General features: G+C 41.4%; 3 protein-coding genes across 3 annotated transcripts; 1 reads left to right on the top strand and 2 right to left on the bottom strand.

The window, feature by feature from the left end:
* Positions 1-32,330: 32,330 nt before the first annotated feature.
* si:ch1073-13h15.3 (inactive all-trans-retinol 13,14-reductase) lies at positions 32,331-39,916 on the bottom strand. Its single transcript, XM_061232565.1, has 11 exons — positions 39,742-39,916; positions 37,638-37,820; positions 36,903-37,144; positions 35,998-36,193; positions 35,210-35,407; positions 34,881-35,000; positions 34,485-34,623; positions 34,072-34,181; positions 33,290-33,456; positions 33,047-33,206; positions 32,331-32,497 (listed from the first exon to the last, which is right to left on the bottom strand). Exons 1-11 carry the CDS (start codon positions 39,896-39,898, stop codon positions 32,331-32,333), a joined length of 1,839 nt encoding a protein of 612 aa, XP_061088549.1. The 5' UTR covers positions 39,899-39,916.
* A 7,356-nt stretch (positions 39,917-47,272) lies between these two features.
* Positions 47,273-47,582, bottom strand: gngt2b (guanine nucleotide binding protein (G protein), gamma transducing activity polypeptide 2b). Its single transcript, XM_061233219.1, has 2 exons — positions 47,499-47,582; positions 47,273-47,401 (listed from the first exon to the last, which is right to left on the bottom strand). The coding sequence occupies exons 1-2, from the start codon at positions 47,580-47,582 to the stop codon at positions 47,273-47,275; spliced, it is 213 nt and encodes a 70-aa protein (XP_061089203.1).
* A 6,113-nt stretch (positions 47,583-53,695) lies between these two features.
* On the top strand, positions 53,696-63,232 carry tmem101 (transmembrane protein 101). The gene is made up of 4 exons (XM_061232076.1): positions 53,696-53,826; positions 55,685-55,865; positions 55,950-56,096; positions 60,937-63,232. Exons 1-4 carry the CDS (start codon positions 53,696-53,698, stop codon positions 61,243-61,245), a joined length of 768 nt encoding a protein of 255 aa, XP_061088060.1. The 3' UTR covers positions 61,246-63,232.
* Positions 63,233-72,089: the final 8,857 nt, after the last annotated feature.

Below are 72,089 nucleotides of genomic sequence, written 5' to 3'. Positions count from 1 at the left end.
GCCCTCCTGCCTGTTGCCTACCCACCATTATTCCCAATGACCTCAGTGGTGCTGTGTGACGTGGTAAATGCTATGCGCCCCTTTTATGCTTTTAAGTGAAACTTGGAAGAGCAGCATAAACCTGACTTTTCTGTTTCTCTTTGATGGTGTCCCCTCACCTATTAGATACCAGATTGTTTTGTTTCTTTTTCTGCCTACATATACAAATCATACTTTCAATACAAAAGAGAAGAAAAATGCTCCAAACTTGTGAAAATGTGTTAGTGTTATAAAACTGGTTCGAGAGGCACGTATGATTTCAGCAAAATACATGTGACGGTTCCCTTCTGTTTAGAAGACTTTGGTTTTTAGTAAGCCTCTTAGTACACGTAGGATGTGAGTCATCCAGAATTTTCTCTCTCTTGCTTTTTAAAAGAAAAATCAGAGGGCCTTCACGTTACACTGCAGGCCAAAATTGGGTTTGTGAAAAGTAGTGATTGCTTTTTTTCCCTAACTGATAGTGTGCACAGAAATGGTATGCTGTTCCTCATGCGGTGGAGCCACGCCCGCCTGCAGACTGACTAGCCCCTCCCAGTCTCTCTCTCTCTCCCCGGTCTCATATGACTGCTTGCATGAGGAAAATGAAGCTAAAAGGCTACTGGAAAATATGCAAGCATTGTCTGATGTGGCATATTTCTTCTGGTTTCTGTGCATGTGTCCTGATTTGAACTCAAAATCAAAATACATTTTTCCCTCCTGCTTTTTAGGAGCACATAAAAAAGACATTATGAAAGTACATCTATGGTACAATGCAGGGTTGCAGCTTCATGCAAGATAAGTATTAAGAAATTGTATGTCATTATAACATCTTGCATTTAAACTTTTCTCTTTGACCACCTTGCATTTTGTGCTATGCTTAAGGCTGCGGAATTAAATTCTGTTATCCCTTTTTTATGGAGTGACTATCGTCTTGGCAAAGTTGTAGATCCTTCAGAATAAAATCTGACACAGTAGAGCAGACACTTGGAGGATAATCACATTTAACGAATGTATGATTTTAGACCCAAAACAATTAAATGTATCTTGGGCTGTTGCAAAACCACAAAGGGAGTCCTGAGAGCAGATGAATCTTCTCATTATCCCTAACAGACAGGAATCCTTACGGAAGAATTATATCCTTTGTGCCATTTAAATCCTCTTATCCTGTCTGGGTAAGTACAACAGCTACAGTCAACACTTCTGCCCTTAAGGAGCCTGGTCATGTCATGTCGTTCCCCATCAGTGGATCTCTCCACTCGATGTTTCACATAACCGGGGTTATGACAGTAACCTAAAGCTTTGATGGTAACAGGATGGTAACAAAACCAAGACACAGGGAGTGTGGGTCGACTCACTCATAAGTAAGATTTCAGGAGCCAGTGGAACTGTAGGTTGTGTTATAATTATATTCTACACTTAGGGTGTATTTTCATGCACTTTTCTTGGGATACAAGTATATTTTAAGATGCATATACACATGCTAAATAATAATTATCCCTGTAATTGCCATCATATGTCTTTGTGTTCCAAAAGTGTGTCATATTTTATGCAAAAAAAGAACAAAAGCAAATGGGAAAAAGTCTAATTCTAGTCAGAACCACAGTTAAACAGATTCAGACCAGTGGTACTTTATATTTCACACTATTGCCATTTGAACTCTCCCAAGTGTGCTATAATGTGGCCTTGTTATTTTTAATTCACTAATTTCAATGGCTAATTCTATTTCACTTTTAACAAGCATACCTTATGACAATATAAACATCTTTTGCATTGGGTGAAATGTTATCTTTCTTCAAGCTACCTTCCAAGTTACTTCAAAACATGTTTTTTTTTTTTTACTTTCAGTAACTACAAGTAACATGCAACTAATAAAAAAGTACTTTGAGACTGAACAAAAAAAGGAATGGAGTATGCGAGACGTGTGAGTTGGCATTCAGAAGCTCTGGCTCACAGAGCAGAAGACATTGAGGAGAGGTGGGCCAGTGTTTATTTAACTGCAACTGCAGACTCCAGTTAAATAAATCCTTTCTTTAAACCAGCATTGCTTATTGCAGAAATCCCAAAGTGTGTACATGTGATTGTGAGTGCATATGTGTGCATGAGCAATCTGATTGGTTATTGCGCCTTGTTCCCCGCCCTTCCGGTTACTTCGATGACTTGTCTCGGGGGAGGGTCTCTGGTCGCATTTCGGCAGCTATCCCAAAATGCCTTACGGACGCAATGAAAAATCATCTCTCCTTGAAAATAAACGGGGGTGATGTCATTGTCGCTTCTCATCGGCTGATGTGTAGCTTCCCCCTTAGGCTCACAATGCCTTAGACTGTAGATACAGAGATACCACACTACTTTTCCATGTATTTTCTTTGAAGGCAATCTGATCCAGAGGCGATTTTATGATTCACCTTTTATGTTCATCAGTGTAGCTATGAATGTTTTCAATTGAAATCTCACACAGCGGTACAACAACAGGGCCCCTCTGGAGATGAACCAACAAGCCAATTGTGTGCTGAGTCACAACAAAAACCAACACACCCTGTGGCTCTCCAGGACCAGGTGTGAGGACCACTGGTATAAACAAATTAAAACAAATCATAACAACATGAAAAAATAAGGATACAAAATGGTAATTAAGAGGAACAACTTCTTTCACAAAGTAACTTCATTTAAGTTTAAGTGCCATGATAAGATCATATCATACGTGAAAACAAGCAAAAGGAGGACACATTGTATTGTTATAGTAACATTACATAACACTGTTGTAAAGTACAGCAGCATACATACTATAGGTCGTAGGGTGAAAGCAGGGTTACACAATAGACATAGTCTTGGCCCTTTGATTATTGAAAAGTAAAAAATCAGATCAGATCGATTAAGAATATCCTCTACATCTACAGAGTTCTCACTATGGACAAAATATGTGCCCAGGTACTAGGGATGGGCATTTTCAGTATTTTCATGTTTTGGTTAACTGGCAAAATCTCATCGATTAATAGTGTAAAAATCCATGTATGGAACCCCGTTAATAGGCTGTACAAGCACACTCCAATAGGCCGGACCACAGCCAGAACAATACAATACAGTAAAAACACATTAGATATGCTACTGAACAACTCGGGCGTCAGTCCAGGAAAAATTGGGGATGGTAAAAAATTACTTGAATTTATGGTTGCACAAACAGACACTATTGGCACACTAGCTGAGGAACGGTAAGGTACAACAGCAAGACAATGTAGCAAGCAACCTGTTTTTCCACATTGATGGCTAGCCTATGATTGTTCAAGGACACTAGCTTGTGTTTAAATTTTACTATTAATTTAGGTCTTCAACTACCAGCAAGCGCAAAACCCGATCCAATTGTTTGCGCTTGTTTTGAGGCCGTGGTCCCTTATTGGTAATACCACTTGTCAAACTCAACTTGTCAAACACTTGGTGCCACTTGACTTCGCCTTTTTCCCTTAAAATCCCATTTAATGCTGTTTTTAATTTATACAACTGACGTTTCTGATTCAGATCTAAGATGACCTGGGGTGTTTTCGTTTTGGGGTGTGCCTCTCATCTTTGCTGTGAGTTTGCAGCACAGCTGTTTTAATTTCCCATCCATCAACACGTTACAGTCACGTAGCCTGTGCTGCCGTTGTCAGGGAGTTCTGCCATCTGTGGAAAAAGCAAAGTTACTGACAGCAAGAAGGTTGTATTTCATCTTCCCAACTTTATCTTCACTGTAGCCTGTTCATTCATTGTCAGTCTGCGCTGTTTTAATCTTACACATTGGTATATTCTGGCTCTAACAATTCCATGGGATGGAGAAAGCCTTTATTTTGCTAGTCCTTAGTAGGCTAATCATAAATATGACAAGCGGTGCAATATGCTCTTTTCTGGTTGACTCATACTCGTGTTTTAATTGCGTTTAGAGGATCGCTATCATTTTCTTTCATCTAGAGATTTGTTGTGCATTATATATATATATATATATATAATTTATATATCTATAACTAAGTTTGATACAACATAATATTTCATACTGAAGTTGTTGCAGACTAACCTTTTCAAAATGTTGCCTACTCCACTGCATTTTCGAGTTGGTGGTGCGGCAACGTTAATTTGGCTACTCTGAAATTCTACGGCCCCACTACTGTAGGCTATTCACAACTCCCAACAAAATATAGAACATTCTTAAAAACATTCTTATGAATGTTTTTTATAAAGGTTAAGCTTATTATAATGCTATAATGCTACACAGACAGAGAAACTCCTATGTTTAACTGCAGTTGCACCAGATTAAACCAGTCTTCACAAGAGCCGTTCTGGATTTTCTGGTCAAGGAGGGGCGTAAAAGAGTTAAATCCCAGAATGAATCCCACCCGGCCACCCCCATCCCGACATGCAGAGACATTAAGCAGACAGCATTCCTCCTGCAGTAAGCTTTCCTAGATCACTCCAACTTTAAACAAGGATCCCCCAGCCATAGTGTTCTCCTCCCTCAAGGCAACTCAGGGTGCAGGGCAGTGTGCTCGGAGAACCTTAGCACCACTGACTGGCCAATATTCAATCATAATACAACATATTTCAACATTTTAAGAGACGGAAAACATTTCAATAGATTGTGAGAAAAAGGTTTTCAAACAGTTTAGCTGGGTTGTAATTCCATATCCAAATCCGTCTCCCCTGCTCAAGACTCAGCACTGTCTGGTACCGTCTCATAACTATAAGGTATAGTCCTTTCATCCCAACACCACATCATAGTCAGCCGAATGAGAGCCTTCCTGCCTGCCTCTACCTGTCCAGCGCATAACTCCTGCGCCTTGATGCTGCCAGCACCTCCCACCCCCATCACTCGACTGCAGCTCTGGAGCTAAATCAGAACAAAGCCACTCTGCCCCTGCCTCGCCCCACCCAGCCACACCCATACGCAGATACTGCCGGTCCAAGGAAACCAAGAGGATTCCTCCGTTAACAGACCACCGAAGAGTATGCATTAACTAGCAAGGAAGAGCTGTTTTGCTTTAGTCAATAAATGTAGTAGTATAGTAGTAGTTATTTTGGTCCTTATTAACATTTTTTGCAGAATGAATGCACAAAGAAATAATGAGTAACAATGTTGACTGAAAAGGTGTAGGCTGAAGCTTCAGCTTATTACACCCTTTTTACATAATATATTCACAAATTCAACCCTTTCACGACTAGGTTTAGTCTCTGCAAAAACAAAACATAATAGAAACAAAAACAAAAGTCAAAAATGTTTCATACACAATAATAATCATACCTCAGTTTTATATTTGTTTAATACCTTTAACATTTTTTTCAATGTTTTATCTCCAATTAACTGCACATCACTAAATTAGAAAGGAGTAAAAAATGAGGAGAGGCGGAGCATTGGCAATGAGGTCCGCCCTTATGGACTTATGGAGTTCAAGGGAAATGTCCGGGGTAGGAAACTCTTTTGCGAGAGGTCTCTTTAAGGGCCTTTTTAAACACGGAGGTGATGTCAGCGCCCACTGTACTAGGGCAGGGGAGCACTATTCCTCTTGCTCCTCCCCATCCCCCCAGTGGGACCCCTGCGTAAACACAAATGTGTCTTCACCAGATAACAGATATAATGGCTCATTTAGAAAAGAAGCTTGGCATTTCAGCATGACTCATTATTTACAGAAAACGGTAAACATTAAGGTTAAAATATTTGCTTTTGGAAAAGCTTAAGTTAAAGGCAAAAGAAGGAAAATCTCCTCTGTTTTGTGCAAAGAATGGTAGAAATCCTTTTGGCTTTTCACATATTTGTGAAAATATTCCAGTTTTGAAAAGTGTTATCTTTCTAAATTAAACTGCTTTATTAAAACAGTACAGATAAGCTTTACAGACTGTTTTTAATTCCTGGTGGATGTGGAAGTGCCTAAAAAAGAATTACATCACAGGAATTATAATCCAGACAAAATGGAGGCGAAAGACAAAGATTCTAAATGCAAGTCACAGCCCTGTACTTTGCCCTCCTGTGGCGATTTTGCTTTGTCCCACATGGCTGTAGGAACAGACCTTGCCTCCATAGCACTTTCCACTTTTTCCATTCCATATCCCTGTAACTTGATCCCCCACACCAAAGCAGTTATTTTTTGGGCTTGAGAAGATTAACCCATTCCTGACCTTTGAAAGAGACATGTATGGTGAATTTGGTGCATGCAGGTACCTGTTCGTTTTCTGGTCAGTCGGAAGACCAAGGCAATAAGGTGCCAGCAAAATGTAGAACAGGTGGGTAGATCTCCATGCCTGCCTTTGAAACCTAGTGAGAACATATCTCTCTCTTCAGCAGTTGAGCTCAGTTTTCACACATCTGGAGTCATTTAGACTCCATGGAGCTGGATTCATTCAGTGGAGTTCTTTTTACTGTGACTTCGGCTCCTTTCAATAGGTTTTGCCATTTTCTAAAAGACACGGTTCACAGGAAGGAAGGGTAAGGAAACAACATACCAGAGGATTTGATTTTAAGAAGACTAGAATTTTCTGGAAGACCTTTGGACATTTGGAGACCTGAGAGCTGAAGCCCATTTAGCATAGGAGAGAAAAACAACAGCATTGATTTTGTTTCCATAGCAAATGAAAAAAACATCCATGCCATTTCTGCTCCTGCTAAACTGTCATTAAAGACCATAAGTATAAAACAGTATTAAAATTACCGAATCCTGGACTTAGCCTATATTCATATTAAAGAATCAACTTCATCAGAACATCTTTTCAGTGATAAATACCTGTATGTTAAAGTTGCCCTGTCAGAAAGACATGCATTTGCATGGTATGGCAATCAAGTACTAATTCATGTGGTCACCGTCATCTGGTCCAGAGAAAGTCTGTTCTGCCAAAGTCAACATTTACCACCATTTTGGATGATGTCAGCTTGTTTGGAATGGCATATATACTTACTTTACTTTACTTTTTATACACCTGAAATGGCGGCAGTTTTGGAAGAAATATCCAGTATTTTAAAAGCCGCCTGCTCCACCAAACAAAGATGCGGCTTTGAATATATTTTGACCCTTGTTGATACTCACTTTTAATAATGCAATGGTAGATATTTGGTCAAAATCTAGCTGAGGGATAATAATAAATAAGAATTGTAAGATTAATAAGTATTTTTTAGACTTATTAAGTCTTCCGCTCATGTAGCCTGTCCACTTAGTGGTTTGATACATTGGGTTTTCAGAGATGCTCTTCTGCATACCACTGTTGTAATGTGTGGTTATTTGCATTACTGTCACCTTCCTGTCTGGCCCTTCCCCTCTGACCTCTCTCATTAACAATGTGTTTCTACCCGCAGAACTGCTGCTCAGTGGATGTTTTTTGGTTTTTGCACAATTTTCTGCAAACTCTAGAAACTTGTGCATAGAAATCACAGGTGATATGCAGTTTCTGAGATACTCAAACCACCCTGTCTGGCACCAATAATCATTCCACGGTCAAAGTCACTTAAATCACATTTCTTTCCCATTCTGACATTTGGTCTGAAACACAGCTGAACCTCTTAACCACATCTGCTTTTATGCATTTAGTTGCTGCCACATGATTAAGTATTTGCATTAATAAGCTGGTGTGCAGGTCTACTAAATAAAGTGTTTGCTAAGTGTAATAACATAATATTGATATAACGACAACCCAAATGCGAATTATAGTACACAGCAATAAATCACATGAATACATATAAAGACATTTTAAGGAATATTAAAAACGTGTTATGCGTTATTGTCACTGGATCAGTTATGTGGCTTTTGAAGAGGAAGTATTTTGAAACATGTAGGCGATTTATGCTGTCTTCTTTATAGCATGTGTGTCTGATAGGACAATGGCAACAGGTTTATACACGTATTGGAGCAGCCAGTGTTCTGCATTCTAGAAATGCCACCAGCAACCTTTGACATGCCTTGTTTGTGTTTCCTTTGCTTTCCTGACAATATGTGGACCCATATGGAGATTAGCTATAAATATCTTCGGGTAATAAATGCATTGGAATACATGATAGTCAAGCATTGCATTAAATCCAGGATTTGATTTCTGATGTGGTCTTTTTTAGAAAGGTTCAGATTTGGGCTGATACAAATGCTGTGATATGCTTAATTTCATAACACATTCCATACTTTTATTTACAAATGCAAATAGTGTGAGAAAAATTCTCAATAAAAGGGGGCAGTTCCCATAAAAATATATATAATCATATGAATATATAAATTCCAGTGAGATGAAACATTCCAGTGAGATATATAGATAAAATTTCAGTGAGATATCATACAGTAAATGTAAAACATTGAGGAGATATTACACATGTGATAATATCCCAGTGAGAAATCATGCAGGTAACTTAGAATGATAGCAGTAAAGAGAAAAGCCTAAGGCTGAATGTAATTTAGCAAAGAGAGTAATTTGGTTATGGGTTGCGCCCACCCAAGCCCTGACCTGGCCTGCAATCTTCAGACCTGTCTGGAGGTTTCCCCTCCAAGCAGAACGGGGTGTTTTTAATGGCCAATGGCCCTGACTGCCCGAGGGTGCCCTTGCAGCCCGCTCCCCGATGCGGTCTGGACATGTTTCCTTCCAGGGAGGCCCAGTGCTGTCACAGCACGGAGCTGACCCCTTTTCTCAAACTCTTCTCAGCTATGTGAACACAAAACGCCCGGTGAAAACATTGCTGGGAGGTTTTAGGTTTATATGGGCGAAGCAGAAGTGCTTTGAAATGGTTTTTATTTTTCTGATTTGTTTTTTTTTTTATATCTGATATTTTTCTTTTTTTTGTAGTTTTATGTTATTCATAAACGCTCTGTACAGCTAGAATGGGTTTTGCTTCATGGGAGGATATTCAGCATTTATTCGTTGTTCACGTGTTTGTGTATGGAAATCTCTTTTCTCTTTCTACCTCCTTCCTCTGCCTTTCCCTTGCTTCCTTCTTTCTTCTAAAAATACGTGTGTAATAAAGTACGGTGGTGCGGCAGAGAAGGTTATTGTTGAACTCCTGCCAGACTGAGCTGAAAGTCTGACAGTCTGATTCCACAACAAAATGTCTGCCCTCTAGAAGGATGGGAGTTTACACGGCCCCTCTGAGAGTGCCTGGTGAAGCCTCTACTTCCGACTCACCGCAGGCTCTCATACCTCAGAGCCATCCACTGCCTATAGAGGAATGTGAACTGCTGGAGAACTGCCCGTCCTCATTCTCAGTGAGCTTTGAATCTGTTCAGAAGCACTAAGCACAGTCTTAGAAATCCTCATCGCAATGTCTTCAATATCAATGAGAATATCGCATTTGTATTGACAGAGTCATTTTCTTCACCTTCCTAGTTTTCTTTTTTGCAATGAATTAAGAATAAATAAATGATGAATTTCAATTAATAAATGTGTTCAGATCATTTCTGTTTACTGCTACCTTATCAAGTCATTTTAATTTCATCACAAGTAGCACAGATAAACTAAGTTCAGGGATAATCTCCATACAAAGGAATGCATGTGTGAGGAATGGGGAGATCACCAACCTTCCGTAGAGCTCTCAAAGTAAAACGCGTCACTTGTTGCTAATGCAGAAACCCATAAAATACGTTTGTGAGGTGCTGGGAGCAGCTGGCGTGTGGTGAGCCTGCCATTGCTTGCATTGCCCCCAGGCTGTTGAAATGGATACAGGTAGAAAAAGCCAGCTCACATTGCAGGAGTGATGGAAGATCTGGCTATGGGAAGCTCAGGCCCTTTCCTCCTCCAGCACATAGAGGGACACATCACTACATTCTGGGAGACCGAGAGACGCTCAGAGACATTGCGGTCACATGCTTGGCCCTCAGCAGATGATGGGTGTTGGCAGTCGGGTGGTTTACTTGGCAGCCTCTCCTGTTGTGAATTGAGGTTTTCCCTATTTGGAGGGAATTCAAGTGGAGTTGAAGGTGAGGCAGAGAGCTCTACGTGGCTCGACATACTCAGTATAGTTTTTCCGGTCATACTTTACTTTTACTTTAATCTATAGTCTTATAGTCCTATTGCATAACTTTAAATCAGTGTATGATGGGATGAGCAATGGGAAAAAATATCACACCATGATGTCTATAATTTATATAAAGCTAAATGCAACATGAATATGAAATAAATTATATCAGTTAAGATTTCAACTCCTGACCCCATGTTTATGTTTAGTGCTTGATGGAAAAGCATCATTGCTTGTCACAGAAATCTATGTGGTAGTGGTTGGAGTGCTAGCGCTGTAATATAGTCGCTGGTTGCTCTGAGATGCTCTTCTGCATACCACTGTTGTAATGTGTGGTTATTTGCGTTACTGTCACCTTCCTGTCAGCTTTGGCCAGTCTGGTCCTTCGCCTCTGATCTCTCTCATTAACAATGAACTTCTGCCCACAGAACTGCTGCTCACTGGATGTTTTTCGCTCCATTCTCTGCAAACTCTAGAGACTGTTGTGCATGAAAATCCGAGGAGATTAGCAGTTTCTGAGATACTCAAGCCACCTTGTCTGGCACCAGCAATCATTCCAGGGTCAATGACACATATCTTTTCGTATCATTTGTGATAAGGCTAGCGAACACATTTGGATGGATTTTTGACTATTCCTCATTGCAGAACTTTTCAGAATCTTTGATATTGGGGATACTCTGCTCTTCAGTTAAGACCACAGGTCTTTCATGGGATTTAAGTTGGAGAACATTTTGTTTTTATTTCACCATTTCTGTGTGGATTTTGATGTATGCTTGCAGTCATCCTCCTATGACCAAGAATCCCTGGTAGAGGCAAGCAGATATTCTGTTAAGATTTCCTGGTACTTTATTGAAGTCATTGTGCCATTTATCTTAAATAGTGCCCCTGGGCCACTGGCCGCAAAACATCTCCGAAACATCAATGACCCACTTCCATATTTGACAGTAGATATGAGGTGCCTCTGCTTGTATGCATTCCATTTTGCTGCCAAACATGACGATGGTGTGTATGGCCAGAACGTAAAATTTTGGTCTCACTCTCACTTTCAGTCATAATTGAGTTTTGGCAAACTCAAGATTTGTGGTTTTGTTTATTGTGCTCAGTCAGGGCTGTCTTTGTGGCACCCTTCCAAAGAGTTTATTGGTATGGTGGTGCCATTTTAGGTTTTGACCTCAAGAAACAACCAATCTCTGCAATTGTTAAACTGCGATCCTTGGGTTACTTATGGCTTCCATCACCATCTTGCTTTCCGTCCGTGGGGATAATATGCACTTGTATCCTCTTCCTGGCAATTTTGCAACCATTCCATATGTTTCTGCCTTTTTTATTATTGCCTTACAGTGCTAATCAGGATGTTCACATATTTTCTTTGGACTCATTACCCAACTTCTGATGGTTAATTGCCATCTGTGATCTTCTGAATTTACAGATTTTTTGGCTTTTCCCATGCTGATAGTTGACAAAAGGATTTTGAATGCTTGTTACCTCCTTTTTATACTCTAGTGAAAGAAGAAGAGGTGGAATGACACAATATATTTATTCTAGACTGAGCTTTACTAAATGAAAGTAAAATGCTTTTGCCAATTAGTTTTGTTTATTGTTTGTGTTAGGGGTGCCAATATTTTGGTACCTGTGGTTTTCAGAGAAAATGAGATTACTAACTAAAAGAAACAATGAAACATGCAAGTAAAAGTATTAAAATCAAAGTATATAATTTTGTGATGTTGTAATGTATCTAAGTTGTTTATTATATTCAGCATTTTTTCTCAATTTTTATTAAGGGTGCTATTATTTATTGAGGGAAATCATTCTGGAGCCCACTGTATATATACAACCAGTATTTAGGCAAACCACTAATACATTGTAATGGGATTACATTGTGATCAACCATGCCAAATTGATGTACTAGAAGTACACAATGCACTAGATATAATTTAAGAGACCACACCCCCATCTGCTGCAGCTGACAGCAATCCAGAGACGTGTGTGTGTGTGTGTGCGTGTATGTTTGTGCTGGGGGCGGGGTGGGGGAGCTTGACTGCTAACTCACTACATACCATCGCTGAGATTGCTACAGAGACCAATCTGCAAACATCGGAGGAGAGGCCTTAAACCCTCATGTACCATTAAGGAGAGCCCTGTGGAGGTTAAAAATGGCATGCTCTGGTGTTGGGAGCCGCAGTAAGGAAAACTGCTGTGGTTAACTGGGCAACGTCATCAAACAGTGCACGTATGCACACAAGCAAGGCAATAAACCACTGCAGCATGCAGAAAGTCCTAACTCCTGAGGGATACCAAATGGCTCACCCCAGGTAAACACAATCCTGACAGAGGTGAGAACTGTGTGATTCAGCTGCAGGCAGCACATCTCTTTAAAAAGAAGCAAACTAGTACTGCAGTGTCTGTTTTGCGGCAGAAAGTAGTTAAAGCAAAATAAATTTGCCCCAATTTGCCCAGTCATTGGTAATGTTATTGGTTTTGCATGTGCACATGCTGATGGTCTTAATAAATCAGGCCCCAAATATTTTACAATTTTGAGAGCTTGAGGCAAGGGAAACCCGGAAATATCTTCCATGTTAATACATAAGAATTAGCATATTGAGAAATCTGACATGGTTTATTGACAGTATGGTGCGCCTGCGCATGATCGATTTCAAAATCACAAATATAATGAGATCACTGAGAGCCTGAATGCCAATTACATACAGTTGCTTTTTGTATTAAACCATGATTATACCTGATTCTATTGTCAACAGGAGTAATTTGACTTTTTGGAGCGCCATTTACAAAGGAAGGCCACAATAGAAATAGAAAACTGGGTGTTATGTTATCATCTACCAATGTCAATTTACAAATGTCTCCTACAAGTCTTGGAGAATCCCAGGTATACTGTATCTTTGCAAAAGGCTGTAGCTGTCGGGCTAAAGCAGTGGTTTTCAAACGGTGTGCTGCGGGACACTAAACAAGGTCAGTTTTAGCTGAGATAATGAAAAACATTTGGCTATAATCACTTATTTATAAGGTCTACTTCAGATTCTTATTTATTCAGTTTGTTTGCAGAATGAAATGTAGTTATGGGGGGAATGGGGGAGGGGGAATTATTACTTTGCTGTACATCAACGGTGCAATAGCATCGTAGCCAAGAAATATCGTGACAACATTAACATTCAGCTTAGTTTTACATTAGTTTTAGTTTTGTACAAGTTTGTACATATGCTAACACTGACACTGATTCCATGTTGTGCAATTTCTCGCTACACTCCATTTCTGCACACCTGGGCTGGACTAAAGACGGGCTAAAGCTAAAACACTGGTTTCCTGTGATCATGTTTATATGCACATCATTATTCTGATCTTATTTGCTCAAGTATTCCAGTTATGATATAGCCCATGCAAACGCCTTATTCCAAAGTTATTTTGACAACTATTAAATATTGTCTGCACGTGTACAGATTCCCAAGGTCTCTTGGGTGTCGAAGTCAGCCAGCCAGTTTACTGTAACAAGGGCACTGCAAGTCATGACTTCTGAACCAAAGAGGCAACAGTAGTCTTCATTTCTGAATCCTGAGAATACAGTACCGGTGCTGACTGTGGCAGGCAGCCCCACAGGGTGGAGCACAGCTGGATGGGAGGGCTTGAGCGGACGTGGCATCTCTCAGTTGCTTCTCTGCCCTCCTCTGGTCACTCCTCAGATGCCACCTGCACAGGAAGTGCCACACCTACACGATAATGTCTACACAGCTGAACATGAAAGGAAGTGGGGCCTGGCAGCAGGTTCTTCAGAGCAGATAGACCTATACTTATCTGGCCTCACCTGAATTTATAAAGGGATGTCACAGTGTTCGGATGGAATTAATTTATATTCAACTCCAATAAAGCATTAATGAATCAGGATTACCCAAAGAAAACATCACCCATTTTAATGTTGAATCCTGTTGTGTTTTTCATGATATGAGTAATTATAATATTCAATTGGCTTGTTAAAGTAAATTTGCCACTTTAAATCAACATAAAATATGAATGAATGGAATAATAAAAGCACAAAACAAGCTTTGCAACTGTGTGCTTTCATTTCCACACACATTACAAATAGTTGAGAGCACTTGTGAAGTCTGTTTGGATCCTACTTAATAGCTGACATCCAAAGACTTTGATGAATCCCACATTATACACATAATTGCGTTTCGAATGATTTATGGTGAAATGAGTTTGGCTCATGTTTGATAACTGAGGCCCATTGACTAGATCATAGGAAGTGATGGGCTGCAAAACAAATACAAAACCAGGAGTAATCATTTCTATCTATCATTTCTTTCCAAATCTTTAACCAGGATATTTAGTCAAAAGTCTGCAAACCTAAAACAAAGTGGCCTACGGTCTAAACAGTACATGCCGTCATTATATCCATTCACCCAAATTTTACATCCTAAGTTACTGTTACGTGGCTGAATGCAGCCCACCAGTGGAGCATCTGGGGTTCCACGTGAGCCATTGTACAAGTGAACGCCCACAGGGAGAGGAGAGGCCCACCCATTTGCGGCTGGGCGGGAGGAATGCATTCAAGATTAATGGAGAAACCGGACACTGCAGATCTCAGCTAAAACGGCCCTTCAAATCGCCTGCTGGTGGAAGAAGAATAACGGACATAGGTTTCTGTTCGCAAAGAGAATATAAACTTCTTCATATTATATCTATCTCATTTGTGGGTTTGCAGTTGAAACAATTTTAAAAACTGGCCAAAGAATAAAATGAATTAAGATGTCTTCCCCCCAGCAAAACAAATTCAGACCAGGCTTCAGAATGCTCTAGAACGTGGAAGTTTCCGGAGTGCCGCGGTGGCGCACGGCTAAGGCGTCGGACCTTGACGCAGGCATCGGCCCGATGCAGTGGCCTGCCACTCCGAGGGAGAGGGGAGGGACTGGGAAACGCTTAGTAATTGGAATACAGTGCATCCGGAAAGTATTCACAGCGCTTCACTTTTCCCACATTTTGTTATGTTACAGCCTTATTCCAAAAAATTTTTCCTCAAAATTCTACACACAACACCCCATAATGACAACATGAAAGAAGTTTTGTTTGAAATTTTAGCAAATTTATTCAAAATAAAAAACTAAGAAATCACATGTACATAAGTATTCACAGCCTTTGCCATGAAGCTCAAAATTGAGCTCAGGTGCATCCTGTCTACTGATCAACCTTGAGATGTTTCTACAGCTTAATTGGAGTCCACCTGTGGTAAATTCAGTTGATTGGACATGATTTGGAAACTTTCTACCCAAAGCTCGTGACCATAGGTGAGGGTTGGGACGTAGATGGACCGGTAAATCCCTCTTCGCCACGACGGTCCGGTGCAACGCCCGCATTACTGCTGACGCTGCACCGATCCACCTGTCAATCTCACGCTCCCTTCTACCCTCACTCGTGAACAAGACCCTGAGATACTTGAACTCCTTCACTTCTCCAAGTCCACAAAGCACATGTGGACTGGATGGGCAAACTCCCATGACCCCGCCAGCAACCCCGCCAAGGTAAAGAGCTAGTCCACTGTTCCACGACCAGGACGGAAGCCACATTGCTCCTCCTGAATCCAAGGTTTGACTGTCGGTCGGAGCCTCCTTTCCAGCACCCTAGAGTAAGCTTTCCCAGGGAGGCTGAGGAGTGTGATACCCCGATAATTGGAGCACACCCTCCGGTCCCCCTTCTTGAAAATGGGGGCCACCACCCTGGTCTGCCACTCTGCAGGTACTGTCCCCGACCTCCACGCGACACTGAAGAGGCGTGTCAGCCAAGACAGCCCAACAATGTCCAGAGCCTTCAGCATCTCAGGGCGAATCTCATCCACACCCGGCAACTTGCCGCTGAGGAGCTTTTTGATAACCTCAGCAACTTCCACCAGGGATATAGGTGCAGATTCCCCCGAGTCTTCAGGCTCTGCCTCTTCCACAGAGGACGTGTTGTTCGGGTTCAGGAGCTCCTCGAAGTGTTCTTTCCACTGCCCGACAACATCCCCAGTCCAGGTCAGCAGTTCTCCTCCCCTGCTGAAAACAGCCTGAGACAAGCCCTCCTTTCCCTTTCTGAGTCGTCAGATGGTTTGCCAGAACTTCCTCGAGGCCAACCGAAAGTCCTTCTCCATAGCCTCCCCGAACTCCTCCCATACCCGGGTTTTTGCTACAGCGACTGCCGAAGCTGCAGCCCTTCTGGCCACCTGGTACCTGTCTGCTGCTTCAGGGGACCCCCAGGCCAGCCAAAGCCGAAAAGCCTCCTTCTTCAGTTTGACGGCCTTGGTTTTTTTTTTTTTACAAATGTACGATGATATGCGGTAATGTTATCTTATCTGCTTGCCGCCTCTGCAATGGAGGCTTTGAACATGGCCCACTCGGACTCCATGTCCCCAGCCTCCCCCGGGATGCGTGAGAAGTTCCTCCGGAGTTGAAGACCTTGCCGACAGGGGCCTCCGCCAGACGTTCCCAGTTCACCCTCACTACACGTTTGGGTTTACCGGGTCTGTCCGGCACCCTCCCCGGCCACTTGATCCAACTCACCACCAGGTTAGTCAGTTGACAGCTCTGCTCCTCTCTTCACCCGAGTGTCCAAGACATACGGCCGTAGGTCTGATGATACGACCACAAAGTCGATCATCAATCTTTGGCCTAAGGTGCTCTGGTACCAATTGCGCCCTATCTATTCCAAATGCCTGTGAGCTAGCTCGGGATACACTGCCTACCCCCATCCATCAGTGGCCTGGATGGATCTGCTAATCCTGAGAATGACACGCCCTCTTCGTGAATCCAAGGCACCCCTGATGATGTTGTATGCCGTGATCTCACTAATCCCCGTTGCCGCTCCATCTGAGCCGGCCAAACTCAGCTTTGGACCAGGAATCAAACCACGGTCCTTGGTGTGCAAATGCAAGGAACTGACACCAGCATCAAGGTCCGTTACTTTTGCCGTGCGCCACAGTTTCACAGTTTAATTGCTATTTTGGCGGTGTAATATTAGGCTAGTAATGCGCTTTTATGGCCGATTGCCTCCTGTATATTACCCAGGACAGACAAAAATAATCATGTATAAAAATGTCATATAAAAAAATACTATAATATTGATCTGAATTTGACAATCAATCAATGATGGATAATGTAATTTTTTAAATTATAGAGATCAGATTTCAATATGTAGAGCTATTAAAAATCTGGTTATTTCACCTCTTAATCCATAATTGAACAAAATTATTCTAAAAAGAACTGAAAGCCTACCGTGCAGTACATAAATATTGGGACAGTGGTACAATTTCTGTTCTTTTTGGTCTGTTTTCATGTTCATTGGATTTGAAATAAAGCAATGGCATTCAATAAACTTTTACTTTTCTCTAGTAAGTGTTTGTTGACTTGGGTGAGTGGATGCCTTGTCACAACTTTGATTCCACTGAGGGAAGCTGGGTTCTCACACAGGTATAAGAAAGCTGTAGGTATCTATTCTTTTGGTTTTTTTGATTGCCTTTGGAGTCCTTTGTCAACATGAAGACGAGAGTTGTGCCACTGACAGTCAAGGAAATAAGAACTGAATAAGAAAGATAAGAAATAAGTTAAAGAAATAAACTGTTAAGATAAAAGGGATCATTGCCTTGCTGTGGTATAAAGCACCGTGCGATGATTTTGGAGCCATTTGAGTGAAATTGAGCAGATAACATGCTTCTCTACACTTTAGCATTCATTCTGCTGCTGCTATCAACAGTTACATTATCAATAGAAAGCAGTGGCATTCTAATGAAAATATAACTAATGACAGCCGATTGGGCCAAAATTCTTGTCAGTCCTTATTTCCTAAATGTAGCACAGCACAGATGAAAAAGAGCACTCAAATTATTTTTATGAAAACCAATATTTTTGCTGTATTTGATATTATTTTGTTTTATCACTGGTTTTATTATCTCTGGTCATTACCTGCAAGTAATGTACTTGTTCACTAATTCATTTCTAAAGAATCCATGAAAATGCTTGAGAAATGGACCGTAATGTGAAATTTGGCAGAATTTGAATGAGAATGAGAGCTGTTAATAAAAGTTTCCTGCACATATGATCACTAAAAAACAACTGAAATGTGGAAATTGCACTGCCAAGGCTATATATACCTGTCTCTAGTGAGGTAGCCCATTATGTTTGCTCATTTAAGAAATAAATATTAAAAAATATTATTTATATGCAAATATTCTGCTGTGTTGTGCTATACAATAACATAAGCTTTTTTACTTTCATTTTCTTTTTTTTGAGGAAATGTTCCTTCCCAAGGTGGCACTAAAGGACTTAGTTCAAGTGACACATTACTCAGGGACTGTGTAGATTTCCCTTTGTGAAAATGGAGACTTCTTTCATTCTTCTGAAGAAGTCTGTTTTGGCAACTTTTCTCCATCAGAGAATACAGATTTCTGTTGATTTCTGACATGACAGGGAAGCTTTGGTACTTCTGTGGCCTGCAAGAAGTATGCAACCATGCTTCAGAAATATCACTGAGAATAGTTAGGTAATTAATGGAACAGCAGGGGTACTTACATTTTTACAAATGTATTTATTCATCCATTCATTGGGGATATAACTTGTAAAAAGTTATCAGGCTTTTTTTTCCTGACAGCTGACAGTTCTGACAGCTGATCTGTTTTCCTTGGCAGTCATTCCTTGTGTTGCTGTGCTGCACACTTACATAAAAAGCCAATGACTTAATATTTTGTTGAGCCTTCACAATCAGAATTTCGGAAATGGCTGATGGTGTTTGGTGTTTCCACCTTGTACTTGAAGCTTTTTGATGCAGATCCTGTTACAGATTATTTATCCAGCCCTTTCCGTTCATTCTCAAATAAATGGCAGAACTGGTATCAACCCCAGCACTGTAAGTGAATAATCAAACATACAAATTATTTCTTAATGAGTAAACTAAATGCAGTATCACAGTTTTCAGATTGCAATACAAGTGGTCTGATAGGGTGGAGACAGGACATTCCATCGAGAAAGCAGGGGAGAGAGTTCAGCATGTTTACTGATTGAGCTTTGCCTGTGGCCAGCGAAAGTGTCTTATTCCTAAAGCTCCTCCTCCATTCATCATCCAGATTGGTGTTTTGAAGACAAGGGGCAGTCTTCGACTTTGCCTGCGTAAAAAAACTCACAACCTTCCCTTCCACATGTAAATTCTAGTGACAAAGAATTACTTTTCACTTCTGTGTTGTGTCCTGACCATTAGATTTTTATTAATTGCGAAGCACTTTATTAGGAACATTCTTACTTTATTACATCTACTTATTCATGCGATTATCTTATCAGACAATTTTGTGGCAGCAGTGCAATACATACAATCATGTAGGAGCTTCAGTTAATGTTCACATCAACCATCAGAATGGGACAGGGTGGTTTGAGTATCTATGATTTCCTGGGATTTTCATGCCCACTAGTTTGCGAGTTTTTTAGAAGTCTAAAACATAATTCTAATAAATACCTAATAATGTGCTCAGTGAGTGTATATGCCTAACATGTAAATGCAAACAGGGAAAGAGATGGGCCACTAGTGCCAGGAAGGAAGTTGTGACCAGCTAGCTTACAGAGAAGCGGATCCAAGTCTGAATTCTGGAGGCTGTAATACTGTCCACATTGAGAGCATCTGTTTATGGGTCTGCTTTCTGTGTGGTTGCGTAGCAGCAGTATGGACCCCCCAGCGCTGAGTTTGAGCCTAGCAGGAGTGGGTCCTTTCACGACTCAGAAAGAAGCAGGATGCCACTTACTGTATGTCCTGGCCAACAGCTAGTCCTGCCTTTCCTTCATTTAACTTTAACACTTGAATGCACACAATCATTTCACTCCTTGCATTGTACTAGTACATCTTTATCAGCCAGTACTGGACAATGTCCAATTGCAATTGTGTTAGAAGGAATATTCGAGAATATTCTTTGGAATCACTTTGTCCCCACCTGAAATGCACATAAGTTTTGTGAAATTATTCTTACAAAGTATGTTTTTATCCATGGTCAGTTATGAGTTTCAAACCAGCGCCTTGTTTTGTTTTACTAGCCCAATTGACAGCATAAATATACAACAACTTTGGCAAAAATATTACTTTGCATCAGTGCTCAATATAATGTTGTCCGAGTTTATATTTTAGTTCTTAAATGCAACAAATTATGAAACAAAGCCATAAGAGGAAAAGCATAATGAATACCAGAGGGAAGGCGTGATAGGAAAGAGTGGGTTTGATACTCGAGAGAACACGAGTAGTCATGTTTTACTAATGCAGAGGAGGAAGAACAGCTCTATAGCTTCTCCACCGATACTGTACGTTCCCATCTTTACAGACATTTCTCACTCTTTCTTCATTCCTTCTTTCCTTTAAAAATATGTACTTAATAAAGAGCATTGGTTCAGTAGGTTTTTTTTCTCTCTCTATTATCTTATCTCTCTTATGACTGTCCCTCACTCACTTTCTCACTCTAATTGAAGGCGCACATGTGTTGATCATATGTGCACGAGTACCTCGAGTACTGGCATAAGTGAACTTTTCAGTTCTTCCATGCTGAGTACTTCCATTAATACTGGGCATAAGTGTTTACTATTTACTTATAGATTCAGTCCTGTGTTGTTTGAACATTTTTACAACTGGAAAGTTTGCTTTCCTGTCTCACTCCACTTTCCATCTCTTTCCCTTTGCCTCTTTGATACTGCAGCTCCCCTGCACTGGGCCCCACGCTCTGCCTCTTCTCCCACAGTTCAGCATGTAACATAATTTATAATCAAATGTGCAGAACAGCCCGAGCCCCAGAGGCAATATTACTAACAGCCGAAAAGAGAGAGAGTTGCCAAGGAGCATTCCCCAGCACTGACTCAGATAGGAGAGAACCTCGTGCCCAGATAGGCCACAGCACTGCAAGAAAAACAAGGCTAGTGAAGACAGTCATGGAGCCTTGTAAGGAATATTGTGACGGAGATAGCAATGGTTTCTTAAATCTCTGGCAATATAGAATAATGCCAATATACCCTGTCATGTAAGCATATGATATACTTCTTTTATTAGCTTTAAAAGAAAGCAGAATTCTTTATTTGATGTAAGGTATCCCATGGTTACTTGGCATAGTTATTTCATCACAGGATAACAAATAGAACCTCATTGAGGATGAATGCGGTGAATGGAAGATCACCGTTTCTCTATTGGAATCTCATCCCAATTCAAGCCTGAATCGTGAGTGTGACCTCCTGAGTGTGATGTTGGCTGAGAAGCACTAGAGTTAAAAATTCTCCAGGTTCCATCCCCTACCTTAGCAGGGGTTGGGTGAGTGTGACTAAGTTTGCTGCTGTTTGTGAAGGGTTGGCTTTCCTTTGTGGGCTGTCCATAGCTATAGACAGACTGTGGGACGTTTGGAAATTTGATTCCTCCCCACATCTTACAGCTGCTAAACTGCTGGAATGGGCACTGGAAAACAGACTGTGCAGTGACCCCTGGGGTGTGCAGCATGTGTGTCAAACATCTATAAATATGCAATGCATAGTTCTGCCCCCTCCAACCTTGCCATCAGGAGGACACCTACTTCACCTACTGCTTCAGTTATCATTCCCAGCCAGGCGTATGTGCCTGAAGGCACTGGAGAGGACAGGCACATGTTCTTTTTGCCAGACAAAGCCTTCCATATTGTTAATATAAGTGAAGTGAAGCTCAGTCACACAATTATTCCAACAAATATTCCAACAACTATTCCAAAATAAGAATCCAAGACGTCTGCTACTGAGGGAAAGGTTTGGGAGCTCTGGTTTAGTTTCCTCTTCAGAGACACAGACACATTGGAATCTGTTTTTCCTGACAGGATTTATGGGGCTGAACTGAATTCTGTGGCTATTGCTCTTTTCCACTGTGCTTTAAGTGAGCTGAAACTCTTTTCACTTCACTTTCGTTGTAGAATAGCTGTAAAAATAGGGTAACATAAAAGTATCACAGTAAGATTAATTGGGGTAAACCAAAGATCATTGAAACAAACTTCGTTTTTCTTATCTTTTTTTCTCTTGTATACAGGAAATGGTTTGTTTTCCCTTCACTTGAGGCCATTTGTTGTTTTTGTTGGTATAGTTGTCGGGGAACACTCTGTACATATATACCATGACTGTGGCTCTACCATTACGCCTGTTGATCAAGTAGGGGAAGGTCCCTCCCATGTCGGCTGGACAGCGTTTGTAATAGTATGGGGTCCGTCTCTTTCTGCTCAGACACTGCCTTTTCCCCCTGCCCCTGCCGCTGGCTCATATCCTCTTAAGAAAGCACTGGGATTGGAAACAGCTGCTCACTCTGGCTGCACTACAGCTGGGAGTCTTGTTAGAGGTCAGCCCAGCCAAGCCTGCTCTGGGGAGTTTCACATCTGGAAAAAGAGGCACAGCAAAACTAAACTGCCCCAGCAAGAAGCCAGTCATCGGCATCAGCCAAAAATCTACTTCTTCATAGCCTTCACGCCATGCTGGCACAGTTCACATAGCTGAGCTTTTAATGGGTGCCTCTTTAAAATCACTACCCTTGGTCCAGAAAAAAATTACCTTTACATCAAACCTCAGTTGGCAGTTAGAGTTGTTAAGTTAGTCAATCCAACCCAGGAGTATAGAGCACTACATCTGACTTAGATTGCTATTGTTCATTTCTTTTTTCTGCTTTATAAACTGAAATAAACTAAACTTGGGAAAAAGTGTATGCTTTACTTTGATTTAAAAATCACTGCAAATGTTTTTTTTTTCTTCACAATACTTGATCAATGCTAGGCAAAATGTTTTTGTGAAGAAAACACTCATTACTGCTTGAATTTAAAGAGATAAGGGCAAATGTTCATCATCTTCTGGCCTAATTTCTGGCTCTTAGTCAATATCACTGGAATGTTGGAAGTCATCCAGACTATCATTGAACGGCCACGCAATATAATGTAATGCAATGTTACCAAGCAACTGTGGATTTTGCTCCAACTTGTGGTCTTAGATAATTAGGGGAGAGTGGGGTACGTTGTCACTCGGGTAAGTTTTTTTGTTGACTTCAGGTTCTGTGGTTAACTTCCTGCTTTCGTGTGGTCAAAACCACTCTAATTTGTGGTGGGGGTGGTTTTCTTATTTTTCACCTTGAAAAGTAAGTTTCACATTTTAAGTAATAAAACCTTTTTTAGGTACGTATGTTCAAAATAATATTTTTATACTGAGTAGAGGAAATAACTTTTCCCTACAATTGTTACAATTGTGCTGCACCTCTGTTACAAATGTCATACACATACTTCAATATTGTAACATCGGACAACATTTTCGTTTGTTGAAATTGTACTGTAAATGTTTGTGATCACCTGAAACATGGAAATGGTTGGCATTTATATAGCACCTTTATCCAAAGCACTGTACAATTGATGCGTCACACACACACACACACACACACACACACACACACACACACACACACACACACACACACACACACACACACACACACACACACACACACAGCCATGCACACACACACACACACACAGCCATGCACACACACAGCCATGCACACAGCGACCAGCTTGTCAGGAGCATTTGGGGGTCAGGTGTCTTGCTCAGGGACACTTCGACAGAGCCTGGGCGGGGGATCAAACCGGCAACCCTCCGACTGCCAGACAACCGCTCTTACTGCCTGAGCCATGTCACCCCCTACATGTCCTACTGAAGTAGCCGAATGTATGCTCTTCGTAATTACAGTTTTTTACAATCGTTTTCACTCTTGTCTCAATACTATGTCCACTTTTTCAAAACACTTAACACATTCACCATATCATTAGACTATCATGAACTAAACTGTGGATATTTTTGCACCACTTCTTCCAAAATTCATGAATACCTCTCTCAGTCAGTGTTCACTACCAGCAAATGTTTGTACAAATACAGCAAATTTTGCAGACATTTAGATACTCTGTTCAAAACAGTTAACTTTCAGTTCAAAACCCAATACAATTCTGATCATTGTGGAAGGAAATATGCTGCATTTTGGCAGAAAAATGAAACTATATGCTTGAAATACGTAAGACAGATCATTGTGATTTGAGCAGAAAGTTTATTCAATTTATTCATTTTTTTTGTTTGCAGCCTTGTTACCATCTATACAAAAGTGATCATACTTGCATTGAAATGTGCATGTATATAGGGTAAATATAGATGTAGTTGTCACTGAAGAGACTTTTCCACTATTACTGCTGTATATGTACTGTTGAAACACCTGGCTGTCATTTCGGTGAACAACCTACCCAGGTGTTTGTTGTTTGTGCCCCGTTGCCACATACACAAAAGGGGCCACCTTTGGATTGGCATTTTCATTCTTTAGCCTTGGTGGGGAAAATGGATGCAGCCAGAGGTAGAGGAAGAAGACATCGTGGAAGAGCAAGAACAGTTGTGTCTGGTGAAATCAGAGCCACAGTCATTGATCATGTGGTAAATCATCATCATCGCTTCAATAGTGAGGATTTTCAGCCAAACCAACAAGTACTATACAGTATTTACAGCATTCTGACGGAAGTTCAATTGATGTGTATATTACAGCAGTACTGTGATTTGAGAAGTCTCCAGAAAAAGCAGATGTATCAGTGCACATTTGTCTTTGACTCACTACAGGACCCAGCGGTTACCTCACACAGTCACACAGGGGGAAGGGGAAGAATGTTTACACCTCAACAGGAGGATACAATAGTTGGGATGGTCATTGTCAACAACAGCATCAGGCTAAGAGAAATACGCAACAACATAACCGCAGACAAGAACATATTTCTAAACATTGACAGTGTAAGCACTACAACCATTTCAAGAGTGTTACAGAAACATCAGATCAGGATGAAACAGTTGTACACTGTCCCCTTTGACAGGAACTCTGAGGGTGTCAAGAAACTCAGGTACCAATATGAAGTTTATGAAGGTATATGTGAAGGTTTAGGACCACCACCCACATGAACAGATGTCACTTCTAGATGCAATGGCTGCTGGGTGTATGACATAACAGTGGAACACATCCAGGGCTGGATAAGGCATGCAAAAAGATGTTTTCCTCGGTGTATAGCAAGAGATAACATTCGGAGTGATGTTGATGACAATCTATAGCCAAATGCAGAGGACAGGATGGATGGGCCAGGCCAACAGTAGACTTCTGATACTGATAGGCAGACAATATATGTGCGAATTACTGTATATAGTGGAAATATTGCTATTTGGTATGTATTTGTTATTGATTGTAATGTATTTTGAGTAATTGATTGTATTGTATTTTTCTTTTCTGAATTACAGTATATTGCACTGTGAGAACAAACGTCAAAATACTGTAAACCCTCTGAAGAATACTGTTGCTTTTGTGATTTGTTTCTTTATCATATATTGTTTTACATTACACAGTAAAAATTGTTATTCTGGGTTTCCAATATAGTAAAACATTCATTAATTTACAGTTTACTGTAAATTTCCCACACTCAGTCATGACATCTATTATGAGAGGCAAACCAACAGATCAAAAGTTTCTTTAGCTGCTTGGCTTGAAATATTTGTGGATGCAAAAATAGAGGAAAGGGAAACACATAATATATGTATTTAGCAATGCTCCATGTTGTTTGTGTTTTGCAGTTCATTGAACATTGAGTGACAAAGTAGTCTTATGGGAGAAAGCATATGCTATAGTTATGGCAGCATGAGTCACTTTTGGGTGAAATATTAAGTGTTTTGGTGGTTGAAGTGCATTTTGCACCAAAGGTTAACTGATGTGCTCAAGTGCGTGTTTCAAAAGCACACTGTGTGAAGAGTTTTGAAAAAGTGGACATGGTATTGAGACAAGTGTGAAAACGATTGTAAAAAACTGTAAATGTTGTTTGATTTGATTGCATTACCTTGGAGTAATTGAGTAAAAAGTGAAAGATTGTATAATTGTACCGGTTCTCCCCTACTAATGTTATTGGTAATTAATTATTATATATGTACACATATAGTTTAGAGCAGCTGACATATCTCTGGACTACACAATACTCATCGCTGAGTCTGACTATCATATTGAGAACAGACGTTTGCTGAGGTTGACCGCTCACAAGGTACCAGCAATTGCACTTCAGGGGCAAAACTCATTGCAGCTGAACATTGTAACAGCAAAACCCTTATAACATCTTCAAATTCAAATAAGACAAATGCAAATAACACACTCCAAAGACAGTCAAAAGCCTATAATCAAACTAGATACTGAAAGCTCTCTTATACATACTGATATATACACTAAAGACAACTGACTAATCAGAAATACCTGTGAAGCCATTTGTCCAAAATGTTATGGAGCCCTGAAATGGGGGGACTGTGTATAAAAAGTTCTGTAATTTCAAAACAAAATGTAAAAAATACACTTCTGAAGATCTTTCACCACATGTGAATTTTGATTATAGATGTAAAATTGAGTACAGATCAAAATCAAGAAAAATATATTTGCCTCAATACATAATAATTGAAAGAAAAATATAAAACTAATAAATATAGATAAAACCAAATGCAGTTAGTCTGTCAATGTGAACTAAAAATAGGACCTGTACAAAATGTATAAGATTTTCATGCATTGTAGCTTTACAAACTTAACTAAATTATTGGGCTTTATATAAAAAGATAGACATTTCTGCTGGCTTCTTTATTTAGCAAACCAGTGCACATTAAAACCAGAGGAACTACATCCCCAGACACACCAGGCATCCAACATTGCAAATGCAATGTAATTACATTTCTCATTCCCAGGACTCTTTGAACTGTGTGTTCACACCCACTTTAACTGCTTTCTGAAGACTATTCCAAGTTTGGGATTTTCTTTGAGCTGGGAATCTGAAATTATTTAGATGTAGTTAAAAGGTTTACATTTATAAACTTGATTCTTTACTTGTAATCTATAGTTTGAAACAATGGTGATTTTTCCTGTCTTTTTTGCATATGTCAATATGAATTGTTAAAATGAGAATAAAAATCAAAGTTGGTTTTTCATCTACATAGATTATGGGTTCCATATCCTGTCAATATGGAAAGAATCCCCATACCTGTCCATGGTATAGTTTGTATTTCTGAACAGAGATCAATGACAGGTGTTTGTCTTTGTTTGTAGTATTGAATAATGTTCTTTACCAGAAAGGTTTGCTGTTTTTGTACTTTTGATGCACCAGCACATGCTTAAATAAAAGAAAATGATTGTTTCGCTGAAAATAATCACAGTGTAGATTGAGCATCACAGGTTAACTGATATAATGTATTGTACCGGTTTCACGGACACAGATTAAGCTTAGTCCTGAACTAAATTGAAGGTTGTGTTGAGAATGCCAATTCAAAATGTAGTCTAGGACTAGGCTTAATCTGTATCTGTGAAACTGGCCCAATAGACACTCAATCCAGAGCTATTTACACATTTTAGATTTTTTCATATAATCTTTTTATTTCTGTAATTGTGTGCTGTAAGCAAAGCAAAAACACTGGGTGAAATGTGTGAAATATAAAAGTATTGGTGGCCTTGTGGGGATACAGTGAAGGCAAAATCAGAGAATGAGATTGTCAAGGCCCTGGACCACAGTTGACTAAGGAGATTCTGGGTGCTTTAAAATAGTAACACAGAGAGGCTGATGGGTACCTCTTCCTGCTAAGATACTGATCTACTGTGTGCCTGGGTTTTTTATGAAATCCAGACCATGCCAGTGCCAACTGCGCCTGGGTGCCCCACATGGCAGCATATAATTTGTGCTGTCTGGGAAGGTGGGGATTTTAGTCAGCCGGATGCCTGTAATCCCCTCTGGTTGATGGGACACCAACAATCTGCATGTGCAAGCCGCACATTAAGTGTTCTCCTCTGACTGTCACAACTGTGCCTTTTTCCTCTTTCTATGTGTTCTCCGTTTTATTACACCTGCCGATCGTTAATAAAAACTTGTCATTTTCACGTTATCCCTGAGTCTGCGTTTGGTTCCTCTGTCCCACATCCCTGACACTGTCTTAATGTACACATTTAACTGGTGGAGTGCATCTGCTTCCCTTGTTCTCTCCTCCTTGAATGCTTGAGTGTTTCCTACAGTACTGAAGTAAATGTAAGTAACCGCAACCAATTGTTGATAAGTGCATTTATTTACCTGGAGACCATTGTGGGCCAATGTTAACTTGCCACAAATAAATTTGAGAAATGAAACTACAACAGGAAGGGCTTAGATATGGAGCTCAAGTGTACATAACATCTGTACTTTTGGAACTGCGTAATGCGATGGAGTGGATGTAAAAAAAGAAAGAAAGATTATCTTATGAAGGCATGAACTGAGCACTAATTTGATTTAGCACCTTTGAGAATTAAATTGCCACTGGCATTCTGGTAGGGTTTAGGGGACCTGCCCAGTCTGAATTCTTATGGCATTCAGGTGTAGCCACAATAAGAGCCGCACAGCCGTTGGGCCCTTGAGCACGGTACTTAACCCTGCAAGGGGAGGATTGTCTCCTGCTTAGTCTAATCAACTGTACATCGCTCTGGATAAGAGCATCTGCCAAATGCCATTAATGTAATGTAATGTAACGATCTTACTGAATCAGTCATGTCCTGTCTTCAGCCTGTCATTTGGGTCATTTCGGCACTGAAATGTGTGCAGACACCATGCGTGATCCAGACGGCACACTGTGTCACTGTTTCCCTGGAGGAGCAGTTGCGTGTACTTTCCACCCACTGCGGGTGCTTTGTGAATCATGCTTTTTTTTCTGCTACTTGTTCAACAGGCACAAAACAGACACAGCTCTTTTATGAATTCCGTCCTCAGGGAGCTTATATTAATAAAAAAATAAACGTAATGTTGCAAACAAGTTGATCTCTGTGTGGCCTCAGATACTGTAGCTGAGGGATTACGAGATGAGCGGGTGTGATAAGGGGAGGAGGCGGAGAGAGAGCGAGACACAGAGAAGGAAACAGAAAGAGGGAAAGACGGAGGGGAGGAGGAACAGGGGGGTTGGGGTGAGTGGGAAAGGCGGTGTGGGATCCCACACTGCGCTCTGTACAGAGGGCATATTATCCTCTGCAGAGCCCCTGAATAAAACGGCCCTGTGTCGGGTGAGCTGTTCCACGTTTCACAAGGAAATGTCCACTTAAATCGACATGTCTGAGGCTTCCCGGAGCTCCTTTGATACCAGGTCTTGTACAAACAGCAAAGGGGCAGTTACCCGGGTCACTTCCTCACGCTGTGGTCAAACATGAACCGTTTAAGCAAACAAATCTCAAATAAAAATAGAAAATCAAATGCCACCATTAACAATAAGTCACTTTAATTTAAAATCATTTCCTAACCTGTCACTTACCCTCTTCACGAGCAGGTTTCAAGCTCAAGTAGGGTTAAACTCTCAGGGATGACTTCAATTAGCTTGTTCTTGGTTATGACGTCTTTATTCATTCCATAGACCCATTTCCTGATAATGACATATAGGGAGAGGTATTTGGTGGAAGTTTATCATGTCGGGAGAGGTAATTGGTGGAAGTTTATCGCGTCAATGGCACTGTTCGCAAAGCAGAATACACCATTGTTCTAGACAAATTTTGTTAGCTGAGAATTTGAAAGGTCAGCATATTTGAATTGTGAAAGTTTTCCAAATGTTATCTACAGCTTCACCAAAAGAAAGAAAAAAAAACTTACATTGCGTTGTGTGTGAAATGGGCATTATTTTTGTGACATGCCATGCCAAAGGCCTATCATTTCTGGAATATTTCTTATATGTAACTCATAGCCGGCACATTCAATTCCATTACAGCTAAATTCTGTACTGTAAAAAAAATATTAAAAATGTCAATGTATGGTCGAATATGAGTTATACATTTCCTGTGGAAGGAAAATCAGTCATAGCCGTATTCTTATTTGTTAAATAATAATATAAACAAACTCAGCTAAATTAAATAAGCAAATTTTTCACAAATCATGTTTAACTTTTTCTTCCATCATCTAATGATAAGTACTCTTTGTTCAAGACACACCTTACTTACTTTGTTATTTAGCTTATACTTCGTCATATTATTTGAAATATAATACATGGAAAATATTCAACTTCATTAGACAGTATGCAAAGTTGTTGCATAATATGAAAGTTTAATTACCTGATATGTTTTATTATATGAAGTAACTATTATATGAAGACATCCAATCATTTCATACAAGATGCCTATCAAGATGCTACGTTTTTTATATTCCTTAAAATATATCAAGACAGGCAACTTCTTAAAAAGTGATTATTGTAGCCTAATTATGTCCAGTATTAAAAGTATTATTTTTATCCACAACATGCTTAGTTTTCCTCTGCCTGTAGCCAAAACTGTATTTGGAAAGTTAAGGTAATGTGATGAGTATAATGGGTGACACTATAAGAAAAGAAACAGCCAGTTGAAGTTACATTAAGTGTTTATGAACCTGCCCTCCTAGCCACCTATTCAGTGCAGGGTGCATCAAAGAAACACATTACCTCTCATTTATTTTTAAGAAAGACTTACAATAATAAAGAATACAGTGGACACTGTTTTTTGTTTTAGCAATCCAAAAATATTGTAAATATTCAGTTTTAGTCTTGCTCTTGAAGCATCAAGAGCCAGCAGGACAATACACATTATTCAAATAATAAACCTTTCATACCATTTGGAGGAAGTTTGTTTGGTTTAATAGACCAAGAAAAAGAGTGGATCTGTGGTCAATTCAGGCCTAGTTAATGGCCAGAGGGATGAGAAACATCTGTTAACAACATCAGTATATCAAAAGGAGGCTTCATGCCATTCCTTTACTCTCCTATTACATTTTGTAATATGGTTATATGCAATTTGGAATTGACTTTCTGCACTGCAATGGATCCTTGCTTCCTAGGGTTGCAGAATTTCAGGAATATTCAGGGGTAGATTGGGAATTAACAGCAATATACAGGAATGAGTTGGAATATATGGGAATTAATATGAGTAAAAGGGCAAATATAAGGGTAGTTTGCACAGGCTACATTTACCATGTCATATGCATAAAGAAACATTTGACCTCATCAGTAACCTACACCAATAAAAATCAACAATTTCGTTTTGAGTAGAACTTTAATTATATGTTTAATTTTGCTTAGTTTACTTTCAGTGAACAAAAAATGTTGAATAGCGTATTCCCTCTGGTGGGAGAATGCACTGTATATGCAGAGGGTTACATTTCTGCTGAAATATCAAATGGGATGTTGACAATTATCTGTGCAAAAGTACACTGTGCATGAGATGGAAGAATGGAAAGTTCAGGGTTGAATTTCCATCAAATGGGGATATTTTAACCAAAACATGCCACAGTATCAATACTGAATGAACTTTTGTTTATTGCTCCTTAAAGCACACTAATGCCTGTGTAGGAGTGGCTTGCACCATAACCCAGCTCTGCTTGGACATGCCATCTAAATCAGGGACAGACCATGTGCAGGCAGTGACACTTTTCAGCTAAGAGTGAATCCCAGATTTCCAGGCAGTTAAGCCATTCCCCTCCATACCCAAAACAACAAAATGCAGAGCTTCTTGGGCATTGCATTGGAAGACTGTGCTTCTACATTAGTTACAAAAAAGTAACAAGAGCTTCTCAGGCACTCACCCTTTCTAGAACAGTCACACACCTTAAAAAATAGCAGGAGGAAGTCTGAATTTGAGTAGTTAAGACACACCATTTGCTGCCCTGCTGTACTGCAAAGAAAAGCACATCTCTGCGATTCAAGTTCTCATACTACGTAGATGGAGAGCAGGCTAATGTAAGCATTAGAGCTGTCTTTTGAGGGTTTCAGCAAATGCAAACATTTTACTTAAAATATAGTTTTTTATTAATATATGTTGTGTATATATGTGTGCATTTGCATACATTTGTATTACTTTAAAATGAAAACAATAATCAGTTGATATATATAAAATCAGTGAGGTATACATAAGTCAGTGTATGCAGAATCCAAATGCTATAAAAACACAAGTTTTGCAGAATGGATGTGCATGAAATTTCATGATGCCTGGACATTGCTATAAATAAGCACAAATGAACTAAAACACAACACATTTCCATTTTACTTGGTGATGATTCTGATGAGTCTCATTATTATTATGATCATAACTGTCACAGATCACAGTTTACACATCAAAATATCGAAGGTTGAATTAACTGATATGTTTCATTGTATGAAATAACTATTATATGAAGACATTCAACTGTTTCAAACGAAATGCATGAATAGTTTATTGCATCCAGTTTCATGCAAACGAGATGCATCCAGTACTCCTGCACGAATAGTTTCTTGAATCTGTATCGTATGGCATCCATTAAAATGCAGTTCTGATATAGGCCTGCAGAGGGGGCTGAAGGATCATCAGCTTACTCAAGCTTCTTGGCTGCCCTGGCCAACTCTCGAGTTTTCTTGCTCTTTAGCTTCTTCTTGAGGAGAAGAAGGTCGATGTAAATAATGCGGTCAAGTACTGTGCAAGCACACAGTAGACCCCCATGCAGTGCCCCAGCAATTCCACAGCTGAACACGTCCTGGCCTGAAAGTCACACACACATACCAACATTTTGTATCACAGTCATGTCTACAGGCACAATCACCAAAACCTTGCTATGACATCATTGAACTATGGTGGATGAATTCAAAATGATTCTGACAATAGTGTATAACAATTACTATGGCGGGGGTAATATTTTCAATATGTTTATTTGGAGCTTTGCTTCAAGTACGCGTTGATTACGACCACAAGCTTTTATGTCAATGGTCTATAAGTACTGCTTAGTTTGTTTCAGTCTTTTCAATCAGCGAGTTCCCAGTGTACTTACTGGTTCATTAGGTTGTTAAAGAGAAAAAAAATACAGTTGGAAAATGGTACATCCATTGGAACTGTACTATTGCGGCTCAGGACATGCATATGTTATATGACGATACATACAGTCCAGGACCATATTAGTTTTTCATTCAATGCTGCAAATGAAGTGGAACAGGAAACTTAATTCCAGGTTCTTGCAATCCCACACCTCCACCAACTGTTAACAAAGATTAACAACAGTGGTGCAAAACCCTATGCAGGAAGCAAGCACCTCACCTGAGATGAAGAGGTTCTTGACAGGTGTGGAGCACCTATTTCTGGCCACTGCCTCTGGATCGAACCTGGACAGGTTGTGCTCAGCAGAATACATAGCTCCACGTTGGGCGCCCAAGTAGTGTATGTTTGTCAGCGGTGTGGCTGCATCCATGAATGCTACCTGCAAATAAAACATATAATTTATTACCTCAGTTCATCAGTTTTCAGCTTCTGTAAAATGTATAATCCCCATGTGTGCCATACCTTATCCTTAAGCTTGGGGAAGTGGATGCAGGCCCAATCAAACAGCTTATTAGCAATGCTCATCTTGTAATTGTAATAGTCGTCCCCTCTTTTTCTCACGGTGGAGTCCTTCCACTCTTCGAACCATTCGTACTTCACCATAGTCAGGAGGGTCATGCACGATTTCCCTGGAGAGGGAAAGACACCAGCAGCGCACATATTGTGGCAATTGTTAAGTTCATCATCACATCGACTTGCCACATGCAGCCTATTGACTCAATCAGTGCAGTCATCAATGCAGGAAAAATGCTAACAGTATCACTGTATCACTCAGTACCATTTTGTAACAAGACAACAAAAAGCTGTTAAGGTGTTAAGGGTGGTGCCACATTGCATGCAGGTTGGGGACACTTTGAATGCAGTCTTTTCTTGTATTACATTTTTTTTTTTTTTTCAGATTTTTCCCTTTTTATCCCAATTTGGTAGCCAATTGTACCCTATCTAATCCAATTAGTGTTAGCTGGGGGATACACCGCCAGTCCCTCGATGGCCCGAAGGGATCTGGCGATCCGAGAAAGAGACGGCCTGAAGAAGGCGTCTTCCCCAACCGTCTCGTCTCATGCTCCTGACCATGATACCGAGGAGCCCGGTTGTGTGCGCGATCCCGCTAACCCTGCCGAGTCCCTCCCTCTGGAGCAGCGAGCCAATTATGCCACTCCAACAAACTGCAACTGCTGCATCTTAGCCTGTTGCACCACCACAGCTCCCTACATTAAACGCAGTCTTGAGGGTGGCATTCGTACCGGGATGGCGGATTTTTGCCATGGGATCTTTGGCCGAGGGGAATGTAATGAACATCATGGGAATATTGTCTGCCACCTCTTCTTTGCTCAGACTGAAAAAGTCATCCATCCTGCCAACATAGACAAATCAGTGGTCTGCTCCAAAAAAAGGAGATTCCAAGCTTGTAAATCGAAGTAGTCCAGACGTAGAACTAAATTTCAGATGCTGCTTCACTCTTAGTGGAAAGAATGTGATTACAATTGCATATATACTCCATGAACAATAATACTGCCAACTGTCCACATTTCAAGTGGCGTGGTTGGGGCTGGCAAAACTTAGACAATAGCACCACCATGTGAGCAGTGAATGTAATAACAGCTGATAATACATAGACATCGCAATCAAATCCTGGTTAGATTTTGGCAGTACTGACATGCTGTCCATGTCATTGTTTTTGAAGAGCCAGTAGTTTGTTGGTACAATTCCCAGCTCCTCCTGCGTTGCATCAAAGCCCACAAAGACCAAGAAGGACCCTCTGCCGTGCTTCATCATATTAAGGCGTTCTTGAATGTCTGTCCAGGGAGAAAAGCCACAATATAACCAGTGCATTGCATCATGATACATTCTGGTGACATTGCACTTCAGACATCAGAATCAATCATGAGTAGGTAATAGCATTGTCCAAACAAGAATATTTAACCCTCTCAGCAGCCTGATTACATATTTCTATTGCAGGTGCTATTGAACCATAGGAATTTGATGGAATAAATTAATAGCATTTTTGGAAATGCATATTGCTGGTATTTACATAGCCCTGGCTATGGCTCACCTGGCTTGGCATGGACATCAGGTGGCAAGAGCTTCTGAAAGGTAGTAAACACACCAGCGTTGGAGATGACCACTGGGGCCAGCACCTCTACCTCCTCCTGGCCCTTTCTCACTGTTACACCTGTCAACAGAAAACTTCAGACGTCACAGAAAGAGGGGGCAAACCCTGTAGTGTCTTCTCAAATCCCTCAAATCAAGTCACGGAGGAAGGTCACACATCAAACGTCTTTTATAGACTTTTATACACGATACCTTGTGTTCTGTAGCTGAACGCGGCCACAGCTGCCCCGGCGGGCAGTGCTGCTGCGGTCAGACGGTCGGTGGACTCACCGTATGCCGCGCCGTCCTCGTTCACCAGAATCCGGTTGACGGAGGCCCTGACTAGCACTCTGCCCCCTGGTTTCTGGATGACGTTGGTCATGTGAAACGGGATCTCGCTGGCCCCGCCCCTTGGATAATATGCCCCTCGTTTGTAGTGGTGCAGAAGCAATGCATTGATGACCGTGCTGGAATCTCTGGGGGGCACACCTGAAAAAGTCACGGTTATTACAGAAAAAGCTAAATCCTGAGAACATTTTTCCCCTTCACGACAGTGCAGCCTAGAGATACAGAAAGCAATAAGATCTGCACAGCCCTTAACTCTGCATTGCTCCAGGGAAGGATTGTCTCCTGCTTAGTCTAATCAACTGTACGTCGCTCTGGATGTCAAATGCCATTAATGTAATGGGTGGTATTTCTCCCATTTAGCAGGGGAGATCAATTGTACTGCCTGTTCAATCCGTTCATGCTGGTGTGTGTTCACATAAGTACCTAAAGCAGTCCATTCAGCGCCAAACCAAAATAATAGTATCGCATATTCATTCATATACTTGACTGAACAAAAATTATTTCACTTTTCACGTCTAAAATTCATTATGAATGAGAGTCTTATAAAGTATACTTTACGTGCAGTACCACCACATAATGAGCAGGTAATTAACAAGTCAACTTTATGTAGAGATTGGATAATATGAACGTCAAATGTGGGATTTTTATAAATAACTAAGCCAGTATTTTAGGTACAATTTTATCATAAGACAATTCTATATATGACATCCCAGGCAAGGCTCTCTGCTCACCATAGAAGAAGTAGGAGAAGATGATGTGAAGGTCCTTATTGCTCGTTAGACTGTTGTTCACTTCCGCAGCACTAGTGTGGGACAGCTTGAAGACGGAGGAGAAGAAATGTGCAATGCGGGACTTAAGCAAGAACAGAGCGAGCCAGAGAGGGATCAGTTTCAGTGTTGCCAGGTAGTGGGTCTTCTTGGCTGAGATCTGGGGGAAGGAGAAGAGGGCTGTGATTGATCCACAATGTCTAATTCACTTGGCTTCTTCATGTGCTCAGATTTAGCGGTGGTCACTGACACTGCAATGTTTTGAATAAGGGATACTTGCAAGTTACTTGTCAGACTTCAGAAACTGCACAAGGGGGACCCTGCATTATAAATGCTGCCAGATGTCTGGATTGATACCTTTAGTAACCTGTACCTCCATTTACACAGCACATACTCTTATAGTAGATTAAACCAAAACAGCATATACACTCAGTGAGCACTTTATTAGGTATTTATCAGATACATTTTCTTTACACTTATTGGTGTGAATGTGAGTGTGTAAGTGTGTGTATGGGTGAATGAGAAGCATTAATTGTACAGTGCTTTGGATAAAGGCGCTATATAAATGCCAACCATTTACCATATTCTTCATTGCAAAGCTATTTGTTATAATTGAGTTTAAAGTAAATAATTCCTCTAAGGATGAAAGGTACCTAATGAAGAAAGATTGTTCAAATTCTTACATGGCAATTGTGGTTGAACCAGCTTACACAGAGGTAACCCAGGACAGAGTTTGGGAGCCGCTGCTGTATACTAATAGGTATGACATTTATTTCTAGCCAGGAATATAATTCCAGCTGAATGCATGGCAAGGGGATAACAGCCCTTGTCATATTGGTAAAAGTTAATGCTAATATGCATCACAGTACCTTCATGATTTTAAAGAAAGCGTCAATGGCTTCAGTGTCGTTCGGGAACTGCTTCTTCAGGCGCTCTGCCATGTTGGTTTTGCCACTGTAGATGTTATAGTCTCGCCGGTCGTCACCATGCCCGATGACAATCGTGTCAAAGTGTTCTTCCAGTTCCACATACTCCAGCTGTCCCTCTGTGAGCTGGTCCATAGCGATACGAAAGAGACTGTTCTCATGCAGCTGGCCAATGTAGTGAAGTCCTGCAGGGCACACAACCTCAAATCAGTAACAGCAAGCACCAGAAAGGGGGGCCCTACACTGTAACCCCTTGAATTTTGCTTGCCAAATTATGAATATTATATTACACATAAGTCTTCCTTTACGTCATATGCAGTAAATCAGTGTTTCAAATATGTTATTATATTTTTGAGCTAATTGACTCTGGCACCATCCCCAGTTCAACAGGTCATCTCATCTGAAATTATTTCTGTGTCCTTGAATTCCACTATACAGTCCTCTATGATAAACTATCTATTACTATCTATTACCACTGAGAACCATTCATATCTAGTCATTTTGCCCACCGGGTCCACAGACCACTGCTAACTAGTCTAACGGCCTACAACTCCAATAAAATAATATGCCTCATTTTAATTTAAAAAGAAATAGAGGTACATTTTGATGTACATAACACAAAATTCATTTTGTGACCTGTCATTCATGTTACATGTCATGTGGTTCATGCCTTCTTACCAACATCAAACTCAAACCCCTTCTCCAAGTATGTGTGGCAGCAGCCACCAGCCTGGTCGTGTTGCTCCAGCACTAGAACCTTCTTGCCCAATTTTGCCAAGGTCGCCGCAGCCGACATTCCACCAATTCCACTTCCAATGACAATGGCATCAAGGTCCTTTGGCACTTTATCAGCGCTGAATCCTGAGTGATACACAATTGGCAAATTGCCATAGCATTGTGTTGTTAACGGTGCAATAGAGGGCATTTTCAATGACAGTGACATTTTATTATTATTCAGTACGCTTATAAATAAGGTGCCAGCCTGCCTTATTTTGGGTCTGTCATTTTTAAGCTTGTGTAAAGAAAAGGGGCGATACTTAAGGGGTTAATCTGTACAGCTCTGCTAATGTATTCGTAGATCATTAATTCATGTTAACCACGACATTGGTTATTGCCAATTCATATTGGAATGAAAAAGTCAGTTAATGTATTTGTTAATTGTTTGCTAATTTATAAATATTCATGTAACAAATACATTAGTTAGTTGTTATGAAATGCATTAACTCATGAAACATTAATTTGTCCACCATTAATTCATATTCACAACTACGTTAGTTAATGCCAATGCCATTCCATGAATCTTATTGTAAAGTTTCTCCTAATTTATGTGTTAGCAATTCTGGCATTGCAAAGACTCTTCCTTTAAGGACATGTTTGAAAGGAGTTAATGTCTTTAACTTTTGCATATCAAAGTTCTCCTAATGCTGCCCCTTATCTATGTTTTTGTTGATCCTCATTAACAATCTTTATGGGTTCAGGGTATCTTCATAAAACAGTTTTGTCATAATCTAATTAAGATAAAGAAGTGGGGTGATAAAATACAGCCCTGCGATTGTCCACAGGTATGGCTGCAGTATTGTAAATGTATATAATGTGGGTGTAATAAATTTGACAAGACCCACTCTCCTATAATTAGTAGTTTATATTACATATGCGTTGCATTACTGCCATTTATCAGAAGCTCTTATCCAAAGTGAGTTTCTCTAATAAAACGGTAACTCTGAAGACCTTTCTTTATATTGTAACATTGCTCTGATGGGTGCATTATAGTCATACAAATATTCCTTAGAGCAATCCTTAACCAACAGACCTGCATGATAATACCTGAGGCAATAGCCCATAAGCTAGTCCCAAAGCTAATAATGTTTCAAAAACCTCCATATTTTTACATACTAGCTGGTTTAGTACCGTGCTCCAGAGTTCTATGCTTCTGGAAACCATAATGAAGAATGTGCACTTATCTCAGTGAGAATAAGTATCCTTATTTAACCCCAATTTCAAATCAAGAATTATGCCTCTCAACTCAGTGCTGTGCCACCTGCACTAAAAAAAGGAATATTTCCACAAAAGCATGCAAACTCAACCGATGCCTTCACCGCGACTATACACGTTGTACAGCAGAACTAGAATTTTGCAATAAAGTGTATGTCTCAGTGACTGTTTTTTTCTGTAGTCACAATGGACTCTCAGTCATTGTCTACTAACAACACAGCCTAGGCTCAAACCTGCAATATTCAGGCTTAACCATCCTATTATGTTTATTTTCTATTTTGGTGGGATTAAATAGTAGTCCTGTACCAATTTTGCATGTGTTGTATGTGCTGATTTTGACCTTCTGTAACTGTATAAAATGTCAGAAAATATACAACCATTTTTATCTCAGATTTTTTTGTGGGTGATTCTGGTGGCACTTTCCCATACAGGTGCCAAACTTTCTCTAAAATGAGATGTTTCTCACAGATTTTTCATTTTCATGGATAAAAGGCTAGTCATTTGGGAGACAATAAGAAGGCGACACACAAAGTGTCAAAAAATGTATTTAGCATTGTTGGGATCAATTTGGGACCACATTATGTATACACAGGTAAAATGATAATGCTATTAATAATACTTATCCATTTCTGTTAATCCTTCCCTCTGAACACTGTCTAAACAGATATATTTTCTGTATGATTTATTGTTTCCTTAACAGGCAATCTAACAAAAGAGCCATTGCATTCCACACACATTTTACTTCCATTTTGCTCCCAGTTGTTCAGGTGACACAGCTCATTTACTTTACCTTGTTTGAGCACCTTGTCCCGCAACTTCTGGTCAGTCACACGTGGCCCTGGTGGTCTCACAGAGTCCAAAGAGAATGGGCTGGGCTTCCCAAAAAGGTACCAGTAGGACCCACAGACCCAAATGACAAACCATGCCAAGAACAACAGCAGCCACATGATGAGACACGACACACACCACAGCACAGAGTTTAGGCTTTTCAGTTAGTGGATGTGGAGAAGAGTTCTGACGGATCATCTGAAAGACAGAACGCCTTTTATCTTGGGCTGTGCCAAAGGTCTTTGTGTATGTGTGTATGTGTGTGTGTGCGAGGGGGAGAGAGAGAAAAAAAAAGAGAGAGGGAATTATCATCTTTATGAAGGGCAATAATGATAAGATGGTTGAAGTCTCTGAAGCGATGAATAACATCTCAGTTGCTCAAACCTTTTTCTGTCATTTATTTCAGTAAACTGTACAACATCACAGTGCCTTCTCTATATGCTGTTGAGTCTGAGGATGCTTGGATCTGAATATCCAATCGCTGTTTGGGCTAATGAAACCCTATATGCTTCACTTGGAATCTGTTGTAGCTCCAGTATGTTGTTTAACTGAATGCAGAAAGGCTTGGCCTACACACAGTATAGCATCATTCTACTGTTTATTGTCAAACTATGGTATTGTTCCCATGTGTAATTGTAGAGTGTAATGAATACAGGTATGTCACATGACGTTCTGTTGTATCACACTGCATGTGACAAAGCACACTTGCATGCATAGCTAGCTTTGTGCTCGTGGGATGGTGGCATGTAGGATTTTAAGATTTCTGTCATCCTTTTCCTTTAAAGGGGGTACTGCAGATTAATTCATGCTAAAGCAGCCTTCATGGGCCAAGACAGAATTGGACAGTGGGCCTGGCTATCTCCAAAAAGTTACACAAGTCACTGTCACACCACAAAGCCAAAAGACACACGAGAGACTGACAGAAACATGCACACAGAACAAAAAGCTTATCGGTTCTCATTTCAGAGGTGGAACAGTGAAAAAACCTTATCAGCTTATACAATTAAGATAAGGGTGTATTATGCAAACACATAGTTGAACATTAAGAATAGTTATAAAGTATTCTCTTCTTGTACATATGCTTGCTTCCCAGTTTTATTATTATATGACTGCATGTCAATGTGACCTGTCTCAGATTGATATGAGTTTTTACTTTTTGTGCAATATTTCCATCAGATTAAATCTTAGCTTTGACCAAGAAGCAATTTAAAAAATGTATCAAAAGTCTTCCATCCGCCCATCCATTTTCTAATCCATTTATTCCAGGTCAGGGTCATGGGGTGCTGGACCCTATTCTACCATGCAGTGGGTGAGACAGGAATACACCCTGGACAGGTTGCCAATCCATTGCAATAAAGAATGTCATAGTATTAAAGTCCATCTCCATGGATGCTTTAATAATGAATGCATGCAAAATACCTTATTTAATGTTTCTTTTTGGTTACTTAAACATACATTTTCAGGATTTTTCCTCCTGCTATCTCAGGCTTCGTGTATATACAAACCTATGTTGTCTGCGGATGTAAATATGTACTTTGGATAACATGGGTTCATGCTGACTTTGTACTTTGCAATTATGACTGTTATCATTAACATGCCTAAGTTAAGATAAATCTTACATATTCATGGCTAAGACATCAAGTCACATTAGCAGTTGAATAAACATTCATTGCTAAGGGTGTTCTGTCAAACTAGATTTGCACTGTAGCCAAATGAAGTGAATTCAAGTTGATTTGTAAAGTACTTTTCATACACACAGGCAACTGAAAGTGGCTGATTTACTGAGCCCTTTGCAATGATTTTCAGCCGCACATATAACGCCTTCTGCCCAGGAAACATGCGTCTTACGTATCACTCAAGCACATGGGGCTGGAACCGCAGTATACATCTAGGAGAGACTTTGCAAGATGCACCTCTCTCTTTGATACATATGCATGCATATGCATTCAACTGTGGATCTTGCAAAAAAAGGGTGCAGATATTACAAGTGTGACTGATTATGCATTCCATAGAACTGACTAAAGTTCACACACTTAACGAAGGTCGATTGTGTGTGAAATTTCCACCTCTAAAGAGTAGGCCCAAACCAAGGCACACCCGAAACAGAGACACAGGTTCCAAATCTTTAAATAGCTTTGCACTGAAATAATCTTTGCCACAAAAACCACCCTATTTCTAGAAATCATCAAACAGATTATTAATATTCAATATTAATTAATGATTGCAGCCAAGCAATAATTAAGGCTGAGGGACACAGAAAATATAGAGAAAATAATTTATTAAATTAAAGCAAAGTAAAGAGCTGTGGTGGTGCAACAGGCTAAGATGCAGCAGACTTGCGGTTGCAGTTTGCTGCAGTTGCACACCAGGGACCGGGGTTCGATTCACAGTCCTGCCAAAAGCCAAGTTTGGCCAGCTCACATGGAGCAGCAATAATTGGCTCGCTGCCCCAGAGGGAGGGACTTGGCAGGGTTAGTAGGTTGCCGCACAAAACGAGCACCTCGAGCACCTTGGAATCACGACTACAACTTGGGAGACGGGATGGCTTGAAGAAGGCGTGTCGCTCTCTCGTTGGCTGCCGAGAGACGGGGTGTGGGGGCGGTGTATCTAATACTGGCTCTAATTGAATCAGACGGGGTCCAATTGGCTACCAAATTGGGAGAAAAAGGGAAAAAATTTGATATAATAATTAAGCAAAGTAGTGGGAAATGACTGAAATAATGTGTTCAACCATAGCGACAGTAAGTGTTGCTGCTAGTAAAGAATATGAGCAGGCTGAATGTAAGGATATAGCAGGATAATTGCTCTGTCAGATTATTCCACTGAGTTCTGGACTCTGCTGGGACAAGATTCTACACCCTTGTATTGACTACCGGGGATTGAACGATGCGCGGTCAAGAACAGAATAGAACAAGAAGCCTTAAGGAACAGCCCAGCACCTAACGACACTCTGGCTAAACACTTCTATGTTCCCGAACCCATCTGGTCCCAGGTCCTTGAATAGGCACATGCTTCCCCTCTGGCCTGTCATCAGCACCCTAGCCTTCCTGAACCGTTGATTCTGGTGGCCGTCCATGAAACCAGATACAGCTGAATTTACTGCCGCCGGCCCAGAGTGTGCGTGAGGGAAGTCCAGTAATCAGCAGCTTCATCACCAAGCTAGCGGTTTCCAAGGGAATGTTGGCGGTTCTTGCTATTGAACTGCTTTTCCAAGTTTGTTCACATTGACGGTCTCTCAAAATTACCCTCATCTAAAAAAAAACTAAGAACTACTGTTCCTCCATGTGTTCTGCCTGCATGGCCTTCTTCAGCCATTTCTGGAAAGCGTTCTGCTCATTAATCGGAGCCAAGGCCCAGTTGTCATCCGAGTTTCATCCTCAGACCAAATGGACAGACTGAACGCATAAACCAGGAACTGCCTGGTCAAAGATTTCCTACCTCGGTCAACTCCCTTCCGTGGATTGAGTATGCTCATAACTAGCTCCCTGTCTCCTCCACTGGACTGTCTCTCTTTACCTATTGTCTGGAGTACCAGCCATCGCTCTTCCTAGAGGAAGAGAGGGACATGGAGTTTCCGGTTCCAGAAATGGAGATTCCCTACTCCAGCATGTTGAAGAATTGATTCCCCAGGTTTACTGGCCCCTTCACCATTACCCAAGTCCTCACCGCCTCTGCCATCCACCTCAGAGGGTGGTTGCCTTTGCAGAGTGTGTTAAAACCCTGTAATGACTACCTTGGAGTGGATTATTCGGTGGTCTTTTACCAAAAAAATAAATATATGCAGGGGTGGTCCATATTCGCCCTCAAAATAAAACTTTTTTTGTTAGCACTATCTACTTCAGGCTGTTAAGGTGGCTACTGAAAAGTCAAGGTTTTAAACCAGGGTTAAATTGGTTTCTTATTTGTCACTTCTTATTCATAATTCCTGGTCCACCTTACATTTTCCTTTTTTGGCTAACTGAGAGCTGTCCATTTGCAAACAACCATTTCAGGAAGTCACATACCTTGCTAGTAGCCTTAACAATCTACCAAAACTTCAGAGAGCTTAGCTACAGCTATTAGCCGTAGCAGGACTGGGAATCAAAACCCAGTCCTCGGTGAGCAACTGCAACAAATTTCGCAACCACAAAGTTTGCTGCACCTCAGCCTGTTGTGCGACCGCGGCTCAGGCCTACACTTCTTATGGAAGCCTGGAATTGATTCTAGTGGTTGGGCAGGGTTGTGAAATTGAGTCTACACACTATAACCATGGATCGATTCTTGAATTTTAGCACAGTAGTCTGTGATCCACATTTCTGTTCCAATGTGAATTACACATTGGAGTTTTTTCTTACTTTCAAATAAGAACCCTGCAAATGAAACATGAAACTTGTAAAGGTACCAGTATAATGAAAATGAATTAGGTCATTGTAATGAAAATGAATTAGGTCACCTGTATGTGGCCTATAACGTAAAGTCCCATACTTTCTATTTATGTAATGGTGTAGTTTTGTGTAGTTTTGTGCAGTTTTGAGCATAGTGTGAACAATTTCTCTGGATGTTATAACCTTCAGTTAAATGGCTACTCATACCAGTCCTCACCCTGAATATTAGCAAGAAACCTAAAAAATAAAAAGAAACAAGGTGGAAAAAAGTAATTGATCTTTAGGTGAAACTGATCTTGTGAATAGCTGGAATAATACTATCAGCCTGCATAGGAGTCTCATTTGCATCAACTTCCCATATACCAATTAAATGTTCCACCACATGAACAGGCTTCATTATCCAGAGTGGCTGAGTAGGAAGGAAAAAGGGGATGGGGGGAGGACTAGAGAGGATAAAAAAAGAAAGTAGAGGATACATCAGGGTATTTGGGCTAATGAGATCAGCAGCTCAGAAACCCAGGATGAATTTGTGAGAATGAGCTTAAGAGCCTGGGAGGGCAGCTGGATGTATGAGGGGGAGTATGAATCCCTTCATGCTCACAAAACAGTTAACTGACACATTAATCACAATTCCAACAAACATAAAATCTTTGCACGACATTTAAATGCAGTTGCCAGACTTCCCAACTGACATCGGATGCAAGGATGGTAGAGTGTGTGTGGATGGGAAAGGTTAAGTGTTCCTATGCAGTATGCTTCATTAATATGCCCATAATAAGAATCTGTGCATAGAAATTGCAATGGGAGTTTTTCATTGATGCCAATTGTATGGTTTTTATATTTGAATCTCTTGACCCTTTTACTATGACCAAGCTACTATGACTACAGCAGTGACCAAAAACAGCTGTTTCCTGCTCAAAATGAAAAAAGGTCATTTGTTTGCTCAAAACTTTATGGATCGTGGGGGGGGGGGGGGGGGGTTGTTCATTTTTATTTTTCAATAAAAATAGATTCTCAGTAGCTAAACTCATAATGAGTATACACCACAGAACATGGACAACTTTCTTCCTAGCAGCATTACCCATATGAGGGTCAATGGACCACATTCAGTTCTGTCTGTGATGCCCTTTGATGTACACATATACCTATACCCCTTTTACACACAAAACCCACGATTGACACAAGGATATTAAATATGGGTTCAACCCGTATTCTCTTCACACAAATTCCAAATTACCACAAGTGTATTTCTGTCAATGTTCCATTTTTTTCTGCTAAGCTGTCTAGCAGAAACAATGTAGTTTGCCATTACATAGTGATTCAAATCCTGCAAATGCCTTGTAAAAACTACATTAAAAAATATTAAAGTTAATGTTTATATTAATGTTATTTAATATTCAATGTTACCTGTGATAACAGAACCATCCTATTTTTTGTGTGAATCTAGCTGTGAATCTAGCCAGCCAAAATAAAGGTACAGTATAGTTTTACAGAATCAAATATTTATTTCTGTTCCGTTTATTTTTAGTTATAATAAATCAATAACCTCAATGGCATTTGCCAAAACAGTAACTGTCATATAAAGTGCAATCACATAAACAACAATAGTCTAAACTGTAAAATAGCCAAGTGGATTCTTATGGTTGAATGGTCACCACTTGCATTAGCCATAGCCAACACATTCGATCTGATGCGGATTTAAAATTATCCACCTGCGTCTCGCTTCCATCCAGCAGTCAATTTTGTCCTGGTTCTTTTTACGGCAAAAAGTAGGCTATTCTTTAGCAACAGCTCTTAAGTTCACTTGTACAATTTTGATCTCATTTACATTTACCATGTTAAACCCATGTAAATTGCAGGTTGTGAGCAGGGTCATGGACCCGGATCAGATAACACAGGTTGACTTGAGTTTTACCTTGGTCATGTGAAAGGGGTATTAGCAATATACTACTAAGGAGTAGGGCCACCCTTAACCTTCAGAACACCCTCAGTTTATTTTACGATACTGTCATACAACAGTCTGAAGTGAGAAGGAAATGCTCCAGTTCTTTGAGGGATAAAGGAAGTGTAAGTCTAAATTGCACTCTGCACTCCAGAGCTTTCCATAATGCTTTAATGACATTTAGTTCAGGAGATCGTGGAAGCATTTGACCTCAACCTGGGGGATATACTATGACGCAGCGAGCTAACCTCCAGGTTAACCACAATACTGATTCACTTTTAATCTGGGTATATCGCCATGGTAACTTATGCTGGGCAGATAACCTGGTATGGTTCATGCTACTTTATTTAGTTTGCTGAATAATTTAAATTAATATTTAGTTGTAATGCTGTGTACAATAATATTATAATACAATTTTCGCCCCACCAGTTTCAGAACTGTGGTGCCACCTCTGCCAGGAAATAGTGAGAAACTCCTCTTTATAACTAGCTGTCCAGCCATAAGTAGCACAGAAAATAGTAACAGCACTTGGAATCTAAAAAGTACAAGCAAACTAGCTGACAAATCTTTCCCTAATCTTGATGATTTTCAAAGCTATTTTAAATTCTTGAGGCTTGAGTTATGGATGAGATATCTTGGACAGCATGATTACATGTGAATTCTGACCTTATGGAAGATGAGGGCAAAAGTAGACCTTGCTTTGTGTGATTTGGTGATTAATGCGGAGTGGTTAACCTGTTTTGAATGGAAAAAAAGATGATGCAAAAGAGGTCACAGCTTTGCATAGCTAGGCGAGCTTTATTTACAGGCAAACAGAATCATTTCTGCAGTGCAAACAAGGCTCTACTGGAATGCTCTGAAGCTGTCGAACAGAGCCAGCTTCACTGAACATGGCAGGGATCCTGGGGTGAAGAGCTTCTTTGATGAATAGGGCAAGAAAGTGGCATGGACAGACCAGAACAGTCAGAACAGGAAAAAAATAGTTATTCCTCCCACTAATGTTTCCCAGGATTGCCTGTGATCAATCTGAATGTTGACCTAAACCTTATTCAGTGCTATTTAATTCCTTTCCAAAAGGAAAAACAAACAAAAAACAATCTAACCATAGCTGCTTAGTTATTGTCCTCTCTTCGTAGATCTTTGAAATGTCCCCATCTATTTGCCCGGGGTTACCCCTCTCCCCCGGGCTAAGTTATTATGCAGCCTCCCTTCTCAGGCTTGTAGGGGTTTGCCTCCTCTGAGACACCTTTGATCAGGGGGTCATCACCAGACTGACTGTCAACCCATTCCATTAGCTCTTGGGCTGTAACTGAGACCTGGGGGAGAAAGAGGGCATGTGTCATTTGGTTGTTTAATCTGTTTCAGCGTTCAGCTAAATTGGGTCAAACACCATCACCTTTTGGAAACACTCACCTTCTGTCGCTCAGTCTTCACCTCCTTCTTTAGCTGGTCCAGCTCCATCTTGAGGAGATCCTTATCTGACATGTCCCGTGCCATCCTGATCTAAGAGTTGGAGGTAAGAGGAAGCAGAGTGAGAAACAAAAAAGTGAAATGAATGAGTTCATTCACATAAAACTGTTGAAACCGCAATCCCTTAAGTATTAGATTTCTACCTAGATTTCTGTTACAAGCCACGAATACATCACTATAATACTGTCCTGGGTATTATTAATACATTATTGAAACTGAGCATTGTGCATTATGATCAATGAAGATACCTAACTACAAACTTCAAAAATAGATCATGCTTCTTCAAGGTCACTTTTCAATAAAGATACGCATAAAACATGTGTACACCATGATTTATTAAATGTTATTCATTTTCATATCGGCCTTTGTAAGTAAAATGAGTTTAAACTCATCATAGTTCTTAATTATTTATCATTTCTCCGCATCACACAAGTATTTCTACATTTAGCTAAGTCTGGGTTAGGGTGGCCTCTGGTGTATAAAATAGGCACTGTATGGCTTAGTCTCAATTTAGCAGGTCAATAGGGGGAAATGACAGCAGTATGACACCAAAAGTAAGAGTCACTGTCTCTACTGTTAAACCGGTTTAGAGGGATTTCATAGAGGCTCTCACATCCTTTGAGAGAAGTGATGCATGTGTCCACATGTACATACAGTATATGTGTTTGTTTATGTGTGTTTTTATGTTCTGCATTTTCATATATTGACATTTATTAATATCTGACTGAGTTTGTAACATTACTATGAATATTGTCATTTATTTTACCATGACAATATTCTATTCAACACTGTACTGTAACAAATTATATGACAGTGTTAATTAATTAGATGTAGCAGTATAATTGGCAAAACCTTGTAAACCATATGTACACTTTACATTTTGGATTTTACATATGACAGATTATCTCACACCAGATTTCCAGGATTCTACTCATGTATTTTGTAGTATTGTAGTTTCACCTACACAGGCGGTGTTATCCTGTTTTCATGTCTCCAAAAGTGTCTGCCTATTTTAATTTCAGCAAAGACTAAAAACAGTTGACCTTCATGTTTTGTTCATTGTAACAATCAATCTTCAATTCATTGGAAATAATTTATTGTAAATAATCATACGTATGTGATGACATTCATGCTTACTCCAAATGTATTTTACCATTGTATTAATCACATAACTTTTTCATGATGGAACACAAACACAAACATGAATATTTGATTTCACTAGAAAAGGTTATATACATTAAAAACCTGCTAATACCAACTTTCAGAATTAAACTGAAGAAGCCATCCAAAAGTGAATGGTACAAGATGTTGTCGTACCTTCATTTTATACCCATTCAAAAATGTAAACATCAGCCAATAAAACTTCAACCATTACTTTATATATGCCTTGAAAACCATAGACAGGTATGTAGACAATTGGATGAAATCTGACAGCAAGGAATATACCCAAACAGTACGCAATATCTCTCTTCAATACTTTTTTCCCATATTCTTTTCCCACCTCTCACAAACCTGATTTAAATATTTATTTGGATCGGTCATAAGCATTTGAAACATATAAAATGTATTTCCAAACAGCTGTGCTAATCCACAGTTTTTGAAAAGAAAAAATAGCACACTTACCTGTTAGATGGTGGGGACTTTCTATGAAGAATCTCTGTGCCTTGTCAATAGCACTGCTGGAAATAAACTGACTACCTTTACTCTGTGCTGTACCTGTCCTCTTCAGGGGCTGGTCCAGATGGCTTTTTGGAAATGGTTGACATGGGGGAGGGGACCAATCCCTCTGATCACATTAACCAATCAGTGCAATTAACCCGGAAAAGTCAACACCAAAACCAATTAACTTGGGTAAGTGGGAGGTGGGGGGAATATAGGGTTCCAATATCCAGAAATATTGGAACCCTTGATGTATGCAAAAAAACACAAATATATAAAAATACAAGTATTGACAAACTTTATTTTCCAACATTTTGTTGAATTCATAGTTCCACAGTGCCCCTGGACCACTGGCAGAAAAACACTAAACACAAAACATCAATGACCCACTTCCATATTTGGTAGTAGGTATGAGATGCTTCTCCTTCTATGCATTCCTCTTTATTTTATTTTAATTAATTTACAAAATGAATTAACCATGTATGTATTAATGTATTGCCAATTTTATTTACAATTGTTAACTGTTAGGGGAGCCAATCATTTTGACACCTATGGTTTTCAGAAAAAAAAGAGATTTCTAGATATTTCTAGATAATTGAATAAATGTATTGAAATAAAAGTTATTCCTCCTATATGTTTGAACATAACATATACAGTAGATTATTATTGATGTTGTTTACTAAATACAGCCTTTTTTCCTATTTTTCTCAAGGGTGCCAATAATTTTGGAGCCCACTGTACTTGCAAGTGATTTACATTTGGCCATATTATCATGTTGAAAAGGAATGTCGGTTCCCTTAAAGTACAGTACACAGACCTCTAGAAAGCAGTCCAAAAAAATACAATTTAGCCATTAAAGGTACATATGCTTATGCTACGCCAAGGACCCGGATCTTCACCTACCCTGGCTGATGCCCAGAACCTTAGTTAGTACAGTATACCACTGCCCAGGATATTTTTCCCTGGAATTCAGTCCAAGACAATTATTAAAAGCTTAAGCCAATGAGATCATGGTTTCTCAGAAAAAGTATGTTAGTTCATTATGTTAGGTAGCTGTGAGTCAGCAAAGATTATGTTTCATCTGTAGATAGCTTCTATCATTGCAAATCAGGTGATTGCAGATAAATATGCTTCTGTCTTTCATATCAAACCCCTGCTCGCCTCAATATTCCCCTCAATGAGAACAGAAACATTAGTCTTGATCTCTGTGTGGAGCTGGGTTTTGTTCATATGGTGTTGGTTAAAGCTGTAAAAAATGTGAGTATTTAAATGAAAATGTGACCATAAGTACAAATGAAAGTAACACCTTACATTTGCAAACTGAACAGGTGATGGGGATCAGCTTTAAATGAAAAACAACACAGCATCCTACAGTGTCGAGTTTTCAAAGGCACCATTGCAGTTTGAATGTAGGGTCTGGTTTATCCAAAGACAAGCTCTTTGCCATGTTTGTGTCATCCTTTAAGCTTATTGTAAGATCTGACCTGCCCTTATCCGCATAGGATTTAGTCCAGTCATTCTTTATTTAGCCTAGGTGTATATGCTGATCCTTCAACAAGCAACATCTAAAGCTGGTTGCCAGAATATGAAAAGATCAGGTGCGTAGAGACAAGGCTCTCCTATCACCCAAATTTTAAGAAAAAGTAGAAATAAACTATTATTTATGAATAGAACAGAAAAACCTTTTTCAGTACAAAATTGTTCAACAGAACATTCGTTTCAGGGAAGAGAGGTATAGGGAGAGTGCACAGATGAACAAGAGATAAGTAAGCATCGGATTTCTGATCTCTCCAAGGAACATGAAGTGAAACAATATTCTTCAAACTGAAGCCCACATACAAAGGAGGTGCAGACTTACATTCTGGAAAGCAAATAAAATATATGCCTGACAGTATTGAGCTGGTCAGAGGAGGACAGCTGTTTTATGGCACACTGAACAAATACAGGGGTTTTCAGAAAGTATTCAGACCGTTTCACTTTAGATCACATTTTAAATTGATGAAATTGGCCATTTTTGCCCAAATCTCCACTCAAAATGACAAAGTGAAAACATGTTTAGAAATGTCTGCAAATGTATTAAAAATAAAAACTGATTACTAAAAACCAGTACACAGATTACTATTCAGAGCCATACTTCAGTACTTTGTAGAAGGCCGTTTGGCAGCAATAACAGCTCAAGTCTTCTTGGGTAAGTCTCTACAAGCTTTGCACAAATTTGGGCAGTTTATCCCATTCTTCCTGGCAGATTCGGGATCCATCAGATTGGATGGGAAGCGTCTGTGAACTGCCATCTTCAGGTCTCTCCACAGATGTTCTATGGGGTTTAAGTCGACGCTTTGGCTGGGCCACTCAGGGACAGTCAGAAACTTGTCCCAAAGCCACTCCAGTGTTGTCTTGCATGTATGCTTTGGGTCATTGTCACGCTGAAAGGTGAACGTTCCAGTCTGAGGTCAGGTTTCCTTCAAGAACCTCTCTGTATTTGGCTGCATTCCTCCTTCCCTCAATTCAGACCAGTTTGTCCCTGCCACTGAGAAGCTGCCTTGAAGTTCTGCCCAAAGAGAATTTTTGTCTCATCAGTCTCATCAGAAAATCTTTTTCCTCATGCTCTCAGAGTCCATGCAGGCTGTCATATGGCTTTTACTCAAGAGTGGTTTCCGTATAGCCACTCTACCATGAAGGCCTGATTGCGTGTTGCTGAGATGGCTGTCCTTCCGGTAGGTTCTCCCATCTCTGCAGAGGATTCCCAAAGCTCTGTTAGAGTGAAAGCTGGGTTCTTGGTCACCTCCCTTTCCAAGGTTGGCCGGAGGGCCAACTCTAGGAAGAGTCCTGGTGGTTCCAAACTTCTTCCGTTTCACAATTATTGAGGCCACTGTGCTCCGGGGAACACGTTATGGGTTATAGTGTAGATTGATGGGGAACATGACGATTTTATCTACAACACAATAAAGTGTGCAATAAGTGAAGGGGTCTGAATACTTTCTTAAGCCACTGCACTTGTGCACTGAACAAAAACATAAAGTATTCTAAAGACCAAATACAACAAATAGCATATATACACAGTGGGCTCCAGAATTATTGGGCACCCTTGATTCATATGCACACAAATATCATAATTGTCTTTATTTTCCAACATGTGTAAAGTGTTTTTATGAAATGAAATCAACCAAAGTCACATTTTTCAAATAAAAAATTTCTTTCCCCAAGAAACAGGTTTCATCATTATTGCCACTCCTGGCTTAATACGTTGTGCAAACACGCCTGGCAAAGATGACAGCCATGAGTATTTTCCTATAATTTGTGATAATGAAAAGGTTAGAGAACACATTTGGAGGGATTTCTGATCATTCCTCCATGTAGAACTTTTCATAATCATTGATATCCTAGGGTTTGTGCTCATGGACCCCCCTCTTCAGTGCTTCAGTGCTAATCCTTCTCTCCTCTTTTGCCGCCAAACATGTTGATAGCATGTATGGCCAAAATTCTTAATTTTGGTCTCATATGACCAAAGCACTCCCTTCCAGTCATTATCCCTATATATGGTATAGAGGTGCCATATGGTTGATTTTTGGTGACCCCAAGATGCAACCAATCACTGCCATTCTTAAACTGTGATGCTTGGGTTCTTTATGGTCTCCCTCACCACCTTCCTCATCATCCATGGGGACAACATGCACTTGCATCCTCATCCTGGCAAATTTGCAACCATTCCATATGTTTTAGATTTTTTATATGCAATAGGAATGCAGAAGGCATATATGCAATAGGAATGAAGGTTCATTGTTGTGAAAAATCCAGCCTGACTAGGGTAAGAGAAAAGGCCCCAGTGAAAGGGATGATTAGTGGCGGCTGAAAAGCCATCGGGAAGGAATGGAACTGCTATAATGTGACTGCGAGCTTTGTGTTGGTAGACTGTGTAAGTTACAGGATGAGGGCATTTGAAAGAATGCCTTTAGAATGTTTTTGGTGTCAGCAGTATGGACAAGTGGCAGCTGTATACTGGAAACCAGCGCACAGATGTAGAAGGTGTGGAAATAATGGGTGTTCAGCGGAAGACTAAGCTACCGAAAGAACAGGCTGTATGTTTTCATTGTGGGGAAAGCATGAAGCAGATGCAAAGCAATGTGGCAGGTAGAAGATAGAATGGGAGGTGGAAAAGAGCTCAGAAAAAGCTGTCATATGCAGAAACAATGAAGAGAGTGGTGATAGAAAAGAGTTGTAAGGAAAGAAAAGGACCAAGTTGGGGCCGAGGAAAAACAACAAGGTGGCAAAGGAATTGTACATTATTGTACAATTGGACAGGTTGGGGTATTTGTGTCTGTGCATTTAAAAAAAAGTAAATTACAGAATTAAACTAAAAAGAGAAACAATAAACATCCAGTAGGTGGCAGTAATGCACTATACTTCGTTCGTATACCACAATAAAACGAAGAAGAAAAATAGAAGCGTGAAAATGCGTGGTTGCAGTTCCGCCCCTAACAATCATGGCTGCCCCCAGCAGGAAAGAGGTTTTTCGACTACTCTCTCGATTCGGAGCGATTATTTTGACCCGATTTGGGTTTTGGAACTGTTTTAGTATGTTAATGTTATTTGCTGAGCGAGCAGATATTAAAAGGTAAGTTTTCTGAAAGTCAGAATTAAGGTTACATATACGGGTTGAGGACAATAATGACCTATGTATGGGGATTTACATGCACATGATATGGCTCGCTAATGTTAGCTAAATTAATCCTACCGACCTAGCTAGCTATGCACAGAGCATCGTCCGAATCAGATTCTAATTGCTAAATAAGCAACATTGCAGTCAATGCTTGTGTTTAGATCGTCTAGCTAGTTTCCCATTGGGTAAACGTACAATTGATAGGTTCCTGAGCCATATCTCTCAAGAATCTAGCCGAGTAATCTGGTAACTTGGTTAAACCTATTGCTAACTAAATGTCAATTGTATTGTTTGGTGGGGAGATGCTATAGCTTGAAAAAACTAGTATCTAGCCTACCGCAAATACTAGCAAATTGACTGACGAGATGTGTTTTCTTATTCACTGTTGCTCCAGTCGTACTTTTGGCTTTAAAGGCGAGGCGTCATGTAGAGTATTGCGACAAGTGCTTTGGTACAGTTTTTCTCCATTGTTCGGATGCATTGTTGGCAACTCTGGTCTAAGATTGCAAAAGCAGTGAAGACAACTTCAAATGCATTCCTTGAACTCTTAATTATTTCTGGTTCTCCTCCCACTAGTTTTCACACAGCTATCACTTTGAAAACATTTAGCAACGTTGAATTCACCTCAGAGGCTTTTGCTCACTATATTCTCTATCTTATCTCAATATAGAGAAATCTTTTGCAGCTGTGTAGGGTCATTCACTCTGTGGGGAAACTGCAGAGCAACAAAACTTTTGACTCAATAACCAGTTGAAGTCAAACAGTGACACACCAGGTTAGTCATCCATATCAAAGAAAATGGAAGCAAAGGCAGTAGGAGATGCAGTCGTGTGAAGTAGAGGTACAGGTGTGCCAATGTGAGGTTGGAGAGCTGGACAAAGCTCAAAAAAATTATGTATAGCAAATGAAATGTGGGCAGCAACTCTATATAATGTAATCAACTGTGGGCTGACATTCAGAGAAGCAGGCATGAGGGTTCAACCAAATCTGGGCAGATGAACGGTTTCATCATGTATTACTACTACAATGGCAAAAACATTTTTTTTACTCTATACACAATACTGTAGGGTTGAGAAAAGACCAGATGCTGGTGGCAAACAAGCAACATTTGCAGCTGAACATGCCCTCTGCCTGAAATATAAAATTAAATAGCTATATAAAATCATTAGAGACAATGTTGTCTTTCCAAATATCTCCACTGTATATCTTGCCACTATTGACCAGGTTTTGTAGAGGAATATGGTGGTAATCATGAAGTAAGTCCATACGTTTCTCTTTGAACAGAACACTGCCATAGTGAAAGAACTGGTATGCACTCTATTGTCTGAAATCATATGCTGTATGACTGCTTGGAAAGGCCTAATGCAAATATACAGGCACGATATGGGATAGGAAACATCTATAAACTGTCGACAGCCTAAAACATTTATTTTTCAGTTTTTTGTATCGGGACTAAATGATTCCTGGTGTGAACTTATGATTTCATGTGTTTTGAAAAAGTGAGTTATTTTTCTTTTTGCTTTCTTTAGTGAGGAGTTTGCGTTTTCTTTTCATGTGGTTTTGCCTTTTTCCGGGGAGTCTTTCATTCCACTGGTGGTTGCCCAAATTCCACCAAGCTACATTGTAATTATCATGATTGGTGGGTTTTCCAAGTAGTCTTCATCCTCCACGCCCTTGTAAAACTCAAATACTTGCTTAAGTCAGCTTGCCAACATGGTTACCTGATGCTTGTCTTGTTTGAAATTCAAAACTTCAGGGCTACCGCAGCATGGAAATGAATCCCCTGAGAACTGAAACTTTTGTTTATCCGCAGGAAGCCTGACATCCAGGTTCCCTACCTGTATATTGACATGGCAGCTGCCGTCCTATGCGCCAGCTTCATGTCTTTTGGGGTGAAAAGGCGGTGGTTTGCACTGGGAGCTGCTTTGCAGTTGGCCATCAGCACGTATGCCTCACACATTGGAGGGCATGTGCTTTATGGAGATTGGTTGAAGGTGAGTGCTGAGGTAATGGAACAGCCAGATTATTGCTTTGTGCCCTGATAGAGCACAGCTCATTCCCCATTTTGTGACCCACAGGTGCGAATGTACTCCAGAGCTATCGCCATCATAGGCGGTTTCCTTGTGCTGGCTAGTGGAGCAGGGGAAGTGTACCGTCAGAAGCCCCGTACAAGGTCTCTGCAGTCCACTGGACAGGTGTTCCTGGGGATATACCTCATCTGTGTGGTGAGAATTCTGAAGACCAGAGCTGCTAATGTGCAACTACTGAATACCTATCACATTCAGTCATCATTACTAGTGTCTGTCAGTGTGTCCACAACACAGTCCAATTGTTACGAGACCATGTGTTTATTAAATTAGTTTCATTTCTATGCAGAGGAAATCTGACCTGACCAAGCATTGACAAATCAACTGCAACACTTCTTCATTCGTTATACCCAATTCAGATATATATACAGTACTGTGCAAAGGTTTTAGGCAGGTATGAAAAAATGCTGTAAAGTAAGAATGCTTTCAAAAATAGAAATGTTAATAGTTTCTTTTTTATCAATTAACAAAGTGCAAAGTGCAAAAATCTAAATCAGATCAATATTTAGTGTGACCACACTTCAAACCAGCATCAGTTCTTCTTGGTATACTTGCACAAAGTAAGGGATTTTGTAGGCATATAGTCAGGTGTGTGATTAACCAAATATCCCCAACAGGAGCTAATGATCATCAATTTAATATGTAGGTTGAAACAGAATCATTAACTGAAACAGACACAGCTGTGTAGGAGGTTTAAAACTGGGTGAGGAACAGCCAAACTCTGCTTCCAAGGTGAGGTTGCTGAAGACTTGTTTAATGTCAGTAGGTAAGGTAGTTATACTGCATCAGCAGGGTCTCTCCCAGGCAGAAATTTCAAGGCAGACAGGGGTTTCCAGATGTGCTGTCCAAGCTCTGTTGAAGAAGCACAAAGAAACGGGCAACGTTGAGGACCGTAGACGCAGTGGTCGGCCAAGGAAACGTAGTGCAGCAGATGAGACACATCATGCTTACTTCCCTTCGCAATCGGAAGACGTCCAGCAGGGCTATCAGCTTAGAATTGGCAGAAACCAGTGGGACCCAGGAACACCCATCTACTGTGCAGAGAAGTCTTGTCACAAGTGGTCTTCATGGAAGAATTGCGTCCAAAAAGCCATACGTCCGATGTGGAAATGAGGCCAAGCGACTCAACTATGCACGAAAACATAGGAACTGGGGTGCAGAAAAATGGCAGCAGTCAAAATGTTAAATATTTGGCTGAAGCTGAAGGCAGTTTTTTCAACCAAGGGCTGGAGAGCAGTACAAGAATTAGTGTCTGCAGGCAACAGTGAAGCATGGTGGAGGTTCCTTGCAAGTTTTGGGCTGCATTTCTGCCAATGGAGTTGGGGATTTGGTTAGAATTAATGGTCTCCTCAATGCTAAGAAGTACAGGCACATACTTATCCATCATGCAATACCATCAGGGTATTACAACAGCAGGACAACAACCCCAAACATACAGCCAATGTCATTAATCTTCTGCGTAAAGAAGAACAAGGAGTCCTGGAAGTGATGGTATGGCCCCCCACAGAGCCCTGATCTAAACATCATCGTGTCTCCTCCAACCCACAAGGCAGGCAATGTCCTAGACCTTGTCTTTGTGAGGAACTGCTCATGCTCTGATTTCACGGTTACCCCTCTGCATACATCTGATCACCACTTCATCTCATTCTCCCTCCCTCTTCCTCCCCATCCTCCTCCCCCTCCTCCCACCTACCCTTCCTCAGCCCGCCGTAACCTCCGCTCCCTCTCACCCTCTTCCTTTGCCACCACTGTCACCGCCTCACTCCCCCCTCTCGAATCCTTCTCCAAACTCCCCGCTGACTCTGCATCTGCCGTCCTTCTTTCATCTCTCTCCTCTGCTTTTGACTCCCTCTGTCCCCCTGTCTCAAAGCCGCCTCGCACATCCCCCCCGTCCCCTTGGATATCTGACACCCTCCGTACCTCCAGGGCCAGCCTCCGCGCAGCGGAGAGGAAGTGGGGGAAATCCAGAGATGCTTCAGACCTCACAACTTACCAGTCTCTCCTGGCGGCATTCTCTTCCGCTGTCACTGCCGCCAAAGCTAAATACTATCAAACACAAATTCCGACCTCCTGTTCTAACCCCCGGAAACTTTTCTCTATTTTCTCCTCTCTCCTCAACGCACCGGCACCTCCTCCTCAGTCCTCCTTCGCTGCTGATGACTTTGCTGATTTCTTTGATGAGAAGGTCACAGTCATCCGCAGATCCTTTACAACCACCGCTCCCCTCACTGTGCCCTTCCCCCCCCTCTAGGCCCATCCCTTCCTTTTCCACTTTCTCCCCCTTTACAGACTCTGATGTTTCTCAACTCCTGCTCTCCCACCGCCCCACAACCTGTGCCCTTGACCCTATCCCCTCTTCTCTTCTCCAAACTATCACACCTGACATTCTCCCATTTGTCACCTCCCTTGTCAACTCCTCCCTGTCTTCCGGCTGTTTTCCGGCATCTTCCAAGAGGGCCCACATCACTCCGCTGCTAAAAAAAGCCTACTCTGGATCCCTCCATCATCCAGAACTACCGCCCGGTATCTCTTCTTCCTTTCCTTTCTAAAACTATAGAACGAGCCGCTTCTACTCAACTTTCTTCTTTCTTTTCTAACAACAACCTGCTAGACCCCCATCAGTCTGGCTTCAGATCGGGCCACTCGACAGAGACTGCGCTCCTCTCCGTCAGTGAGTCACTCCATGCCGCACGAGCAGCCTCCCTCTCCTCTGTCCTCATTCTTCTAGATCTCTCTGCTGCCTTCGACACTGTGGATCACTCCATCCTCCTGTCTGCCCTGTCAGCAACGGGCATCTGTGGCACAGCCCTGGACTGGATTTAGTCCTACCTCTCTGGTCGCTCCTTCCAGGTTGGCTGGGCTGGTTCGGTATCGACACCTCGGCCCCTCGCCACAGGAGTTCCCCAGGGCTCAGTCCTAGGCCCGCTTCTTTTTTCTCTTTACACTCGTTCCCTTGGCCCTGTGATCACTGCACACGGGCTATCCTATCACTGCTGCGCGGACGATACCCAACTCTTCGTCTCGTTCCCGCCGTCTGATACGCAGGTTTCAGCCCGTATCTCTGCTTGCCTGAGGGACATCCAGAGCTGGATGGACAACCACCATCTAAAGCTCAACCCAGGCAAGACTGAAATGATATTCATCCCTGCTAAAACCTCTCCCCATCTGGATCTCTCCATTTCCCTCAGGGATACCACACTCACGCCGTCACCCAGTGCAAGGAACCTCGGCGTGGTGATGGACAGCAGACTGTCCCTTTCCGAGAACATTGCGGCGGTGACCCGGTCTTGCAGGTTCTTCCTATACAACATACGGAGAATCCGCCCCTTTCTCACCCCCTACTCGACCCAGCTCCTGGTCCAAGCAATGGTTCTGTCCCGCCTGGACTACTGCAATTCCCTCTTGGCTGGCCTCCCAGCATCCGCCATCAGACCCCTCCAACTTATCCAGAATGCAGCAGCTCGTCTGGTCTTCAACCTTCCCAAATACTCGCACGTCACCCCCCTGCTTACTACAACCTCCACTGGCTGCCTGTCATGGCTCGCATCAAATTCAAAACATTGGTGCTAGCCTTCCAAGCAGTTAAGGGGTCTTCCCCAGCTTATCTACAAAAAATCATCAGACCCTACACCCCTGCCAGACCTCTTCGTTCAGCCTCCACAGGGCGCTTGGCACCTCCCCCTCTCCGAACCTCCACCTCACGCTCACGACTGCTGTCTGTTCTGGCTCCACGGTGGTGGAACGAACTCCCCGTTGAGGTCAGAACTGTAGAATCTCTCCCCACCTTCAAACGCAAGCTGAAGACACACCTCTTCAAGCAGCACCTCTCCCCATCCCTCCCTACCTCGCTGTGAACCTTAATTGTTGTCTCTGTGACTTGCTTTGTGTATCGGTATTTTTTAGTTGGCTAGGTAAGCAGTGTTTTGATAGTTAACTTTGGTCACTTTTGCTCTGTTTGTTTGTTTCTTGTTTATTAAAAAAAAAAATTGGCCCTCGTACTTATCTTTGTTGTACAGGTAGCAGTTCAAATTGTACTTCCCTCTAGGGTCTTTCAGCAAACTTATCCCTGGTTATGGATATGCACTTTGTTGTACGTCGCTCTGGATAAGAGCGTCTGCCAAATGCCAATAATGTAATGTAATGTAATGTGTCTGTCTGGGATTACATGTAGAGACCGAAGCATTTGAGGCTGCCTAAACTGTGGCTAGTTCTCCAAGATCAGGGGTGTCCAATCTTATCCAGAAAGGGCCGGTGTGTGTGCAGGTTGTTGTTTTAGCGCAGTACTAAGACAGCTGATTCTACTCATCAAGGTCTTGATTAAAGACCACGATTAGTTCATTAGTATAATCAGGTGTGTTACTGCTGGGTTAAAACAAAAACCTGCACCCACGCCGGCCCTTTTAGGATAAGATTGGGCACCTCTGTCCAAGATGTTTGGAACAACCTACCTGTGTGCAAGTATACCCAGAAGAAATGATGCTGCTTTGAAGGCAAAGGGTGGTCACACCAAATATTGATTTGATTTAGATTTGTTCTTCTGTTCATTCACTGCTTCTGTCCATGCATTTTGTTAATTGATAAAAATAAACTAGTAACATTTCTATTTTTGAAAGCATTCTTATTTTACAGCATTTTTTTACACCTGCCTAAAACCTTTGCACAGTAGAGTCTTTGCATTGCACATTCTGTTCTTTTATGCTGTCATACAGCATTTTGTCAATTATTAGGCAGTAGTTTTGTTGTTTGTAATCTTTTCATATTTTCATAGAAAAATAATGTACAAATTTGCAACCTCGCCAGTTACTTTGAAATGGCGTCAGTCTAACTCCAACATACACAATAATTTACATACAAATTATTTGCCATATTGTTTTATCCACTGCTTATACTGCTTATATTTTTTTCTGCCACTGTTGATGGCATGAACGTTGTCACGGTAGCACCAGGTTTCCAGTGTAATTATGCTGTTCTCTGGCAGGTGTATTCCCTCCAGCACAGTCAGGAAGATAGGATGGCCTACTTGGACCACATTCCTGGTGGAGAGCTCACCCTGCAGCTCCTGTTCGTGCTGTACGGAGTGCTGGCGCTCTCCTTCCTCTCGGGCTACTACGTGCGTCTGGCCGCCCAGATCCTGGCCACCCTGTTGCCGCTGGTGGTGCTCTTCATAGACGGCAACATCGGCTACTGGCACCGCAGCCGGCATGTGGAGTTCTGGAACCAGATGAAGCTGATCGGGCATAACGTGGGGATCTTTGGGGCGGTGCTCATCCTGGCCACAGACGGCTGAAGAGCTGTTCCTCGATGAAGGGCAGCTGTCCGTCAGGAGTTAGAATGGCAGGCAGGAAAGCAGGGCATGTAGGGGTATGCTATCCAAAAGCCACCATCCTTTTGGCCCTTAAGACTAACAGGCACTCTGGGGTGGGGTATGGAAGGTGCGTGAGCTCATGAGCTCGGACTACACCCTGCTTCTCTCGTATGCGAAAGAAAAGAAACGGCCTGCTTTTTATCTTGAGAATATGAATGCTATGTTACATGACAATTATTTTGTAGCATTTTGCGTCTGGGACTGAAAATCATGGCATATTCATGGGTATTATTTTATCTATTGTGAAATGGGTATGCTTTTAAAATCAATGTTATATTCTGGTCCACTGAGGGCAGGTATTAAATAAATTTTGAATACGGGGGTGAATAATATAGCTCTGCATTTAGTTATAGTGCTTTGCTTTGATTAGTTTCGGAGGGTCTGTGTTTTTTTTTCTTATTAAACTGACAGAAATGCTCCATTGCTGATGAAATATAAAATTATTTTGTACATTCTATTATATTAATAGAACAATTATTGTACCTGTTCTTTAAAAAAAAAAAAATCTTACAGTGCAAATATAAAATACATGTTTTAAGGCTTGCTCTTGCCCCTTGGCACACAGGCAACAGAGTGTGTTTAGATAATTTAGAGGTAATGTACAGTGGTGTTTTTTTTTTTGCATGTTTGTCACACTTAAATGTTTCAGATCAAACAAATTTAAATATTAGTCAAAGACGACACAAGTAAACACAAAATGCACTTTTTCACACAGGGCCATGTAGGTTTGGATTTTTTTTTCTCCCTTAATAATAAAAACCTTCATTTAAAAACTGCATCTTGTGTTTACTTGTGTTGTCTTTGACTAATATTAAAATTTGTCTGATGATCTGAAACATTTAAGTGTAACAAACAAGCAAAAAAATAAGAAATCAGGAAGGGGGCAAACACTTTTTCACACCGCTGTATGTCTTCCATGCAGCACTGCTGAAAAGAGTACACAGATTATATGATCTGGGATTAAGCCCTCAACCCACACACTTTTATTACATGCCTTTCCCAACCTACCTGGATCTTGTGAATATATTTTTTTTTTAAACATGGCCCCATTTTTGGCACTCCCTCAGGTGCCGGCCTTACGCTGGTCGTATGTGGGCAGCTGCATTGAAGTAATGTACAAAACCTTCACCACTGCGCACAAGTACAAGTGTACAAGTAAAATATGGCACAGCAGCTCAGCAACTGTTATTGCAACCATACATTTAAAGTCGGGATATACACTCAGTGATCCCGTTATTAGGCATTTGTTCGTCTTTTTTAAACTTAATTATTGTCTGCATACCACTGTTGCAGCGCATGCTTATTTGAGTTACTATCACCTTACTGTCTGCTTGAGACATTTTTCTCTGACCTCTCAAAAACGTGGTGTTTTAGCCCTCAGAACTGCCGCTCACTGGATGATTTTGTCTTTCCCACCAATAAACTATAGAGACTGCTGTGCACAAAAAGCCCAGGAGATCAGAAGTTTCTGAGATCCTCAAACCACAGTCAAGGTCACTTGGCTCACAGTCCTTCCCCATGCTGGTGTTTGGTCCAAACAACAACTGAACCTCTTGACCATGTCTGCATGCTTTTATGCATGGAGTTGCTCCCTCATGATTGGCTAATTAATTTGCCTGATTAAATGTTGCATTATTGAGCTGGTCTACAGGTCTACCTGAGTGGCCACTGAGTGTATGTGCTGTAACATGTAGTGTGGTTGACTTGAGCCTTTTGGTGACATCGTTTCCGGCATTGTGCCTCCTCATGGCAATCTTACTCTAAGATCTGATAACTCCTGTGAATCTGTAAAGGCATTCCATAAAGCTTATGCTTGCCCTTTTCCAAGTTCTGCAATGGGTGCTACAAATTGGATGTGATCATTACAGGGACTGTGAGAAGTAAAATGCTGCTCGGCCCATAACTGAGACGTCAAATGTTTCTGTGTGTATTTTTTACAATAAGACGCTCTCAAATGTAAATCTGGCTTGTGTAGGGTTCAGCCGGCATTTGCGGATCAATTGACATGCGTGCATTCAGTGATGCAAGTTTGTGAGTTTTATTTCGAGACTTTCCTTGAATTGTGGACCGCACATAAATAGCTACCCTTTCGCATAGAAATAGCTGCTTGCCTTCTGTTGTGCTCAACCAACAATCCACTCGTTAAAATAGTAATTATTAAATACAGCTAAGAAAGACTGTTTGAAACTGCATACTAACACACTACTCATACTAAATAAATTTTAAAAATCAGGTAATATGTGTACTGTGTATAGTATGTGTATGTCATATGCCAAAGATGCCGGGATGATCTGCTATATCCGCCAAAATTTCCAGTATGCAGCTAGAGCATAGACAGATGCTCTGTGGGCCAGAGCGCACTTCATGTCTGGAAGCTGGTGAGTGAGTCGGAGATGGACGGAAAGTTTGGCAGCAGAAGGAATTTTTGAAAGTTTTTTGAAAGTGAAATAAGATACGAAGGGGCACGTAGCAACAAAGTCTACCATGAATGTAATACAATAAACTGCATTTGGACATTGTAATACCAGGTATATACAGTCCCCTCCAAAAGTATTGGAACAGCAAGGTCAATTCCTTTGTTTTTGCTATACACTGAAGACAATTGAGTTTGAAGTCAACAGATGTACATGAGACGACAGGTCCAAATTTCAGCTTTTTCCTGGTATTTTTATCTAGATTTGTTAAACAACTTAGAATATATCACCTTTTGTATCAGACCACCCCATTTTTAGGTGAGAAAAATCGGAACATGTGACACGTGTTTCTTGACAAGAAAGTTCTGGGTTCGGCCAACAGTGAGGATGTATGGTTGTTTACCCTCTCTTTCCCGCAGGTGTTCATCGATGCTGCACCCTGCCTTCCCAGACACTCATCTGGACACTCATGGCTGGTCGGTGCTTTGCATGGAAGCCCATCGCCATTGGTGTGTGAATGGGTGAATGAGAAGCATTAATTGTACAGTGCCTTTGATAAAGGCGCTATATAAATTCAGGCCATTTACCATTTCATCTGCTATATCAACTGATTTGTTCTGACGGATCCAATAATCCATCCAAATACTCCTACTGCAGGTACAGCCAAGGGGCATGGAAGAATAAATTAACTCTAACTAAAGTGTTGTCTCAGTATGTCTAAGATTACCTTTTGGTCCTCATGAGGCTTCAGAGAAGGGTCACTGCAGATATTGAGCTTTGTGATGTTTCTAGCTTTGCCTGTTAGTCTGGATAAAATCTCTTGGTACTGGTCAGCTAATGGCAAACCTCTCTTTCTCAAATAGGCAAGCATGAGTTCTTCCCGCTCGTGAACTGACTGTTAGACCCATCACCTCTAAAGCAAGGGGGTTCTTTCATGTCCAGACTCATTTAATGTCAGTCAAGTTAAGTGGAGGTGAGTGTCTGTCCTATACTTGTGCTCTGAGACTGTGTGCTCTCATCCTCTCTTTTCTCCCCCTCCCCCTGTAACTGAGCTGAGATGGACTGTCCTATCTGCTGAGCAAGCTGTATCTGGAGCTGACTTAAATCTGCGTCAGTTATGTGTTGACTAGTTGGATACCTGTCATATGTGGCAACTACCTGTATACCTGTAGCTGAAGTAAAAGTTACTTCACGGAAAAACCTTCCTCATCCGTTAGCAATCTCATTACCATTAATGAGTACATTCTCCTCTTTCTTACTATGGTATGCCATTTTCAGTGTTCATGTCCGACCAAGTAAGAAAAAGCATTCAAATATCTGTACTGTTGTACAGTTGTGTTCAAATAAATGGCAGTTAGTTCCATATTTCAGATGTAGTGGAAACATTACACGTTCAATGCCAAGTCAAAGCATTAATACATTTTATCAAGTTATTCTTTTACAGGAAGCAAAGAAAAGGAATATTAATCTGTTCCAAAAAATGTCAGTGTCGGCATTTTTCTCTTCAAACTCAAACACAAAACTTTTTCAAGATTTAACTTCACTTTAAATTACTGAACCAATATTTAGTTGCATAACCATTGTTTTTCATAATTTCTGCGCATCTGCGTTACATCGAGTCAACCAACTAGAAATAGGTATTTCAGCCCAGTATGAACAGTACATTCCATTCCACAGTTCCTGTGAATTTTTGGGTTTTGCGTCAGAAACTGCATTTTTAATGTCACCCCACAAGTTTTCAATTGGGTTGAGGTCGGGGGATTGAGCTGGCCACTCCATTACCTCAATCCTTTTGTCTGGAACCAAGATGTTCCTCGCTTACTCATGTGTTTGGGGTCGTTATCTTGTTGAAACACCAATTTCAGGGGCATTTCCTCTTCGGCATACAGCAACATAATCTCTTCAAGTATTTTGATGTATTGAAACTGATCCATGATCCCTGGTATACGAACCCAACACCATAGTATGAAAAACATCCCCATACCATGATTCAGCACCATGCTTCACTGTCTTCACAGTGTACTGTGGCTTGAATTCAGTACCCAGGGGTCATCTGACATACTATCAATGACCACTAGACCCAAAAACAACAATTTTACTCTCATCAGTCGACAGAATGTTACGCCATTTCTCTTTGGGCCAATCGATGTGTTCCTTGGCAAATGTTAACCGATTCTGCACATACCATTTTTTAAAGAATGGTGCTTTACCGGGGCTTCTTGCTGATAGCTTAGCTTTGATCAAACGTCTTCTGACTGTAACAGGTAATTGGTAATAGATCATCTTTGAGTCTTTGCCATTCGGACTATTCTTTGATCCATTTTAACAGTAGTTGCTTGTTTTCTTCTGCATGTTTCGGGTTTTTATTGCCATTTTAAAGCATAATTTTAGCTGAGCATCCTATAATTTGCTGCACTTCTTTATACGTTTTCCCTCTCCAATCAATGTTTGGAATGGCCCATTTTACTCAGCAATTCAGAAGGAAATATACTTTGTAACAATGTGTGAAACTCCACACTGCTATTATTTTGAACATGCCCCTTTCAATGAATGAGTCAATTACTCAGAACAAGCAGCGTGCAGGTCATGACAGTTGGGTCTGTTGTTTTTCTATTATGCTACTACATCTACAAGTAAATTATTTGCCATGAAATATCACTACTACTAATAACAGTGGTTCATCAGGTTACTGATGTTGTACTGCTATTTCTTTTTAACACGACTGTACTATTGAAAAACAAAAACAATACAATAAAACCATATGAGATCCCCAAGTGTCCTTTACATTGTGTTATTCCAAACCATTGGTCTATCTAATAGAATCTGAGGTGAGACTGCAGCAATTTTCGGTGACCAAAATGGCATTGATCCACGGCAAGTCCTGGGATGGGCTGATTCACTGTGACGCAGATCCGGGCCTATACTCTGCGCTGTGTTGTGTACAAGGATAGGCTGACACTGGGGATTTGTTGTTGAGCTCACTGCTCATTTATTGATATTGAAAAAGAGTAAGTGTAAATCTGCTGTAAGGGTTGGTCATATATATCTCTCTGATTGCAAATTGCAGATTGGGCCCATGGTTACATATATTATGTATATAATTACATTCACAATATTTCAAAATGACATAGAACAAAAATACATATTTAATATGGAGCTAGTGAAAATTATGCTAAATGTATCTAATACAGAATAGCAGACAGCTACGCTATGCTATCATAATCTCATTAATATTCTTTTTCAATGCTGTGGATATTCTTTGGATAATAGCAAATGATTATACAATAATACAATGTAATAATCATTTCCAATAACCAATATTATTGCACTACAGTATTACTACTATGATGATGCAGCTAAGATAATGAAACAAATAATGAAACAAGGCAACTGCAGGACTGCAGGCGCCATTTTAGACCACAAGCAAACTGCATTAACAAGCGAATGAGGACATTTAGTTGCATAGAAAAATACATTCAACATAAAAAACAGACATACCTGATATTGCAAAAGAGTAAATGTAAATCTGCTGTCTGGATTGGCCATAAATATTTGCATGGATTAGAAAGAAGAGCATAGAATAAAAAACATTGTTTCATGCTACAGCAAGATAGCTAAACCAAACTGAAAGACATGAGTTCTGGCTAATAAGCTAAGATGCTAATTACCTCACCAACTTTCTTGGTGAGGTAATTGGTAAGTTCTACTGAACTTCCAGCCCAGTCTCGAAGTGAAGTGGTGTGACGCAACGCTGTTATATGATCTCCTGTATTCACTGTATTCCTCTAAAAGACCCTTTCTTTATTAATTCACCCTCTCTCAGATATGATTATAGTCAGATATACTTTATTATAATCAAAAGAATAGAGTTATACAGCTCACAGTTTAAATATCATCTTTCAGTTTGCTAATCACATACATTGCTTTATATTCTTTCAGCCGTATACCGGTGCCTTTACATGATTCACATAAGGTTCATATAACCTCTTTCCTTTTCTAATTCACCTTTCCACCAGATGTTAATATCAAGATACACCCTTCAAATATCCATCCTCTTCGGCCTTTACCTTATCCTATAACTCCCCCTTCAAGGAGATAAAAGCTACTCCTAGAATATTGTGGGCACGAACACCCCTAAACTTTTCTACTTTATTCCTACCTTATATAGTATCTTACTGAAAAATAAAAGACATAAAAATGAAAGGAAACTTATAACTTTAAAATCACCTAATAATGCTACCTTCTATAGTATCTTACTGAAAAATAAAAGACATAAAAATGAAAGGAAACTTATAACTTTAAATCACCTAACAATGCTACCTTCTACCTTATAAGTAATACAAAATATAATTACCACCCATGCCCTAAATATAGCCGTCTCGTTTTCCACGGGATTTGATCCCTCCTCCTTGCTGTTGATGAGCTCTTTGAACAGCTGCATTGGTTTGGGAATCTGGGGCAGGATCAGGACTCGGACTTTCGAAAGACGTGACTTTGCTCCAGTCACTGGCTCCAATGCCGCAGATGTCCTTGGAGACAGCCTTCACCTGCACTTCGTACCGCGAGTGCCTGTTGTATGGGATGTGCACTGGTAAACTATACTTCTCCTGCCAGTCAAAGGACCCGCTGCTTCTGTAGCAGTATGTGTACTTCCAGCAGTCTTCGAACACGTCGGGGGGGTTGCAGTGCAGCCGCAGCATGTGCCTCTCCTCACTGACACTGAGGTTAGGGGGGGGGAGGCTTCAGGTTCTTGCGTGGGTCCAGCAGGAAGGTGTTCTGTAGCGTGGAGGGACCCCGCCAGGTGCAGTTGGCCGCCAGGTGCAGTTCATGGCTCCAAGCATGTCGTAAAAGCACTTTCACCAGCTTTTCTGTACGATGAGGGATGCGCATGAACACCTCTTCGCTATCAGTCCTGTTGCCACAACTCTTGGGCTGAGTCCGCACTGCGTATGTCACTCCGTTCTCCATATCCAGACATTCCTGGTAATGCGTAGATTCCGCCGTACGGGACTCCGGTTTGCCAGCCTGCCCAGCTGTTACTGTACTGTGGTATTAAACGCTACATGTACTGCTGTTCAATTTCTCCGGTGGGCTCCAGGTCAAGTTCACGCAGAAGTCGTTGGGGAATTGCAGATACACATCACTAGGCAGAGGGAGCCACTCCAGCTTGATTATAGTTGTCCTGCGTTGCTCTCTCCTCAACAGCCCATAGATATCTTGTTAAGCAAAATCCTAAGAGGCTTTTTTAACGTCTAAAAGCTCACTCCTTATATAGCCTGAAACTTGTATAGAAGTGTACTTATTTTGGTAAGACATTCATCCAGAAATATCGCCATTATACCGAGTGGGAAAACACTAGCTCTTATGCAACTTGATTAATGAGCCTATTCATCACTGTTATCTGCCTCACTGTCATAGTCTCTCTTTGACTCTCTCCACACTTTGACGTCATACAAGCCAGCAGTAAGTGACCTCCACCAGCTCAACACATTCTTCAGGTGCTCTTTCTTGTGGCGCCTTAAGGAATCTACAAAGGACATCCAATTAATAGCTGAGTGTAATTCATCACCCAACTCCTCATACTCTTTCATTTCCCAATCATCCACATTGTTTTCCTCATCTCTTTGCTTTAACCAGGCCTTTTGCTCTTCCCCTGTAGGAGCAAGCCCACACTTCTCAACCAAGAATGTTATTATACATTCATGTTACTCATGGCCTCAGTCAAACCTTTAGCCTTGCTCCTTAGTACCCTAAATCTAAGTCCTCCGACTTCAGACTCCTCTGCTGACAAGTAGGGCTGCTCATCAGCTCTGAACCACATATTTTTCCTCTTATGGGCGTTCTTACTACCACCTCAATGGCGTGTGCGAGGGGTTAACAATGCATTCCTGCCTAACCCATCTTCCGTCAATCCAGCCCCCGAAGACCCCCCACTGCGGTCCGACCAGAGCCCCGGACCAGACCTAAGTGGACTGAGCATGACAGGGTCGAGGCGGCCCGAAAGAGGGAGACGAGACGCTGCTTCGCCTGTGGCCGGGAAGGCCATCTGAGCCGGGACTGCCCGGGGAGGGAAGAATCCATGGCCACTGCCCCCGAGACGGGCGGACCCTGTCACTACCTCACCACGTGCTGGGCTCACAAGGGCACGGCCGCCCCACGACTGCCCGTCCGGATTGGGGGCCACGACGCAGAGGCCCTGCTGGACTCCGGAGGTGCAATTACGCTGGTGAGGCCTGGCCTAGCAGGAGAGGGGCGAGGTGACACAATCGCGGTCACCTGCATCCATGCGACGTGAGACACTACCCCACCACCCAGGTAACCATCACCACCCCGCGGGGGCAATTCACTGGGAAGGTGGGCGTAGTTGAAAACATACCGGTGGAGATGCTGTTGGGCCGAGACTGTCCGCTGTTCCTCACTTACTGGGAGGAGAGACCCACCCCCGGGAGACCGGCCGCCACCCCAAGACCCCGCCTCCGAGGACCCCGGGGGCCCCACCCGGTTTGGGCAGCCCCGTCCGCAGAGAGTGACAGCGAGGAGGCCTCGACCCCCGCCAGGAGAAGACCAACGTCACAAACCCGTACCGGGACCACTAATACCACCCCGGAGGGCTCGACCCCACAGCAACCCCTGGTGGCCGAACACAGCAGCACAGGGGAATTTTCGGAGTTCCCACGTGAGACCCCAGGCGCACCAACAGAGTTCGGCTCCGCCCAGCTGCAAGATCCCCTCCTCGCCCAGGCCTGGAAAACTGCGGCCTATATCGAGGGCGTTCCCCAAGGCAGGGTGAGTAGTCTGACCATACCCTATTTTAAAGTACAAAATGGCTTGCTGTATCGTGTGGGTAAGGTTTAGGAGAACGAAGTGGAGCAGCTACTCGTTCCCCAGACCAACACTTCCAAAGTCCTGTACCTCGCCCACACCCACCTGTTGGGGGCGCACCTGGGGTGCGAGAAGACGCAGGAGCGGATTTTAACCCGTTTTTACTGGCCGGGCATAAAAAAGGCTGTGGAGGACTATTGCCAGCATTGCTCAGTTTGTCAACTGCATAGCCCAAAGGTAATGTACCATAACCCACTAATCCCGCTCCCCATCATCGATGTAGGATCCGCAGGATAGCCCTGGACATAGTGGGGCCCCTACCCAAGTCTAGCAGGGGCCACCGCTATATTCTAGCAATTTTAGATTATGCCACCCGTTACCCTGAGGCCGTACCATTGCGGGCCACAACAGGAAAAAATTTTGCAAAATAGCTGTTTTTACTGTTCAGCAGGGTTGGGATTGCCGAGGAGGTACTAACTGACCAGGGGTCCTGCTTCATGTCCGGGGTGATGAAAGAAATGTGTCGGCTGCTGCAAGTGAAACAACTGCGGACGTCGGTCCACCACCCCCAGACTGACGGCCTGGTGGAGCGCTTCAATAAGACACTGAAGTCCAAGTTGAGGAAGATGGTGGCCACCGATGGTAAGGACTGGGATCATTTACTGCCGTACTTGCTGTTCTCCATCCGAGAGGTTCCACAGGCGTCTACAGGATACACTCCCTTCGAGCTACTCTATGGGAGGCGGCCCCGTGGCCTGCTGGACCTGGCCAAAGAAGCCTGGGAACAACAGCCGTCCCGACAGCGCTCCCTGGTGGAACATGTGGCGAACATGGACCAAAGAATGGCATGAATCTGGCCAATGGTGAGGGAGCACATGAGTAAGACCCAGGCAGAGCAGGCCCGGCTCTACAACAGAAATGCCCAGGTGCGCGAGTTCCGACCCTGAGAGAAGGTAATGGTACTCGTCCCCATGAGCGAGTGTAAATTCCTGGCTAAGTGGCTTGGCCCATACGAAGTGGTCGCCAAAGTCGGGCCGGTTAATTGCACTCTAAGGCAGGTAGGGCGGAGACATACCCTCCAGACCTACCATGTCAACCTACTAAAAAAATGGCATGAACCCGTGCACGACTCTGCTCCCCTATGTCTGACAGCAGGGGGCGCCACTGGAATGCCGGAGGTGACCACCGGGGAACACTTAACGGACCGACAATGCCAAGATCTCCGGGAGGGGGTAAGTCGACATCGGGACGTGTTTTCCCCTCTCCCAGGCCGGACCACGCTCATCCAGCACAACATCATCACCGAGCCAGGGCAGAAGGTGAGGCTGCGACCATACCGGATCCCGGAGGCTAGAAGACAGGCCATCCGGGAGGAGGTGGCGAGGATGCTGGAGCTGGGGGTGATTGGGGGTCGCAAAGCGCCTGGTCTAGCTCGTGCCAATGCCCCATGTAGATGAGCTGATTGAGCGGCTGGGGCCGGCCCGCTTCATCAGCACCCTGGACCTCACCCGCGGGTACTGGCAGGTACCC

This window comes from Conger conger, chromosome 2 (assembly GCF_963514075.1).
Source record: "Conger conger chromosome 2, fConCon1.1, whole genome shotgun sequence".
NCBI lineage: Eukaryota > Metazoa > Chordata > Actinopteri > Anguilliformes > Congridae > Conger > Conger conger.
This window is presented reverse-complemented; position numbering and strand designations above follow the sequence as displayed.

Coding starts and splice junctions, on each gene's coding strand:
- si:ch1073-13h15.3 (XM_061232565.1), bottom strand. CDS start 39,898: ATGTGGCTGCTGTTGTTCTTGGCATGGTTTGTCATTTGGGTCTGTGGG. Junction 34,624..34,880: donor TGATGTCCATGCCAAGCCAG/GTGAGCCATAGC, acceptor CTCCCTGGACAG/ACATTCAAGAACGCCTTAAT. Junction 33,457..34,071: donor GGCAAAAATCCGCCATCCCG/GTACGAATGCCA, acceptor TTCCCTCTCCAG/GGAAATCGTGCATGACCCTC.
- gngt2b (XM_061233219.1), bottom strand. CDS start 47,582: ATGGCACGGGACATGTCAGATAAGGATCTCCTCAAGATGGAGCTGGAC. Junction 47,402..47,498: donor TGAAGACTGAGCGACAGAAG/GTGAGTGTTTCC, acceptor TTTCTCCCCCAG/GTCTCAGTTACAGCCCAAGA.
- tmem101 (XM_061232076.1), top strand. CDS start 53,696: ATGGCTGCCCCCAGCAGGAAAGAGGTTTTTCGACTACTCTCTCGATTC. Junction 53,827..55,684: donor GAGCGAGCAGATATTAAAAG/GTAAGTTTTCTG, acceptor GTTTATCCGCAG/GAAGCCTGACATCCAGGTTC. Junction 55,866..55,949: donor TTTATGGAGATTGGTTGAAG/GTGAGTGCTGAG, acceptor TGTGACCCACAG/GTGCGAATGTACTCCAGAGC.